The sequence below is a fragment of the Vipera berus genome, assembly GCF_964194415.1.
Source record: "Vipera berus genome assembly, chromosome: 1".
Lineage (NCBI taxonomy): Eukaryota > Metazoa > Chordata > Lepidosauria > Squamata > Viperidae > Vipera > Vipera berus.
This window is the reverse complement of record NC_138202.1, coordinates 296,526,652-296,598,740: the sequence shown is the minus strand read 5'-3', so window position 1 is coordinate 296,598,740 and position 72,089 is coordinate 296,526,652. Positions and strand designations below refer to the sequence as shown.

General features: G+C 40.3%; 1 protein-coding gene across 3 annotated transcripts; it reads right to left on the bottom strand.

Moving 5' to 3' along the window:
• Positions 1-29,290: 29,290 nt before the first annotated feature.
• On the bottom strand, positions 29,291-54,203 carry VEGFA (vascular endothelial growth factor A). Of its 3 annotated transcripts, XM_081344984.1 has the most exons (8): positions 52,279-54,203; positions 45,969-46,020; positions 39,944-40,140; positions 37,773-37,849; positions 36,521-36,553; positions 33,385-33,456; positions 32,161-32,292; positions 29,291-30,257 (listed from the first exon to the last, which is right to left on the bottom strand). In XM_081344984.1, the coding sequence occupies exons 1-8, from the start codon at positions 52,342-52,344 to the stop codon at positions 30,236-30,238; spliced, it is 651 nt and encodes a 216-aa protein (XP_081201110.1). In that variant the 5' UTR covers positions 52,345-54,203; the 3' UTR covers positions 29,291-30,235. The 3 variants fall into 3 exon arrangements, with proteins under 3 accessions (XP_081201110.1, XP_081201111.1, XP_081201112.1); XM_081344985.1 differs by lacking the exon at positions 33,385-33,456 and having other exon boundaries at positions 52,279-54,202; XM_081344986.1 differs by lacking the exons at positions 32,161-32,292; positions 33,385-33,456.
• Between the last annotated feature and the right edge of the window lie 17,886 nt (positions 54,204-72,089).

Here is a 72,089-nt window from a genome sequence, read left to right as displayed (position 1 = left end):
GCTTTCAAACTGGTAGGTCTGCAAAAACTGAGGCAGGAACGAGAGCTTATCCTGTTGCTCAATGGTCAGGTCTTGAACCTGGACTGTCGGCTTTCCAGCCAACAAATCCAGCCTCTTAACCACTTAGCCACCATGCTCGGCTTTCCAGCCAACAAACCCAGCGTCTTAACTACTGAGCCGCTGTGCTGCCCATTGAATCAGCAGGAGATATGTTTTATTATTTTTATTATTTCTGCAATGTCTCATTCACTCTGACTCCACCAATCTTTGGGTTTTAGTTTTTGACATGTGATTTTATGGTTCATATAATTGTTGTGAGCTGCCCAGAATGATTTTAAGATGGTATAGGGTTTCCTTCCTTAGCAGGGGGTTGGACTAGATGACCTCCAAGGTCCCTTCCAACTTATTATTATTATTATTATTATTATTATTATTATTATTATTATTATTATTATTATTATTATTATTATTATTATTATTATTATTATTATTATTATTATTATTATGGGTGGCCATGCAAATCTTTTAAATAAATAAATCCCATTCTCTTTTCAGCTTTTCATCTGTTTATTTCACTATTGTTCTGAGGTAACTTGAAATGTGTGGTTTTTTTAAAAAAAAATCCTTTTTCTGCATTGCTGCTATACACTTTTTCAGTGTGGGCAAGTGATCTGATGCTTTTACTATTGAGTAGTGGTTGCTGCCTAAAGTATGTACCTGATTTATTGACTTTTTGTTCTTGACTATCCTCTTACAGTTGTTAATTGACAAGGTACTTGTAATCTGTCTCACATGTAACCTGTTTTGCCCTCCTTTCCTTATCCCCCCACATATCTGAGATTAAATCCTATATCAGTCTAGTCACTCTGGGCATCTGATACATGAGCTGTAATTCACAAAAACTAATGCCTCCTAATACAAATTTTAGTGCAAAACGGTGCTGCCAGAATCCTGATTTTTTACCATCCTCTTAGACATTTACCATCTCCTGACCGCCACAACCTCAGGTTCAGACATTATCACCCAGTTACAGATTTCTCTGCTGAATGCTTCTATCTTGGCAGGGGACAATCGTTTGTTTTTTCATGTCGTTAGAAAGTTATTCAAAAGGTGACCTGGCCAGAAGTGATCTGTGTCTACTCTACCACAGAGTAAAGAGGGCTCTCATAATGTACAGCTGCATATTAGGAAGCTTTCAGCACCCATAATCCCCGGCCAGTGTTCTGTGTCTTAATGTGGTTTTGAGAGGAAGCAAACTTCTTCTCACCCTGTTTCCTACATTAAGGAATGGCCTGGCCTTGAACTCTATTCATGAGTTTCGGGATAATTAAATGGCAGAGCCAGTACAGTATCATATATTAAAAAGAGAAAAATGTCCCTCCCATTCTGCATTTCAGGGAAAGTGAAAAGGAGTGAGGGAGGTGGGGTTCTACTTCTGTTCCTAGTTTGTCATGAAACTTTCGTCATGTAGAATTTCTTTGTGCCAAGAGAAGATTTAACATGCTATTGATAGATGGGAGCAGGAAGTGGAATACAACTGCTCCCAGTTTAAACAGTAATGGAAGAATATTGCCCTGGGTTCCAGTGCACCCTCATATAGTGCCTAATAAAACAGATATAATTTTCTCATTTATTTGAACTTCAGGTTTTAGACACACCCATGTCAATTGCATTGAAAGGGTCAGGATATGATAAGCAATGGGCACAATCTATTTCACATGTCACCATTTAGAGAAAAGGAAGACAGACTTATTTGCTAAGTCAAAACTAGTTTTAAAGAGTATTTCACGCTACTTGATATTAACATAAGAATTTGTTGAACTATTTCTGCACTATCCAGTTGGCTTCTCCCCCCCCCACCCCCAATTACATGACAATAGCATAAAATAAGCATGGGCTACAGTTTTTCCTTTGTGTTTACTAAATGTGAAAGGTGAAACATCAGTTATTTAAAACAGTACATTGAGAAAGGGTACATAACAGACTAATTATATCCCTATTATTTGCAGTATTATGTAAATGATATACAGGCATACAGGTACTCCTAAACCTATGGCCACAATTGAGCCCCAAATTTATGTTGCTAAGTGAGAAATTTGTTAAGTGACTTTTTTGTGACTTTTCTCGCCCCATTTTTTAAGTGAATCACTGCATTTTCTGAATTAGTAACACGGTTGTTATGTAAATCTGGTTTCCCCATTGACTTTGCTTGTCAGAAAGTTGCAAAAAGAGATCACATGACTCTGGGACACTGCAACCATCATAAATGTGAGTCGGTTGTCAAGCATCTGACTGTAAATCATGTGACCATGGGTATGCTGCAACGGTCATAAGTGTGAAAAATGGTCTTAAGTCACTTTTTTCAGTGGGGTCGTAACTTCAAACGGTCGCTAAATAGACTGTTGTAAGTCGAGGACTACCTGTACTTTACAGTTCGGTAGGTGCTCATGCTTGTAAATGGGATAAGTCACTGTAATGTGCATGAAATTGTCAGAAAAAGGTTTGCTACCTCACATTGCATCAGCAAATTTAGGGAGGCCTGCTATAACTAATCTAATATTAAATCATGAATTACGAATTAAGTTAATTGCATTATTTGAACCTGTATTTGCTTCCTGATGGCTTCCACCACAGTCTAAGAACAGAGAAATTAACTGTTGCTCTGTTTTGGAGACTAGTGATCACAGGAAATCACAGTCATACCAAGAAAACAAAAAATAAGGATACATTTCTTCTCTTAGCCTTTCAGTATATAGTAGCAGAGTTATCCTGGGTAGAAATCTAATTACCTGTTCTGACATATGTTGCCATCTGTTTTGACAGAACCAATAGTTTCATTTTTCCTTTTTCCACCCTATTGTGTAAAATGTGGTTTACAGATAGCCCTCAACTGGTTGCTTAGCAACCACTTGAACTTATGACAGACCATCCAAAAGGTACTTAAAACCATTTCCAGAGTTATGACAGCCAGCCAGTCCCTCATGGTCACATGACTGCATTTCAGGCACTTGGCAACTGATCCGCATTTACAGCCATTTGCAGCATCCATTGCGTATGTGACCGCTATAACTGAAACTATTTACAACCCTATTTTTTTGTTGAAAACCAGCACTTACTTTCAGTCTTCAGAAAAATGGCCCGTAGCAAACTATGAGTTTGCTTAACAACTGCAATGTTTGTTCAACGATCGCCACAAAAAAGGTTGTAAAAATGGACCTAATCATGTGGTAACCCACTTTAGAACCATCACGACTTTGACCAAAATGGGCAGGCTCCATTATGGTCATAAGTTAAGGACTACCTATATTTATTGCTCTCAATCTGCTTGGAAGACTTCGTCTGAAAAGGAAAACAGAGGAAAGTGGAGTTTGGGCCAATTTCTCATTCTCTGGGTTTATGTGGCTAATTCAGAAATGCTACTAGCATCTGACAGGCAGCCTATGGCCTGCAGCCAAATTTCCTATACTCTTGACATTCCAGCTTCATTCCTGCTTTAACACTTTTAAAGCACTGATCTGCATTTTCACCAGCAGTTCCTTCTCCATTCCAGCAGGGAGAGCAACATTCTCAAAACAAATCAGTAAAGATCAATAGCTCTGGCCCTTTCTTAGAGATAGTGAGACTCCCATGAGGCATTCTGGAAATAGGTTAGCTTTCCCAATGCATTTGGGCAACTCTGATATCCCTCTGTTTGTGTGACAAAAGAATAGATGAAGAGACTTGTAGGATAAAATCACAGCATCCAAAATCCCATTTCTCTTAAATAGATAGTCAGGGGTTGTTGTTGTTGTTGTTTTAGGAAAATCACAGGTATGACAGGAGGGCTATAACCCTCCACTGAATAATGGTGTCCAGCCATTCCACTTCCATATCACGGATAATAGCTATGAAAATATCTATCTTCTATGAAGTTTTTTTCTGATCACATGTGCCATGCATGAACTGTGCAAATGCAAACTTGAATGCCCAATGTAACCACCTTCCCCAATGAGGCATCTTCTGATTCTGAAGTCTTCAACTTCCAGAATTCCTTGCCAAGGCATGAGCATACCTGAAAATATAGAGAGTTAAGAACTGTACATCTGAAGGAAGCCTAGGTTAGGCAAGGGTGTGTTAAACATTTAAAACTATTTCAGCACAGTTTTGTAGCTCTAGCTGTGCACATTCTCTTTTTAAGAAATGAGGCTTTTACAAACCATGTTCTATTCATTTTTTTTCATAATTCTGTAGGGAAGGACACAAAGTCTGTTTTTTAGTTCTGTTCTTTAAGAGAAATAAAAAAAACAGTTTGCTTACAGTGGTAAAAATGTTTAATTCCTCTTTAATAATTCATATCTTCCTTCTGTCTCAAAGGTCAACATCATTTTTTGCTTCTCTCTCTCTCTTTCCACCCCACCCCCTGTTTCCAAGACCTTGGCTCCTTGTTTAAGGAGTTTGAAATCTCAACAACATCTACATTGTTTTGTTCATGTGTGAGAGAGTTGAGGGCACTTCGTATAGCTAAATACTGGGGCAAAGGAGAAGACTGAAAGAACAGCCAAGTTCTACTTGGAGTAGTATATACCTCACTCTGCTACATTCACAGGCCTTATTTATAGATTTCTAATCTTTGGCCAGCATAAACTCATTTAGTAAGAGTTAATTAAAAGTGCTTCACTTCAAAATAGATTGTGATTCTTAGCAATCATCCAGCAAACATTTAGCATGCTTTCCTCCATTTGTGCGTGGCACCCATGCATGCCAACATTATTTGCTCTGCCCTTCCTCTAGTCTACTTCAGGGATTAAGCTGGCTCATAGAGTTGTCCTTTAAAATTGCAATGAGGGACAAATTGAGGGAAGCGATTGGTGGCTGGCTTTCCCTCCCAGTGGCTTTTCTGTTTCATCGCAGTGTGGGAAAACAAAGAAACAAACCCTGACATTTGCTTTCCTTAATCCTGTGGTGGAGTGAAGTCGGTTTGCCTGATCTAAGAATCAGGGACCAACCATTTGGCTATTATTAAACAGAGGTCTAAAATGCTTTCTTCCCCTTCATGGATTACTGCCTTGTCGTGGCGAAGGGGCTTGTGTAATTCAATGAAGCTATGAGCTATGCCATGCAGGGCCACCCAAGACGGACAGGTCATAGCAGAGAGTTCTGACAAAATGTGATCCACTGGAGAAGGAAATGGCAACCCACTCCAGTATCTTTGCCATGAAAACCCTATGGACAGTACCAAAAGGCAAAATGATATGATGCTGGAAGATGAGCCCCTCAGGTTGGAAGGCATCCAATATGCTACTGGGGAAGAGCAGAGGGCTAGTACTAGTAGCGCCAGAAAGAATGAAGCGACTGGGCCAAAGCTGAAAGGACGCTCAGCTGTGGATGTGTCTGGTGGTGAAAGGAAAGTCCAATGCTGTAAAGATTTTTTCTCCATAGGAACCTGGAATGTAAGATCCATGAATCAAGGAAAGCTGGACGTGGTCATACAAGAGATGACAAGACTGAACATCGACATCTTAGGTATCAGCGAATTAAAATGGACAGGAATGGGTGAATTTAATTCAGATGACCATCAGGTATACTACTGCGGGCAAGAATCCCTCAGAAGAAATGGAGTAGCCTTCATAGTCAATAAAAGAGTAGGAAAAGCAATACTGGGATACAATCCTCAAAACGACAGAATGATCTCAGTTCGAATCCAAGGCAAACCATTCAATATCACAATAGTCCAAGTCTATGCCCCAACCACCAGTGCTGAAGAGGAAGAAATTGACCGGTTCTATGAAGCCCTACAGCACCTTATACTGTAGAACTAACACCAAAAAATGATGTCCTTATCATCATGGGGGATTGGAATGCTAAAGTAGGAAGCCAAAAGATAACCGGAATAACAGGCAAGTTTGTCCTTGGAGTACAAAATGAAGCAGGGCACAGGCTGGTAGAATTTTGTCGAGAGAATACGATGGTGATAGCAAACACTCTTTTCCAACAACCCAAGAGACGGCTCTACACATGGACATCACCAGACGGTCAACACAGAAATCAGATTGACTATATGCTCTGCAGCCAAAGATGGAGAAGCTCTATACAGTCAGTAAAAACAAGACCAGGAGCTGACTGTGGCTCAGACCATGAGCTTCTCATTGCAAAGTTTAGGCTTAAACTGAAGAAAGTAGGGAAAAGCACTAGGCCACTCAGGTATGAATTAAATCATATCCCTGTTGAATATACAGTAGAGGTGACAAATAGATTTAAGGAATTAGATCTGATAGACAGAGTGCCTGAAGAACTATGGACAGAGGTTCGCAACATTGTACAAGAGGTAGCAACTAAAACTATCCCAAAGAAAAAGAAATGCAAGAAAGCAAAATGGCTGTCTGAGGAAGCTTTGCAAATAGCTGAGGAAAGGAGGGAAGCGAAAGGCAAGGGAGAAAAAGAAAGATACGCCCAATTGAATGCAGAATTCCAGAGAATAGCTAGAAGAGATAAGAATGCCTTCTTAAATGAACAGTGCAAAGAAATAGAAGAAAACAATAGAATAGGGAGGACCAGAGATCTTTTCAAGAAAATTGGTGAGATGAAGGGAACGTTTAATGCAAAAATGGGCATGATAAAGGACCAAAATGGCAGGGACCTAACAGAGGCAGAAGAGATTAAAAAGAGATGGCAAAATTACACAGAAGAACTATACAAGAATGACCTTAATGTCCCTGATAATCACAATGAGGTGGTCACTGACCTCAAGCCAGACATCCTAGAATGTGAAGTGAAGTGGGCCTTAGAAAAACTGAGCAACAACAAAGCTAGTGGATGTGACAGTATTCCAGCTGAGCTATTCAAAATCTTAAAAGATGATGCAGTAAAAGTGCTACACTCAATTTGCCAGCAAATTTGGAAAACTCAACAGTGGCCACAGGATTGGAAAAAATCAGTTTACATTCCAATTCCAAAGAAAGGCAGTGCCAAAGAATGTTCAAACTATCGCACCATTGCACTCATTTCACATGCTAGTAAAGTTATGCTTAAAATCCTACAAGCTAGACTCCAGCAGTATGTGGATCGAGAACTACCAGAAGTACAGGCAGGATTTCGAAGAGGCAGAGGAACTAGAGATCAAATTGCCAACATACGCTGGATCATGGAGAAAGCTAGAGAGTTCCAGAAAAACATCTACTTTTGCTTCATTGTGTGGATCATAACAAACTGTGGCAAGTTCTTAAAGAGATGGGAGTACCAGACCATCTTATTTGTCTCTTGAGAAACCTATATGTGGGCCAAGAAGCAACAGTGAGAACTGGACACGGAACCACTGATTGGTTCAAAATTGGGAAAGGAGTCTGGCAAGGCTGTATACTGTCACCCTGCCTATTTAACTTATATGCAGAGCACATCATGAGAAAGGCAGGGCTAGATGAATCAAAAGTTGGAATTAAGATTGCCGGAAGAAATATCAACAACCTAAGATATGCAGATGATACCACTCTAATGGCAGAAAGTGAAGAAGAACTAAAGAGCCTCGTGTTGCGGGTAAAGAAGGAGAGTGCAAAAGTTGGCTTGAAACTTAACATTAAGAAAACCAAGATCATGGCATCCAGCCCTCTCAATTCCTGGCAAATAGATGGGGAAAAATGGAGGTAGTGACAGATTTTATTTTCCTGGGCTCCAAGATCACTGCAGATGGGGACTGTAGCCAAGAAATTAAAAGACGCTTGCTCCTAGGGAGGAAAGCCATGGCAAATCTAGACAGCACACTAAAAAGCAGAGACATCACCCTGTCAACAAAAGTGCGTATAGTCAAGGTTATGGTCTTCCCAGTTGCAATGTATGGCAGTGAAAGTTGGACCATAAAAAAGGCTGAGCGCCAAAGAATTGAGGCCTTTGAACTCTGCGAGGAGGCCTTTGGACTCCTGCGAGTCCCTTGGACTGCAAGACGATCAAACCGGTCAGTCCTAGAGGAGATCAACCCTGACTGCTTCTTTAGAAGGCCAGATCCTGAAGCTAAAACTCAAATACTTTGGCCACCTAATGAGAAGGAAGGACTCACTGGAGAAGAGCCTAATGCTGGGAAAGATTGAGGGCAATAGAAGAAGGGGACGACAGAGAATGAGGTGGCTGGATGGAGTCACTGAAGCAGTAGGCGTGAGCTGAAATGGACTCCAGCAGATGGTAGAGGACAGGAAGGCCTGGAGGAACGTTGTCCATAGGGTCGCGATGGGTCGGACACGACTTCGCAGCTAACAACAACAACAAAATGCTTTCTTACAGCAGTGTGCTAAATCCGTATTTTAAAAGTCCAGTGCTGTTTTTCAAGAACAGTGAATGCATGTTTATAAACAGCCTGCATAAACCCTGACATTCTTTCAAAATTACCAGAGATTTTGTGAATGGCTCTTTGGGCTATCCAGTTGTCATGTCAGTCCATAGCACAAAGCAAAAATGGCCACAGAGTGCAGCGCCCAGGGGAGGGCATATACCCTGTATCCCAAAGAACTAAGAACTGGCAATTCCTATCCTCACTATGGTTGTTGTTGAAGGGCAAGAAATAGCCAAACTAGGATTGAAAAAGGATAGAATATACTACTTTAACATTGGATTGTTTTGCATGTGTGCACTTTGAGTCAGTTTTGGTTCCTGATGACTGCCTGAACTAGTCCTTGCAGTTTTCTTGGCAAGGTTTTTGGAAGTAGTTTATCACTGCCTGCTTCTTTCCTTGGGCTGACAGTGAATGACTTGCCCAAGGACACCCAGCTAGCTTCATACCTAAGGCGGGACTACAATTCATGGTCTCCCAGTTTCTAGCCTGGTACCTTAACCAAACTGGCTTCTAACCTGTTAAGTGGCTTAATAAAAGAATCTTTAAAAGATACATATCTGATGTTGCTGGTTTTTCTCTCCCCTTCCAGAACCAACTCTATGTACAACCAAAACACTTCAAAGTATTTTTTCACTCAACTTTTATATTCAATCCACACTCCTCTTGAACTGATCTCTTCTTCTCCTATCACACAAAAAAACTTAAGAACTCCATTTCCAGTGTAATCAAGTCACATTTACATTTGTCTTCAGATAATTTCACCAGGGGGATGCATCAGGCATGTCTTTATGAGCTCACCATCATCTAACTTGGCTATTGGATAACATGATTCATCTGTAGGTGAGAAGCCTACTCTGAAACCAGTGTTTCTCACTTTCAGAAGCTTTAAGATGTATGCACTTCAACTCCCAGAATTCCCGAGACAGCCATGTTGAAGTCTACACTTCTTAGACTTGCTGAGGTTGAGAGACACTCATTTAAACAGATGCTTACATGAATACTCATGGATGGAACAAACCATGCAATCCTTCTCTTTATGATATCCCTTCATATGAACAGCACATGAAGGGGGCTTTTAAACTGGAATTTTGACCACCCATTGTTATTTGGCACACCTCTCCTCAAAAATCCCCTATTGGCATTTTTACACACTTCTGAGAAACTATTTGGAATCAGAGCAAAAAAACTGATTATATCCTTTAGCATTAGGGATGATTCATCCTTGAAATCTAACCAGATAAAGGGGAAAAAAATACTGAAACTCTTGGGGAAAATAATCTCATGATGTTGACATGCCAATGTCTTCCACATAAAATACAGATTCCAGTCTTCAGTGGCTTTTACTTTCACTACTTCTCAATATGGAAAGACCCCAACAGAATGTATGATGGTGGAGGTCAGTTGATGGGCTGGAGGCCTCCTATAAGAACTGTTAGGGAAATTACAGCAGAGGTCCTTTGAGACTCACTCCAGGAATTAATTATTGGAAAGGGTTGGCTATTTGACAACAGTGTACAAACATATTATACACTGTGTACACAGTGTACAAACATATTATACACTGCACAAAGATTCCCTCTTTCTCTTAAGCCTACCTTCTACCCATTTTCTTGAATGAGTCAGTGTGTGGAGAGTGAAAAACAAATGTATAGTCATTTCCGCATTTATTCTCTCTGGACCTATCCCTCCCTCTCCCATTTCCAGAAAATCATCTTTTTTCTCCACTTTTTTGACTAATGATTCTATAAACACAGCAAATGGTATCCTGGTGCTAAACTGAGTGAGTAAAATTTTCAAAGCTCCGTGGTCTCATGTGAACCACAAATGTCCAAATTAAATTCTTTCTTGAAATCTGGAGGTTTTAATAGACATGTAGGCCTTGGAAAACCAGCTTCTGAAACCAAACCATCACTCAGATAATGCAGAACAAGTAGTTTGCTAATAGCATTGATATAATTATTATAAATGAAGGTTATGCATCACTCAGATTTCAGTCTGCCAAAAATGCCCCTTTTGGGAATGATTATGATTGAAGAATATTGACAGAAAATGCAGTGTGATTTTTTTATTCTCAGAAATAAAATCATGTTAAGTACAACTACATTAAAATTCATCTAGAAGCCTTATGAATAAAAGATTCCCCAAATATCTGAGCTTTTTAAGATTGAACAAATCTCTTTATGCATGTTACATACAGCTACATATTTATTTGTAATTTTGCAATGGTCAAAATATAAATATTAACATTAATAATTGAAGGTATACATATTGCTATACCCAAGAAAGGCTTTTATTCAGGGAAAGAAACCCTTGGTGATAGCATAAAAGAAACTTATTCACTTTAATGCATCCTTCTTGTTGGCTTAAAGCTGAAATACAGTTACTTGAAAATTAATTTACCTCTCATGAATGACTGGCTGGATTATCTTTGTGGCATAAAATGTAATGATATGTCAGCCCTGAGCTCAGAATGCCTTGTGCCTGCTATTAAAAAAAGTTGTTCCTGAGCAGTTAATGTTGTGTTAAATGATGATGTGTCCTTTGCAAATGTATTATTAGTGTCAACTGTTGTCAAATAGCCAACCCTTTCCAAAAATTAATTCCTGGAGTGAGTCTCAAAGGACCTCTACTGTAATTTCCCTAACAGTTCTTATAGGAGGCCTCCAGCCCATCAAATGACCTCCACCATCATTCATTCTGTTGGCCAATGATTTGAGCTACCATTAAACCTGCCTCTGACAATCTTCAATGTTGTGGATAAGTAGACAAGCACCTTTTCCACATGTTGATGTTAAAGTACGATCCATCCATCCTTGAGCTTTGAAAAAGTATGCCAATGTAACATTTGCTGCCCTGAACAATGCAGACCTTTTGACTTAGTGATCCACAGGTTAGAAGCTATCAAAACGTCCAGAGCTGGGAAGAAGCAAAAAATCAACCTTTTAATGCCTGTCATCAGGTCCATAAAACAGCTGATAGATGGAGGGAAGGATGGTGCACCAGGCAACATCCAAAGATTCCCACTTCACCACCTACCTCTCCCAGTGATTGACAGTTGTTCTTCTGGTTAGCTAAAATTTATTTTCTAATAAACAAACAAACAGATGAGAATTCCAGGTGGCAGTTCCACCATATATTGGGAAGGCTTCTTCTCATTTCAGTAGCTGACAGGTGTCAAAGCACTTGTGAGATGAAGCGGGAAGGTGCTCTCTCAGCTGTTTTTCAAGCTGCTTTGAAAAACAGTTTCCCCAATAAAGATGAATTAAAAACCACTTAGACAAGCTTAGAATAAATATATTAGAAACAATCTTCAAACCTTCTATCTTTTTCCTTCCTAACCTATATAAAAGGCTACAGGGGCCCTTCTGGCCTGTTTCCATCTCTCCTTTGTTTTTGCAAAGGTCAGATATGCTCTTATCTTGTTTTTTTACTGACTGCAAGAACCAACTCTCACAAATACCTTTAGAAACAGCTATAATACCTTGGCAAACAGCTAAGAAGTATGGGGGAGTACATACCATGGGCAACTTCACTTCAGTTCATACCTGCTTGTGTGAGCTGTTTTTCAAGCTATTTTGAAACATGGGTTTGGCTCTCTGCTGAAAAACCCATGCTTAAAAATTATCCAAGGAATAGCTGAAAGGGGCTGAGGGTGGGCATATTGTGAAACAGTTTCTCTTCTACTTTAATTCACTATCTCTGCTTCCCGCTTATCAGCTGCTTGGACTGTCAGCTCCCCAGAGAGAAATTGTATCATGTCCTCCCTCTGTCCCTCTCCACTGTTGTCAAGTGGGCTGATGTGAGATGCTGGGTTGGCTTCCCAACTTTCCTGTCCTGCTTCTGGACTAGAGGATGTCTGGGAAATCCCACAATCTACCTGGCAAGTCTTCAAGCTGTGGCTGTTCTTCTACTCTCACCAGTAAAGCGGTAGAGTCTCTTTCTGATTGTTCGATAGATGGGTAAATTTGATTTCCTTCTCACTCTGCTTCTCCTGCAATCAGAGATTTGATAGATAGAGCATTTGCCCCACATGCTGGGCTGGAAGGAAGGAGAAGCAGGGTGCTGACCTGCTGATGCCTCTCAGCCAGCCCCCAAAATAGCTGGTATGTGATGGAAGGACAAGCACAGTTTGAAAAGAGCAATTTTTAAGAAGAGATTGGATAACCATTTGTCTGAAATTGTATAGGGTTTCCTGCTTGAGCAGGAGGTTGGATTAGAAGACCCCCAAGGTCGCTTCCAACTCTGTTATTCTGTTAGTCTGAAGAGACTGAATTCTCCCACTGCCAAAAAGAATGGCCAGGTACTGAAGGAGTAAGAACCTGCTCATGACAACCCGAAGTAGCCAGTGGAAACTGCACGATACCACCCTCTGTATGCATCATCAAGTCTGTCCTCCATAAAAGATTCCATATCTTGCCCATGGCAAACAGGGAAACCATATATTAAAACTGAGGAGTTGAAACTGCTTCAACTATGGTGGGCTATAGACAAAGCCAATGTCAGAACGTTGTTAATGGGACATTTTTGAGTGGCAGTAAGAGAGTCTTAAGGATGAGCCCAAAGAGAAAGCAGAAAGGAGGCTCTTTTAAATGGTTCTCGATTGGCAGAATTGGAGAAGAGGCATAGGAAAGTCAGAGAATTATACAGGTAGCCTTGTTGATGTGCTTGAATGGTACAGAAGCTTTAAGAAAGGGACTGTGTTCTCCAAGAAGCAACAATAGTTCTTAGCTCTTAAAAGTAACAATGATATTAATCAAAAGAGCAAAGATTATATTTACCATGTACATATGCTTGCATTTTGTCTCTAGAACTGGCAATGAGTCTCATCTAATTCTTGTTAACATAGTACTGTATATACCTTAAAAAGACTGTGTTCTATTCCCACACCTCTCCTTTTTTAAAAAAAATCACATTCCACTATTTCTTATCACAAGATCAGCTCAGTAGGCCATAGCCAGTAGGTTCTGTCTATTCTGTTTCTATTTGATTTGTGTGAAGTCACATCAGCTTCTCTCTAACAACAATACAATTCCCAATACAGGTCATTTTTCATTCCTACTGATCTTAATTAGATACTGTGCAATTCCCACAGTTGAAAATGGACAGGAGTAAAACCCAGAACAGTGATGTTTTCAAGTATGTTCACATTTTAAAACACAATTGTAAAATTAGCCAAAAAGGTGAAGGTTCAACTATTTAAAAATTAGTATCACCTAATTTTGATGTTCGTTTTTGAAATTCTGCAATGTCTTATGCAACAAATACAGAAATTGCATAGCATTTGTTTAAGGAAAGATTTGGGGATTTGCAGAGTAGCACTCCTTCATCTGACTGTGGACTCACTGTAATTATTTCCTTCTTCTCTGGATTAAGAATTTCTTTATACATTTCATGTATACAATCCATGCATTCTTGATAATTTTAGTCACAGGTGAAAATATATTATTTTGATCCCAAATTTAGTGTTTGAAGAAGGGGTTAACTTAGTGTGCTGATTTCTCAAGGTTGTCCTGTCGGTAATCGTAGATCTCTGCCATGTTGGTATTCGGTCACCTGTACTGGAATGATGGATTTGTTCTCTTATGCTATTAAGGCTTTTATGATTAAATATGCAAGTAGAGAAAGAAAAACTGTCATTTCAGAAAGATGTACACTATTACAAGAGTGATTATACATTATACAATGCAAATAATGCATATTATATTATGTTAGCTCAACTTTATGGTATCATGACCCTCTACCTTATAAATACATTTATATCTCTCCCATTAATAAAACAAATGCTTTCATCAAAGCATTTGATGGCACTTCCTAAAAAAGATATTTTTCATAATATTTTTCTCGACTTAAACTTACCTTATTGACACTAGTAGTAAATTAGTAGTAAATAATTAATAGATTAATAAACTTAAATAACATGTTCACTTCTATAGTTATCACATTGCCATAATAGAAGATTGGTTTTGACAAATGACTTGACCCACAAGTTCAGCTATCTCTAAGCTTGGTTCGAACTTTGCTCTCTGCTTTGTTCTCAGAAATCTGCTGTGGCAATATTGACACATATGCAAAGCCAAAGAGCGTCAGTCATTTCAGTCACACTTCGGTGATGGCCATTTTGCCTTTTTGGATCACCAGTAATTCATCCATGGACACTACTGGGTACTTGCCCCAGGTTAAACAGAAGTGAGTGTCATCATTTCTCTTGCTTTGCCTGCATGATTTTGGTTAGTATTTTTTTTAAATTGACACTTTCTACTTGTTGATTTCCCTCAAGGCCACAACTCCTCAGTTTGAGAGCTTCTCTGTCAACTGATGAAAAGAAGTAGTTGATCAACAGTGTAAAATTAAAAGGAGCTCCAAGCCAGGACAAGACTCTTATCTTTCCATATCCCCACTGCAAAGGCAGAAATTCCACAACACTAGGAAAGATTCAAGTTTGAAAAAGCTGAAGAGCTGTTGCCATTGAGAAGAGAGGGATTAATGGCCTGGTTTAGTATAAGGAAAAATTCTAACTTTCTACTCTGAAAGATGGAACATTCTTCTTAACCAATCACACGAATTTTTCAAATTCCTCAAGTAGATTATATTCTCTTTCTCCAACCTCACAATACTCAGTACATTCTTAAAACTGTATTGTGATTTGACGTTGGAATAGGACATTGAATAACAAAGTGCAGATGAAAGAATGGATAAGAATGTTGTGGTAACATACACTGCATGTAGTTGTGTAGTTACCTTTTCTTGTGCTATGTGTGCAGATCATAATCACATCCTTCATTAAATCTTTGCTATCTAGGTCAGAATTAGAGGAGCTGGGCAAATCATCTGCAAAAGGACCTACTTCCTTTCCTGGTGTCCTTCCATGAATAGGCAGATATTTTTATTCACGCAAGCACTTATTCAGGCAAGCACTGATTTATTGAAGTCAATTTAGGTTGATTTAATGACCTTTATTGCTTTCTAAAGATCTATTTTTGATGTATAATGTTCTGATTATATATTTTCCTTGTATGTTGGTAATGAATATTGACCACCTTGAATGGCCATTACAGTATTTTGGAATCTTTGATTATAGTTAGTGTAATTAAGATAACCTGGTTTCATACAACACACTACATTCAGATTAGTAAAGGGCCTATGGTTACAGAACATGTTGTGCTTGAATAAACTATATTATATTAAACTATATTATGACCTAATAAAATTAGATGGTTCAACAACATGGTAAGGCATGTGTGCTAGGTTCACATGATATGCTGGATCACAAATTAGCCAACCATATTGTATTCTAGCCTAGTGGGTTGTGTGTACCTAGCTATCATTTATTACCATCGCTATCAACCAAAAAGATATTTTTTCCAATTTGGAGAGTTCCAGATGATTTGCCCAACTTCTCTAATTTCCAGTCACTTCCAACAACAAACCCCAAATAATCCTCATTTTCCTTATGTCAGGTTTGCTAACAGGAACCATGTAAACAAAGATCAATCATGTTCCTATTGAAGGATTTCAACTATGAGAGGTAGACGTTCAGAGAAGTCAAGAGGTAGTACAGCATCAACCCAAGAAAACAGTAACTTGCCTTCAGAACCCAAGGGAGCAACAGAATATCCCATGGTGACCCCAGGAAACTACAATGGTGCCAAAGTGATAATACCAATGCATCGATCATCATCAATCCACAGATATTTTGTACTTGCATGTACAGGTTCTTGACTAATAACAGTTCATTTGGTGACTGTTCAAAGTTACAATGTCAGTGAAAAAAGTGATTTAGGACTGTTTTTCACACTTACGACCATTACAGCAACCCCATGGCCACATGATCAAAATTCAGATACTTGGCAACTGGTTCATATTTATGACCGTTGCAATGTCCCAGGGTCACATGATCCCCTTTTGCAAACTTTGTCAAGCAAAGTCAAAGTGGAAGTCAGATTCACTTAACAACCGTGTTTCTATCTTAACAACCACAATGATTCACTTAACAACTGTTACAAGAAAAGTTGTACAATGCGGCAAAACTCACGTAACAAATGTTTCACTTAGCAACATAAATTTTGGGCTCAGTTGTGGTCGTAAGTTGCGGACTACCTGTAAATATGTAAGTTGCAGCATTTGCATCATGATGTCACCACCCACACTGGTAAAGGCATGATTAAGAGAAGCAAAAATATCTGGTTATCCAGGAAGGCAGCAGTGGATCTGAGAACAAAGATCAATAACTGCCATTACTGTTCTCTGACGTTTCTATACAGAAAGTTCCAAGCATTCACCTGAGAGTGGACAACACTAATTATGGCAAAAGTCTAATCCAGAGCAATCATTTACTCCTGACTCAACTGAGAAGAGTACACCAAAGTGCCCTTTCTGATTTTAAAATAGCTTTAAAATCAATCTAGAGAGGAGGTTCCATGGCTGTGGGAATGGACTGAAACCCATGCTTATGTTGAGCAGTTTGGGTTGAAGTACCCCTTAACTTCACCTTCTTTCCTTGATGAGTACTGATGTGAGACTTACCTGAAGAAGCTATGGCATCTTTGCAAGAGTAGGTAGAAAGTCTTGCATAGATGTAAAGATGTTTTCCATGGCACTGATTAACATCAGTCTGATAGAATGTAGATACCCCATTTCCTTCAAGATGAAGGATACTTAAAAGTGTATAATAGTCATGTAACATGAGCCGTGGTGGTGCAGTGGTTAGAATGGTGCAGTATTGCAGGCTAATTCACTGTTCACTGCCAGGAGTTCGATTCTGACCAGCTCAAGGTTGAGTCAGCCTTCCATCCTTCTGAGATTGGTAAAATGAGGACCCAGATTGTTGAGGGCAAAATGCTGACTCTGTAAACCACTTAGAGAGGGCTGTAAAACACTATGAAGTGATATATAAGTCTAAGTTCCATTGCTATTGCTATAAGACTACCTTTATATCTTACAAAGAGAGAAGTGTAGTGAAGGGATAAATTGGATGCATACTACCCAATATGTACAAATCTCTATCTCTTGCTCTACTTAGTTGAGTGAGAAAAATATGATTACATATTCACAGAAGGAACAACAAAGGAAGGTGTATATCAAACCAGCTGCAAAATTTGCCTCTGAATTTAGCCTTCATTCTGTGCACTAGAGCACTGTGTCCTAATATTATAAATACCAAGGCTGACAGGGCTTTATTAATAGTGTGAGAGGTGTTTATTGCTCAGCAACAGTTAGTAGCTCAGAGGTTATTGATATTATATGCCAAGGTCTGAAGACTTTGTTGTTATGGAGTCAGTTCACTCATTTTATTAATTTGTGCATTTGTGAAGAGAAGTCAGGTTTTTCTTTTCCTTGGAGTAAAATGTGAAGACAGGTGCCAGTCACTGTTGCAAACCTATACAAGAAAGATCTCCAGGTGAGTTCATAAACAAGGTGACTCTCTTCATGGTAAATCTTGGAATGTTCTATTTTTTAAAAAAAATGACAAAGGTTTTTTGATGGTTGCAACTAACTTTATATGGGCTGCATTGTATAACACACCGAAACCATAAATTAGCCAACCATATTTTAATTGGGTTGTGCAAACTCAGGCAGGGTATCTAGATAATTTACAGCTACTTGATGTAAAGCCATAAAATTAGGTTAATTGAATAAATCATAAGACATAATTTAGAAAGATCAGAAGTGGGGGGAGGGTATTTGATCTGTTCTCTTAGGGTTACAAGTGCCAATAGTTGCTAGTCCAAAAAGGATATGACTGTGAAACATATTATATCTTGCAGTGGGCAGGAAACAGGAAGCAAAATTGGATGGACTCAATGTTAAAGTGGGTTGGCCAGAGTCACCTCATACTCTTTCACATATATTCTTACCCAGCCCCTTCTATCTATTCCCTCATTTCTCCATTTGTCTCTCCTACTTTACCTTTGCTTTCTTTATGCCTCCTTTATTTAACCCACTGTTTCTCTGGGCTCTTATGAAAATATTTAATAAGTTGCTACTGAGTGACAAAAGATCACCTTCCAAAATCCTTTGCCAGAAGAGTCTGAGGTTCAGCACACCTGGAATTGTAGTTTCTTCATTAAGTACAGGCTGATTTGTCTAAGTGTGGTGTTGCTCCTAAGTGGTGTTCTGTAGGAAGCAACAGAGCAAAATCCTAAAGGCTGCAACTTGCTTTTCCTTTTGGAATGCCTTTTTTTCTGCCAATGAGCAACTATTACCAGCTAAATATTATTAGTTATCTTACTGAAGTACATGTCTATCATGTGTGCACAGAGAGAAAGATACAGAGAGAAGATGTTCTTCTCCACCAATAATGGGAGTTAGGCAATCTCTACACGGTAATTTCATAACCTTTCTATTTTGGCAACTTACCCAGAAATCTCATTTTCGTGGAAGCTAGGAAGAATATGCAAGAACAATTGTGAATCCAAGCCAAAGCAGTAAAAATCTAAGTATCAGAAGTATGTTACTATTAATTTATTTGTACCCATTGTTAAATTTTAACCAAAATTTAGTCCAAAGTAAGTCAATGATTACAGTATACAGTATTTGTATTCACTAAAAATACTGGCAACCTGGTGCATTTTTACTTCTTGCTGAACAATTGACTAGAATGCTGCTTATGCATTCTTCTCTTATCTCCTTAACTGATAAACAGGCCATTTTTTTAAAAAAAAAGAATTTTTTAAAAATAAAAGCTAATAGCGATGAGATCAGCTTCTGTCGTAAATGTGTAGCTCAAACTGTCCTCACGTACTTCAAAGGAATCCCAGTTACCATCTTTCTCTATTGGCATTAAAAACTATATTCCTTATTGGAGCAAGAATTTATTTCTATTTATTTATCACATTTGTAAAGCTGCCCATCTCACATGAAAATGACTCTGGATGGCATATATAATTTATTATAAGATGGAAAAATTGCAATTGCTTTATTGCAATGAATATTTTCTTTGGGGCTGACTGTGGTCAGAGCTGGATGGAATTGTAAGTGCATCTTAGTCATCTTTTCTGAAACCATATTTACCAAAAGGGTGGGGAATTCGTTTCAGTTACACCACAATCAGTAAATAAATTTCCCTTTCTGGAAGTGATAGCCTTTCATCACGTTTTCTGTTCTTGCTTCAGAGGAAGTCCTGCTTGCTCCACAGTGCCAGGTGTGTATCTTGCTCTGCAATCTGTCCTTTGGCATTAAAATGTCTTGCATCCATCTTGTACTCAAAATGCAATTTCCTAATGTGCTAAATCCCAAGTTATATATGTTCGAATTTTGGTTCACAGGCAATTGCAAAAAGAAAAGAAAAAAAAAACATTGGCATCCCCAACTGTAAATACAGAAGAAATTTAAGAAATTTAAAATGGTCTCTCGGTGCTATCCACTGTAGGCAGGTACTTTATGTGTGAAAGTTATTTTACTGAAAGTAACTATAGGATGAGCTGTTAAATTGCACAACCAATAATTATTAGGAAAGTTGCATCAGTGACTTGAGCCTTTACAGCCAAAGGACTATAGAACTTGAAAGCTTCTGCATTCTTCCACATTATAACTGATAATGTCCCAGTTTGGTTTTTAAAAAGGCAACAAAAAGGGTTTAATATTATATAAAAGCCAAAGACCCAGAGAGTTGTTTGTCCTCCTGCACTGCCTTCTAGACCACAGGTGTCAAACTCGCCACATCACATGACGTGTAACAACGTATTGTGACTCTTTTTGCATTGCCAGCAATGGGGTGGGCACAGCTTCGGTATGATGAAACTGGCCTGCAGGCCAGCAGTTTAACACCCCTGTTCTAGACTAGTGTTTTTTGAACTTAGCAATTTTAAGATGTGTGGCCTTTAAGTTCCAGGATTTCCCAGCCAGCATTCTGGGAATTGAAGTCCACATTCTTAAACAAGCAGGTCTAGATGTTTTTGATTTGAGCGCAAAACAGAGAAAGACGAGAGCAGTCAAGGGGGATTGCTCACTTCCTGTTCTACTATAGGTCATCTATCAGGATGACCAATACATTTAAGGTATAAAAAGTTTAAAAAATACAAATGAAAACAATCTCATCCAAGAGATACTTACACAATTATCACCCACTCAAGCACTTTGCTCAATAAAATAATATTAGCAACCAGTCATAGTTGTTGCAATTTTCTGAGCTTAGGGACGAATTTTACAGGAGTAGTCTTACAACCACGCCCTTCAAGATGCCTAGGGACACTTCCCCTCTCTCTTATCTTTTATAAAGAGGCTATTTGTCATCTTCTGAACCTAGTTATTCCATCCGTGCCTGTTCTTTATTTAGTAGGCTACATCGTTTGAGATATTTATGCATATGAATCACTGAGTATCCACAAATTGATGCACTTGCCACAGTGAATATGAATGATTTCATTTGTAAAATGCTTAGTGACTGACATCTACCAGATGTATATTGGGCCTTTCTTACATCACCTGCTAGATCAAGTTGGACATGTTTTGACTACATTGTCACCCAAGCTAGAAAATAATGTTGGGAAGAAAATAGGATGAGTACAGGAAATAGAAAGGGGGACATAAGACAGTGGCAGTTGCCTAAACTGGGTAAAGGAGTTTAACCTAGATTAGAACTATTCCAAAGTTGCAGAGAGAACTCTGGACTAGGAGTTCTGCAGGAATACTGTTCCGAAGGGACTCCAACTCCAAGTAACATGGACAATGAAGAAAGATTTGCACTCTTTGTGGTACAAACTAGCACAATGTTTGTCCTCCTGTTGGAAGACAACCCAAAGCATACCTATTAGAATTGCAAGCATGTTTCCTTACTGAAGAGCCAAGTTTGATATAGCAGTTAAGGCATCAAGTCCTGCCTTAGGCACAAAGTCAGCTGGGTGACCTTGGGCCAATCATTTTGTCTCAGCCCTAGGAAGGTGCCATAATTTGCAAGCCACCTTATGGGGGAGATGGGCAGCATAAAAATTTAATTAATAAATAAAAATAAATGGCAAACCACTTCCAAGAAACCTTGCCGAGAAAACTGCAGGGATTTGTCCATGCAGGCAATTACTGAGAACTGGATAGGATTGAACAGAAGAAGAAATAATCTTACTGGAGGAAAAAATAAAATGGGTCAAGGAAAGAATTTTTACATAGAAACACACCAAGGAAGATGAGAAATTTCTGAACAGGACAGGTGAAGCTTACCAGGAAGGGCTGAGAAAGGAAATGAGTGCCCAAAATTACAAAGGCAAGTGGAAAGAAGACACATGGGAACATGTAAGTCAGAGAAGCCAAAGGATCAGGAGATATTTGGTGTCAGTGCAGCTCAGCAACTGGTATCAGGTTTCATGGAATGAGAAAGAAAACACACAAGATCCCCTTGGGTCAAAGAAACCGAAAAGCCATTCTCAGAAGGAAAAGACATGTTGTGGCATTCCCCTAATGAGAGGAGCTGAGACCACCATTTTGGGACGTGGTATATAGTGTGAGAGATTTGTTTCTCTCTTAGGTGCCCATACAAGATGTGATGACACACTACCCTTTCAAACTCACCACTTATTGTCCCTTCCTATTGATTCATATGGAAATGACTGACACTGCTGGATGAGACTTTAAACTAGTTGTTTGATTATGAAGCCATGGGTGGGAAAATGTAGAAACTGAGAGTACAAATGCTTCAATCAACTGAGAGTGACAATATAAGAAAACGAAGAACTGAATATTTATGGTATCACAAAGATAGTTTTGAATTTCTCTACCATGGACTGCATAAAGGACTCCTGACAAAAGATAAGTTACCTCACATGCAGACTGTTTGACAGGAACTTTCCCAATCTTGTCAACTTTGTTAAACTTGAGCCAAAGGGGGAGGGCAGTAAAAGCCAAGAACCCAATACACCATCAAGGACTGAAGTTGACAGTGCAGCAGACAGAGAGAAAAGCATGAAAATGGAAGGCAGTTTAGAGATTTGCAAGAAAGTACAATAGCAAAAACAAGCAGGGAAAATATAAAATCTTAACAATGGTAGACTAATATAACATTACAGGCATAAATGAAAGTTTATTACACATTATTAGAACACAGCCCTAGATTCTATAATTTATTTAATAGGAGTAGCTATGACATAAGGGAGGTTTTGACAGAAATTCATGAACTGAGCATGGAAGTTCTATTGAAATGTAAGAACAAAAGTAACAAGTGACATCACTGTAAAGGTTATAGTACCTGTCTGGACAGGTAGAAATTACAAATGAAACAAATACATCTACATCAGATCACGAAGATTTTAAGGGTATATGCAAATAATGAGAATGGGAGATTTTAACTACTCTGACACTATCTGGAAACCTAACTGCAGTCAGAGGTCTAACAAATTCCTGCCCAAAGTTTGTGACAACTTCATTTGTCAGAAAGTAGAAGAAATAACAATGGTGTCTGCTATCTTGTATTTAATTCTTACCAATAGGGAGGAATGTGTTGAAGAAGTGAACCTTGGAAAAAAGTTATCATGTTATACTTGAGTTCATAATATCAAGACAAAGAGGAATAGAGAAGAGTCAGACTTGTATTTTGGAATTTGGAAGACTGAGTTTGGATGAAATTGGATGGGAGGCCACCAGATCCAATGGGTTGAAATCATATTTAGAATGATATAAAGAGACTAGAATAAAGTGAAAAAGTAGGACTGAGTCTAAATTTCGGGAAAACAAAGATAATGACAACAGCTGCTGAAAGACATTAGAGCAACCAATACAGAAACACTGAATCATATGAAACCATAAACATCACTACTAGAAGTCAGAATCACAAGACTACATCTGATTTACTTTGGCCATGTCATGAATGCAAATTCATTGGAGAAATCACTAATGCTAGGAATGGATAGTGGATCATGAAGAAGGTACAAGCAAAGAACTCACTGGTTTGATACTATCAGAGCTGATACAGATGAACATCCAACAACTGAAAGAAACTATGCTTGACAGGGTAGCATGGAGAGCACTTGCCTATAAAGTCACCAAGAGTCATACACGACTGAATGGTTAAAGCTACTACTACTAGAATAGTAAGAGGGACACAGTGGCTCAGTGGGTTAGGACGGAGAGCTTGTCGATCAGAAGGTCGGCAGTTTGGCAGGTCGAATCCCGAGTGCCGCGTAACAGAGTGAGTGCCTGTTACTCATCCCAGCTTCTGCCAACCTAGCATTTCGAAAGCACGTAAAAATGCAAGTAGAAAAATAGGGACCACTACGGTGGGAAGGTAACAGCGTTCTGTGCGCCTTTGGCATCTAGTCATGCCGGCCACATGACCACGGAGACGTCCTCAGACAAGCGCTTGCTCTTCGGCTTTGAAATAGAGATGAGCACTGGCCCCTAGAGTTGGAAACAACTAGCACGCATGTGCGGGGGAACCTTTACCTTTACTAGAACAGTATACACAGAACTATTGTTGTAAACTGGCCAGTTGTTTTTTTAAAGAGAGGAAGTCATTCAGATCTTTTAAATGGATAATATTTAAATGGATGGACAGAAAATTCTATTTCTGTCTTCAAAAAAAGGGAAAGAAGGAAGAACCAAAATTTATAGACACTTCCTACTGAAGTTTATGATAACCAAAGACTTCAGGCAGATTAATAACAGCATGTTTGCAAGCCCTGGATGAAAGAGTTGAAGGGATAATTATCAAATTCTCAGATAACGGAGAATGAGGAGAAGGGACTAACATGGTAGAATAGAAAGAGGAAAAAATCAAAATCAGCTAGACATGTTTGAATACTGGGCTAAAACAAACTGTATGAAGTTTAGTAACAAATGTAAAATCCTGCAAGAGGAAAAGAAAAAATGAAAGGCATACATACAGAGGACAACCTGGTTTAGCAATTTTTATACAGTATGTATAATCTAGGTGTTTTAGTACATCATTCTGAACTTAAATCAAAAGTGTGATGGCTGCCTTTTCATTTGCCATCTCCTAGAGTCTGTAATGTTGCTCTTCTTCCATCAGCATAACTGCAAGAAGTCTGATTGCAACTGTGATGCTCACTTTCATCAACCACAAGAAAACTTTGATTAATTATATGATCAAGTTGATGTCAACTCTTAGCAATCGTAAAGACTTTCTACCAATGGATTTGTCCTCAGCCTCATCCTTCAAGTCTTCCAATGGTTGCACCTGTTGTCCTTGTAACCGAGTCCATCCATCTTGCTGCTGAGCTCTGTCTCTTTCTTGCCATGTTTCCCAACAGTATTCTTAAAATAACATCCAAATTATAATATGAGCCTGATTGTTTGTGCTTCAAGTAATAACTCTGGCTTAATTTGTTTGCTGGTTCATTTGTTCCTTTTCTTGACCATCCACATTATTTTCAAGAGTCTATTTCAATTTCAAACTTCAAAGCATCCATATTTTTCTATTCTGCTTCTCCATATGTCTAACTTTCACTTCCATCACAGGCAAAACCCTAGCAGCTCTCATCATTTCTATTTTCTGCTGGAAAAAAACTATTTCAAAATCTGGTCATTAAATCTTAGTTTCAGAGTAACATGATAATTCAATATGCACAGAAGCTTGCCTAATTTGTGTCAGTGTTCACTCTAGTCATTGCAGGATGGATATTTCCAACACTCTTGGTCAGCTTGATCAATAGCAAGAGATACTGAGAACCATAATTCTGTAATACGTGGATGGCCACATTCCACCCATGACTCATCAATTTTTTACCAGATGCATTGTAGGTTCAGAGCTTTCAGATGAACAGTTCCTGTATGCTTAAGTCCCTCCACTGGGTTCATTTCTAATTTTTAATTTGTTGAGGCAAAACAGTTGAATGGGTGACTATGACCTGTGACTTGATAACCTATTCCTGGTAAAACTGGTATTTGTCCACACGTGATCAAGAAGACACCTTAGGATCAGATTCTAAGCACATGTAACAAACATGTGCATCACTTCCCAGAAGATCTCTATCATCCATCTCTCCATCTATCCATCATCTATTTGCTATCGAAAGTGATTCTGGGCAGCTCAATATACAACCCTTAGACTGACAGGGAGGTGAGGGGCACAGCATTTTTTCATCTTGCAAAGCCATAGACAAACAGTTCCCAGTCCTCATCCAGCTAAAGAAATCCTATCTAGAATTATTTTATGTCATGAAGCAATTTATTTGTGAAAGGACATGTCATTTGAAATTGATGCCTGTTTTCCTCTATGAGTTTTGAAAAGCCATTCCTGCCTAGAAAGAATTATATTCCTTTTGTGGGGGAAAAAAACCCTTGCCATCTGCAGCTTTGGTGCGTACCTTATGGAAGGTCCAACATTGTAGCAATGAATCTACTCCTGAGGGAAGACTTTTGGCTCCCTCAGCATTCCAGCACACTCCGGCCAACTCTGTTCTACAAGCATCTCAAACCTCAGGTGCAGACTAGGAGCCCAAATACAAATACGGTACAGATGCATTTCTACATGATTAAACCAAAGACACTGTTTTATGAAAGTCATCCGTTAATTTAGTTGTAGGGCTTTCGTGTGCCCAATGAGAATGCCTGTTGAAACTGATACTACTCACTCAAGTGAAAGTACATTCTGCATAGAAGGCATGGTGTTACAGCAAGTTACATCTATATAGTACGTTCTCTATATGGTAAGAGAAGTTGCTTTTTTTTCTTAAAGGAGTTGCAGAGAACAATCTGTTTCAACTTGCATTAAGAACATTCTCCTTTCTGATAATATATTCTGATGGTTCCTTAGCATGTTTGGGGGTTTTTTTTCCACCCTTACAGCCAATTAGCAAAACCAAAACATCAAACAGAAAAATACATGCAAAGCGGAGAGGGGAGGAAAAAAAAAGAAAACAAGTGTGAATTAAATTCTTTATTACAAAAAAAAGGAAAAAACAAAAAAAACATAGATGGTGTTTTTTTTAAAGATATTTTTGTCTAAAAATAAATATTTTTTATGGAATCTTGAGATTAGCCAGTGTGGCTAGTGATTTTTTTCTAGCCACAGTACAGAAAAACAATAGCACCAATAAATAAAATGATAGTTAAATTTTCTATAATCTGGGGCAGAAGAAAAGTTTACATATATAAAAAATGTAGTGTCTAATTAATCACACACACACACACATATATATATATATATATATATATATATATATATATATATATATATATATATATATATATGTATGTATAAACTTTGCTGAAAAGGAATGTGTAGGGATGAGTGTTAAGATATTAATTAAATAACTGATCATGCTATTCACTTTCTCAACAATTGGGGAAGATTGGTTGAAACAGAAGAGTTAAAAATTTATACATAACAGTACAAAAAAAGAGGTACAACTTATAAATAGTAAAATTAAATATTAAACAAAGAATACTGAAAAATACCTAGTTTAAATTATTACTTTTTAATTTCTAATTTTAAAGGGATATTAAGCAAGTATATAGAACGTCACCTCACACAGCATGAATGTATACATTTCAGTTATACGTGTGTGCACACGCGCATACATCCCCACACACACACACACACACACACACATACAAACTGAATGCATACCATATTTCTATCAGCTAGAGGGGGATTTTATAGTGGTTAATAAACACTCGTCAAAGGCTGATTTAAGGCCAGTTTTTCTTGCTTTTCTGTAAACAGACAAGCATTTGGCAGGATTCTGACATGGACCAAGTATAGTAGCCCCCCCCCAAAAAAAACCCAGAGACAAAGAAGCAGGCACACATTCCAGTCCAATGAAGGCAATGAGGCGCAACTATCCAGGTACCCAAATTAATGCTCTACATTTGCAGACGCAGCTATGCAATCAGTCTCCAATAATGGATTGATAAATGTTCTGACAATGCCAAACAGATGGCCAGACAACATTACATGTCTTGGGACAGGAAGGGAAAGACGGGGAAGGAGGAGGGCAAGGGCAAAGAGGATCTCGCACTGGTAGGGAAAGGAGATGCTGGGATTCTATCCCATACACCCCTCAAACATATACAGATAGTCATCCTCTTCAGAGTCACTAACTTCATAGCAACCAGAAACCTATGGAAGCATCACATATACATCATACAGCAATAGCCTTCCCATGGTAGCAATGCTGATCTGGACTTAGCCCAACAAAGTTCCATGCAGGAAGAAAAATGGGAATCCTGCCCTTGAAGATTCAGTGGTGTCCAGCAGCCTCAATGCTCCTAATGTATTTGATCTGGGACTGCAGAAAGTTTAACAGAGAATGGTTCTCAGAGGTTGTCAACCAGTATCATTTTGCATTTCCCAGCAAAGCAAAATGAAGCCATGTAATCTTTGGACAAGTCAAATCACTTCAGACATTCATAGATGCCTTTAAAAATCTGCCCTATCACCTACTGTCCAAATACCTATTAAATGCCTGTTCACTTGGGAGATGCTTTGGTGTTTCAAGTGTTTATATGCAAGGCACTGAGAATTATAGCTTGATTCCCCAAGAACAATTATTGATTGCTAAAACTGAATCTCAACAAATCAGATTGGCAGTGTTTCTCAATCATGACAACTTTAAGTTGTGTGACTTGAACGGCCAGAATCCCCCATGGCTGAGGAATTCTGGAAGTTAAAAGTCCACATATTTAAAAGTTGCCAATTTGAGAAGCATTGTTCAAAGGACATCTTCAAACCAGAGTTAAATGGAATCTTGCCAATTGCCTGGTATCAGAGCTTTGTCTACTGTCTTGGAAAGCTACATATATACTGCCTTGGTTACAAACAGTTATAAAAACACTTATTTTGGATCTATATGCAAAAAAGAAAGCCATCATTTCTCTGCCTTTCATCAGATTTACACTGGCTTAGATTTTTGGTGATGAACCAAAATCCAAGCACGTTAAAATGCTATTAACCCTGGGACTTAGATCAGATTCTGTGTGCACCTGAACTTAAATCTTTTTGCATAGAAGCACTTAAGGCTATTCAACTAGGTCCCAAACTGTTACCAGAATAACACAGCAATCAACCATTCAAGAAACTTAACAGAAAAAAGCTTGATAGCCTTCCCCAATCTGCAACCTTCCAGAACTAATCAACAGCAATTCCCACTTTTCTCAACCTATTTGCCTTGCTGATTCGGAATATTGGCTCTGAAGTCTGACAGCTATGGAAGGGCTTGGATTGAGGGAGGCTAACCAAAAGCCTACATTGTTGGTCTGTATAGGTCAATGGGGAAACTGGGTAAAACAATCACACTTTGTATTGTCTACAATGGGCGCTCCAAAAGTAAAGGTCAAAGTTAAGGTGAGTTGCCTAATTTGGGAATTGGTACAACTTTAAGGACAGAGGGAAGCATGGTGGTTTTGTCTTCCTTCTTAAATCTGCTTCACAGCAGTGTTATTTAACATTATTTCAGCTCATGCAGTGAATAACTGGACACCACCTTTAGAATTGCCCCAAAATCACTCTGCACCTCACATTCCCCATATTATCTGTAACATAACTGTAGAATATTAAGTGAGGAAGTCATGAGGGTTGCTTTAGAATGCAACACAAGGTCCCTCTTTAATTCAAAGTTCTTCTGTCAACACTGGGAGCAGAGTAACTCTTTAATTCAATGTAGAGAGCCCCAGTGACCCTTCATGCAAGTCACATCTGGGTGGATGGGCCAAATTATCCAGATATTACTGACAGTGGGGAGACTCTATGCTATTTTTTTTTGTGGTGGAATAAGTCCTACATCACAAGTCCAGCAAAGAACACTGTGTCTTAATATAATTCATGGTACAAGACTGAGAATAATAAATTTACAATGCTAAAGAGTAAGCTCTCACCAGCTTTTCCCTCAAAGGCCCAAAATGTAACAAGCTAATTTTAAACTTATTAGGCAGGAAAGAAAAAAAACCTATAGAGTTGTATGTATATACCCCCTCACTCACACACACTCACACGTCCTGTCTATTGCGCATATATACTTTAGATTAATATCCCTTTCCAGAGAAGTTCCAGAAGTATCTTCAGTGGCAGCTCTGTGCATAATGATGGTTGACAGTGCTGGTTCAACTGCCCGGCTCTCTTGTTACTCCCCCCTTCTTTCCTCTGTCTCCTTCTGCCAATATGACATCCATTATTTAAGTAGCCAAGAGGGATGGCAGGTTTCCAGGGATGCCTCCTTGAGCTGACAAGTCCATTTCCCATTCATTAAGGCCAAAACACGTTATCTGTGGCAAAATGTTCCTGCAGCAAGTCAATACAAAAATATACACCAACGCCTCAGTGAAGCCAGCAGATTGTGAGCCAGATTCAGAAGAGATTTTCAAGAAGGAAGAAGAAGGGAATTTGATTGATTCATTGATTCCAGCATTTAAGAGTTATTTCCTTGACCTTTTGACCCACAGTATTCCAAGGTGCCATTTTGAGAATCCCCTGCCATCTCTTTTTTCATATAAATGTTTCACCGCACGGGACTGGGGCAGGAGAGTGGGGAGAGGAAGTGAGACCAGCAGGCTTTAGAGGGTCAGGAAGAGTATGAAGAATATATTGAGCAGTATTGACTGGAGTCCAGTCGTAGTTTCTTTCTTATGTCCCAAATAGCCCACTTGTGTCCACAGCAGTTGAGTATATCCAGTGAAGACACCAATAATGTTAGCAATGTTTTAGAAATTCAGTATATATACATATACACATACATATTCATATACATATACATATACTTCATGTGTATTGGGAGTCCCAAACATATATCACTCCACTCTCCCTGGCTCTATATCTTAGCAGCATGAGAAGGAAAGTTTTTCTATAAAACCAGTTCAAAACCAAAAGGCGAATCCTGCACGGGTCCTCAGGGAATGTTCCTTCCAGAGTCTATCGTCCATACTCAAAAGTGCTGTGCGCTGCTGATCCTTCATTTTTAGTGTTCATTTGGATTAGTGTTTGTTTTCAATTTCTGTCCAGGTGAGATGTCAGGCTCCAGAACCAAGGCTGCTCCCGCACTCCCTTTCTTCCCTTGCTGCTCACCGCCTTGGTTTTTCACATCTGTGAAGGGAGAGGAGAGGAGGAGGAGAGGTTATGTCACTATAACATGTGGGATTCTTCAAATAGATACGGCATTAACAGGTGAAAAGGAACCTCTTGGGTTAAAAGATTAGCCAAAGTGTTTTGCCACAGAATACATCAAAATCCTATACAGGGACCAACAGGATTTGCTCTTAAAAGAAAAAGCCACTCCATTTCCTCCAGTTTTCTCCCCACCGATAAGAATACTATTAAGAACTCCTTCATCTCCAAGGTTGATTTTTTACATCCTGGCATAACTCTCACTCGTACCTGTATAGAAACAACCTAACCTGTTCGCCACAGTAACCTCTTTTGCTGTGTTTAAAGAGGTGCAGTCAAAGCAAGCCGGGGTGCCCTGTGCCAGCAAAAGGGGGAGAAACAAAGAGCTTAATTCCTCTGCTTGCAGAGGCAGAGATTAGTGCCCAAAAACACAGCAGCAACCATAGCAGCTGTGCAAAAGCCAGGAAACGAAGAGTCAGCTGTGCCCTCTGAGTCCAGATTTCCTCCCTGCAGTGAAGACTTCATTTGAAGCAGCCGAGCAGCTGCCAAAGCCAAAACAATCCAACCTGGCACTACTCGAGGGCAACCTGAATACTGGCCTTGGTCCTACACTGGGGCAATTTCTTAATCAGCCATTTCCCCCACCCACCCCTCCTCCCTTGGGAATAGCATGGCACTTACTTCAAGGATTATTTCAAACTTCTCCTTGGTTAATTTGAGGGGATACTATAAAGGTCAAGGTCAGACAACTGTCTGGTTTCTCTCCAGGGGCTACTTCTGCACCGTGAACTGTAACTCAAGAAGAGCTGGCTCTCTTCTTGCTGCGGTACTAGGCATCCACACTCAGATTACAGATCTTCACGTTTCCTCTACACACACAGCCATGTCTCAAGTCCTTGCCCAGGCAGAGAACTGAGCTTCATGATATATATATACACGTATAAAGCCTAACACCATCAGCCTGGCTCTAGGTGAGCATTTCTGATGTTCTAGGAAAGGTAGAGCCTCATGCAATATTCTCAAGAGATCTAATCTAGTCGCAGGAAATGTGTTCTGCCTTTTTAGAACCGTACTTAGGGGGTGAGTAGGTTGACATTTGCAGCCACAAAGCAGGTAACTCAGATGACCGTATGCCATCTGCATGACACCGGGGTAGGGTATCCATCTGGGATAGACATCCTGGGTTTTTACTTTGACCACCTGAACTCTAGCCAAGGGATTTCTCCAGGCAATTCACTCTTCTGAATACACAGAAATAATACAGAGCAGGAAAGGGCTAATCATACACTCTTCTTTAAAAACACACATTCTAGGGTAAAAGAGAGGTGCAGGAAAGAATGCATGTCTGGATTTATGACTCAGTCCCACATAAGATTTAATCCACTGCAGGTCTGTTGTAGAACTTTAAAAATGGATCGAGACAAAATCTTTGTTTTGAGGCAAAAAAAAAGACTGGCAACCTCATTAAAACAGCCAGTTGCACTATACAAGGACTGCATGAAAATCTTTAAGGATTTCTCCTGAGCGTTAGCAATGTGGAAGGAGCCACCTTGTTCCCTAAGAGATGTATTCTAGATTATCTATCCTCACCCTACTGACAAGACAGTTCAGTTCAACTCTGCCAGAACAAGGGAAGTTTTAAACTTTAGGCAGATTACACCATCTCTTTCCCAACTGGCCAAGCAGAAGAAAAGAAGAATAATGGCACTAGAAACCAGCAAAAGTTAATTCCTCTCTCTCTCTCTCTCTCTCTCTCTCTCTCTCTCTCTCTCTCTCTCTCTCTGTGTGTGTGTGTGTGTGTGTGTGTGTGTGTTGAATGAATATGTCGGAGAGAGCAGTATGTGGGGTTTATTTGCTGTTTTTCATTCTTCAGGACACAAACCTGCAAGTGCGCTCGTTTAACTCAAGCTGCTTCGACTTGCAACGTGAGTCTGTGAATTTGCAGGAACATTTACAGGTCAGGGGATCTTGTTTGTACAAGTGCTTTCTCCTTTCTGAGCAAGGTTCACAGTGACTGCAAAAAGGCAAAAGGAAAGAGGTCTAAGCTACAGCGCTTTAGCGAGAAGAAATGTACACATGCAACACCCTACACATTGAAGCAACCCTTGCCCCCACCCCTTACCCCCGCTCCCAACACTGCACGTCTAGAGCACTGCTGGGGGAGGGTTGGACACTCCCCAAAGGCATTCCAACACTTACTTGCAATAGCTTTTTAAAAGGCAGAAATGGGCTCTCTGCAACTGCACAATCCACAAATCCTGCATTAGTCCAATTTGCAGTGGAAAGGAGAGCCTCCTTATTGTTAACTGAGGTCTCTGAGCCAATAGCAAAAAAAAAATACTCCAGGGCAACTCTTTCTACAGAGAAACCCCTGTCTTAAAAAAAAAGAGAGAGAGGAAACAGACTTCAGAATTCAGCTGCTCCCATTCAAGTTGCGTTGTTTTCCATACGGATCGAATCAAAACAGCAGCTCTTGAAATCCCCCACCTGCATCACCCCACCAACTGAGAATTGCTGGAAATGCAGGATTTGGTGAATTGAGATATAGAAAAGGCAGAGAAAGAGACAAGGCTCCCAATTCCAGCAGAGAGAGAAAGAGAGAACAATCCCCAATTTTCCCAGAATCCTCTAGCTCCCCTCTGATAATGGTTAGTAGTTGCCATCAGACTCCATACACTCACACACAGGCAAACATGCATGAAAGACAAGTATGAAGCTCATGTTGCCACACCAATAGGTTTATAAGTGAAGGCCAAGAGGAAATTAATGGAAATGGGTGGGGAAAATCATGTAAGAGCATTCTAGGGGTAAAGCAAGAGTGGAAATAAGAGAAATTTGCCTGTCCCTTTTGGTCACTGTGCCTTCAACAACCAGAATAATCCCAAGCAAAGAAAAAGAAAAAAGGATCACAGCTTCTATATGCTCCCCAATGTCCCCAAACTATAGCGCAACCACAACGACAAGTGATTTGGAGATGTGAGTGAAAATTATTGGCTCCTTTGATTGTTTAATTAGATGTAATGCAAGCAGGAGTTTTGATTTGAGGGGTGAACAGAAGGAAATGGATAAAGGGCAGAGTCTAAAAGCACATGATGCAAAAACGTACAAATTCTGTGGTTTATACCGGCCTCTCTTGCGCTTTCTTTTTTGACCCTTCCCCTTTTCTCGCTTTGATTTTCTGGAAGAAAAACAAAACAAGCAAGAGAGAGAGAGAGAGACAGACAGACAGAAAGTGCACAGGGGGGAGAAAAAAGGAAGAAAACGAGGGAGAAGCTACCATATGCACTTAGCTAAAGCATAAGCATCTAGACCAGGGGTCTTCAAACTCGGCCCTTTCATGACTTATGGACTTCAACTCCCAGAATTCCTCAGCCAGCGTGCCTGGCTGAGGAATTCTGGGAGTTGAAGTCCATAAGTCACAAAAGGACCGAGTTTGAAGACCCCTGATCTAGACTGTAGAAGTCCTTGGAGTTGAGGCATTTCTTCTTTCTTGCTGTGAGTTGTGGTTTTTTTTAAGATGGGTGGCCATATAAATCTTTTAAATAAATAAAATTTCTTTCTGTACTTCACACAACTCTATCAAAAGTTGAAACCTGAGAAGACTCTCAACTTCCCTCATGTCTCACTTCAAATATGACCAGTCTATGACCCAGCCTACAACTCTGCTCCTTTCCTAAGAAAATGAAATGCCTTCTTTTGGCTCCAGTACGGGCCCTAAAAGTCCGTTCTCTGCTCCCCAGAGAGAATGGGCTCTCCAACCTCAGTAAGGGAGAAAGAAGGTGGGCAGCACTTAACAGTGGGCAAACGTGCCTCCGTGTGCACCTGCTTGTTTTATCCTTTTCATTTTGACATGTACAAGCTTTACCCTCAGCAAATTATTTCTGAGAATTCCCACTGGAACCATCAGAAAGCTCCTTTGAGCTGTTCACCTAGAGGCAGATAACAGTGGAAGATGGGGAGGTAATTCTGCGTTCTACAAAAAAGGAGGTAAACTACTAACAGGCAGTTCAATCTCAACTGCTCTGCTCTGCTCTTGGAACGGAAGATAATTATGGCCGGTCTGAACCCCATTACTAACAACCAAGAACTCTGTGAGCTACTACATACAGGCAGATGAACTCTTGATCCCTCCCACTTGCTGGTACTAGAGATTTAAAATATATCCAACTTCTACACTCTGAGGTAAGGCAACGGGGCTAATCTAACTATCATTCCTTGGAAGATAACACAATGTATTTTTTTAACAGAGAATCTGAGCCCCCTTCCCTGCTGCAAATGCCAGAGAAAGTAACGTATAGGTTTGGTTTTCCACCCTTTCATTAAAAACGGTGATCCTAAGAAACCAACGCTACTGAACAGTCTGCCAGTTCATCTAATTTAATACTGTCTACACTATGTATGTGCCACAGTCTCTGGTAGGTTTTCAGGCAAGTGATTTTCTCAGCTCTGCCTAGAAAAACCCTGAGACGTTCTGCAAAGCAAATTCCTACCCACAGAGATTAAGGTCTTCCTGTGTGCTTTTGATAATGTGCACAGACCTAGAGCAGCAATCCCAACCAAGGAGAAAATCGGGTGAAACTTAGTACCTACTGCTCCAGCAGTAGATTCTGAGAGAAATGCACGTGGAAAAATGGAATATTCTTGGGACAAAACCTAATACAAAAAGTACTCCTTTCTTCCTAGAAACAGTTTATTTAAACTTTAGAAGGAGGAGATGCTGTAATAAAAGAGGAAGTCCCTGAGGTTAATGGACAGGATATGCCGTGGATCTTGTTCAAGCCTCTTGGTTGGCAGCAGTTTTTCTCTCCTAACCACAAGCAAAGTAAGCATCACAAGAACACAGAATTACTAGCAGGGCAGAGAAAGCATGTTTACGTCAGGAAACTTTCGCAAAGTTTTACATTCATTAATGCCACATTCATCCAGAGGCACACCATGAAAAAAGGCATCAAGCATAAGAGGAATTTCAGCTTAACCCAAACCAGAGGAACCCGATACCGATATGGAGATTTGCAGAGCAAAGTAAGCCACCTGAAGGAGTGGAAAGCTATAGTCCCAGAGGGAAGACTGTGGCCACGGTGCTCACTCAATCACAACACTCTTACATCTCTGAGTCACTCTGCCATTCAGCTGAATAACATGTGCACCAGAAGAATGTAAGCCAAGCTAGCAGTATTTCCCCGGGCAATCCACTGATGGCTCCACAATGTGAATTCATGAGAATTCAATTAAGGTAGGACATGTATGAAAACAGCACAACTAACTAAACATATCCTCCCCAATCCCCATTCTCTCTCTTTCTCTCTTTCTCCCCCAGCTTCCAAGCCAGCTCGCGGACCATAAACCATCTTAATATACCCTCACAGTGCGTGCATGCATTTGTTTTTAAGCTAGAAATTGAAAAAGTATATCCATATTTTGATTAGGCTGGCTAATGTATAGAGAAGAATTCTATTTTATCATTCAATAATACTACACAAACCTCAAGGTAGATGACAGTTTCACATTACAAGGTCAGCTACTTCCATTCCCACACACAACCCATCTACAGTCACCACAATGCAGTATTTCCAGATGCTTTGAACTACTATCTCGTTGGCCCCAGACTGAAACACCAATAGCCTGGGATAGATATTCCAAAAGCACTATAAAAGGCACCATGCTGGGGAGTGCTGGCAATAAAATAACTCTCTTTATTCCACCTTTCATGATTGATATGCAAAGTTAATTCACATCAGAACCCTAGCCACTCTTTGACTGGGCGTACATGACTTTTGGTTCATGAAAGGGCAAAATTCCCATGTTCTAAGTGAGATAGCAGAGGTCCCATGCACAGCCTTAATGTTAGGTATCTATGAAAGTTGCTGTAAACATCAGCAAGTTTTCATCAAAGCAGCAAAGAGATGGGAGGGCAATGGTGTCAAATGCATGTGAAGGAAAGTATCAGCTAGAATCCGGTTGAAAGGGGATAAAAGCTTTCGGTTAATTCCATGCTGTTCCTGACATATTTTTTATAAGTAAACAGTTTCAAAATGGCCTCAAAGCATAAAGGAACCACAGCTGTCAAAGCTACATGTGTGACTGTAGCTAAGAGGAATGGATTCAAGATATAATTCTTTAGATGAACACTTTATTTCTTTAAAGAATAGCAACGACCAATTCTTATTTGTAGTGATCTAAGAAAGAAAGGAGGGAGATCACCAGCACCGACTTAGGGGAGGGATATAATCCAGGTCACTTACTTTTCTTGTCTAATTCTGACTTCTTTCTTTGGTCTACAGTGGAAGAAAAGAGGAGCAGGATTAGAAGAGAACGAGCAATAAATATAAACAATGCTCTTCTGTCTTCCAGCACTGCCTGTTTCAGCCTTCCAAATGTTCCAGACTACCAATTCCATTATCCTTGTACACTGGCAATGTTATCTGGCAGCACAAGCTTAAAATACCATAGGACCATCTGGTTGTTGAAGTTGGCCTTAATTATGACAGCCAAGGGCAGAAAAGAAAGCACATTTCTTTCCGATCAAATTAAAACACTGTTTTAATGCCTAAATATATGCATTAAAAAGTCATATCTTTTGGCCTTGCCCCCAATATCCCCAGCTCTATTTCCCGTTGCCCATTATTGACTAAATACCAAAATCTGAAGGGAGATTTTGTACATATTGACATGAAAATGAATATTAACTTGCATTGACATCAGAGCTCTGCCTTATACGGACCTATTCATTATTAGATTTATATCCCACTGTTATTTTGTACAACTCAAGGCAAAATATACAATGTTTCTGCCTTCTATTTTTCCCCGCAATAAACCTGTAATGATGATTTGGGCTGCTGAGAGTGACTGGCCCAAAGTCACTTAACTCACTTTCACACCTAAGCAGTCTCTGGGATTCTAGTCCAGCACTTTAGCCGTTACACCAAAGTAGCTCTCTTGATTGTAATCATGTTTTCATGATCATGTAAACTTATAATACAAAAGTTGTGGGTTAAGGGATCAGAGCACCTAGGGACACAGGCAAAACCCAACCACCTGTTTACTCAGTTGGAGCAAAACAGCAATACAATGTTTCTTAACTAGCTGCTGGTTCTCAATTGCACCTACCCAAAGAATGTACCAAGCAGCCAGTGAAATTTCCATGACAGAGATTGAGAGCATGTAAACACACCAGATACCCACACATTCATTTTATGACACAGATGCAGACCCATAAGAATGCTTCTCTTGCTGAAGCAGTGTTGATGTAACTGAGGTTTCTAAAGAAGAAAAGTTAAAGCCCTCCCGTGACTGGACAGTAAACGTACATCATCTGTCAATCAACATAAATTAAATTACCGAGCCTATGGCTAGCAAGGAAAAAAACCCTTCCCAATACAGAACAAGACCACAAGATTTGGGTTGAACAGGTGGATACAGGTGACCAGCTGGGTACTATTGATACAATTATATAATCCTTCTCCAGATTCAATCAGAAAAGCTCTCTGTTCTCACCTGCATTCACATTTACTGTGCTGCTGGAAGCTCATTGGATGTATATGCTGGCTCTGAAAGGGTTTGAGTTTCATGATCTAGAAGGAAAGAAGGCAGTAGAAGGGAGAAAGAAAAAAGAAGGGCAGTGAGTCGCATTCCCAAATGGGTAATGTTCAACAGCCATCTCACAAAACAAATAAGCAAAATAACGATAAAACAGAGGGGGCAAAATGAAGGCTACATGAGTTAGCATTCTTATACTGCTTTCCTATCCCCATTTTACCCTCTAAACCAGTATTTCTTAAACTGGGCAACTTTAGGATACGTGGACTTCAACTACCAAAATTCTGCAGCCAGCTACGCCAGGAGTTAAAATCCTTACATCTTAAAAGTATAAGAAACACTGCTCTAAACTCATGAAACTCAGTTTTGAGCAGGAGTGTATTGGAAAATGCTCAAAAGCAGTAAGAAATGCCAAATTCCTGATATGAAACACCATGCCCAAAAAAAGTACAATTAGTCTTCATTTAGCAATCCGACCTTCGCACATTTCACAGGGACCTGAAGACCTGGCTCTTTCAGCTCTCCGGCCCAGGCTGAGAATTTTTAACTGGGGTTTTTAATTTTAGGGATGATTTAATCTTTTTTTTAATTTGTTTTTAACTTTTGTACTGGTTGTTTTAAATACCCTGTAAACCGCCCTGAGTCCTTCGGGAAAGGGCGGTATATAAATTTAATAAAATAATAAATAATAAATAAAATAAATCACAATTTGGTTTAGCAAATTGGTTGTTAATCAAATCGATCATTAGGTGAAACCATGACTATGTTTATTATTCTACTTCACTTGTCCTTTGGTTTACAAACCTGAAAATTGGATTGGTTATAAAGTTACTTTTTCATCCCTATAGTACCTGCAAACAATCACTAAATGAGGCAGTCACTCAACATGGACTACTTCATAAATAGGCCTCATGTCCACAAGTTTAAAGGTTAAAAGATTTTTTGCCCTGCTCATCAAAACAGATTGCCTTACAACAAAGTGGTCTTGGCTAACTCACACAGATCCTTTGATACTTGTATATAGATTCTAAAATTTGGGTGTTATTTAAAGAGAATTAAGCAAGGTAGAATATATAGAATAACAGATCGGGGGCAAATAATCTGTCCATTTAGTTTATCAGGCTAACTACTTTTTAAAATGTTTAGAAAGTGAAGCACACACAGGAAATTGAAACTTGAAATGTAGGTTGTTATTACATGAGTATGTGATCTATATGTCTCTCTGTGTGTACATATGTATATAGAAGTATAGACAAAAAGTTGTCTCTGAATTTTCAGGGAAAATTATATTCAGGTTTAAATGAATGTGTACAAAGCATCACTTCACTTTTCAATCCTTCCCTTTGGAGAACATGAGAGCATCACAGTAGTCAAGGCCGCATTTATAGTTCTTGAAATAACAAAGCCCACCAGGGCAATTACTTTTCTGTTCTGTTTTGTTGGGGGGGGGGACTTACTTTTGTTTTTGTTTTTATATTTAGGCTGCACTTTTTATAATCTCAGAAGCACTTCTGACCTACTCATATTGCCCAGGAACAACATGACCTAGTCACATTACTCTGGTCACATTAAAAATAAGTAAAAGCTAGGCATGTCTAGCCTATTGAAAAGAAGGATTGGGGGGAGGGGGGGAAGAGGACATAATTACAGTCTTTAGTATTTGAGGGGCTGTCACAAAGAAGAGGGGGCTTATTTATTCTCTAAGGGCAGGAAGTAATGGATGTAAGCTTGTTAAAGAGAGATGCAACCTAGAAGTAAGAAGAAATTTTCTGACAGTGAGAACAATTACTCAATGGAATACCTCACCTCCTGGTGCTGTGGGTGCTCTATCACTAGAGGTTTTCAAAACTAGACTGGATATTTACCATTTAACTGGAATAATATAAAGCTCCTGCGTTGAGCCAGGAGTTAGACTGAGTCCCTTCCAGTCCTATAATTCTATGATTCATCCTTCTCTATTCTTTCCACACCCAACAGATACAAGTGGTTATATTAGGAGCTGGATGTGGTCCAAGACCACCCGTTGATCCTTCCTAAATTATAAAAACCATCCATAGTGGAATTTATTAAAGAAAACAAGACAAAACTGCAGGTCAAAAGTCGCCTTGACTGTTTAACTATAGTCTCACCTCCATGGTGACATTGTACACCTCTGTAGGCACACATTCTAGCGCTTCATCATTACAGCATCCTCCACATCTCATCAGGGCTACACAGGATGGTTTGAAGATGTATTCCACCTCATCAGGATACTCCTGGAAAATATCTACCATGGTCTCAACTGGCCTGCAGGCACTGCGCTCATAGACTGTCAAAAATGAGATAACTAGAAAACAAAGGGGAGGGAGAAAGGAAAGGAAAAGGAGGAATTAGTTACACTTATTCTGTGAAGTCTAACATTAACATTACAATATAGCATACATAGACTTAAGACACAAGGACCACTAAGTCTGTCCCTTCTACTGGATTCTTACCTAACAGGCTCTCAGTAAATGCATTAGCCTACTTAAAATGTACTTAAAGCCTAAGAAGGCAGACTATAAGGACTGTGGATGAGCAAGATATGATGACTCACTGACAAGCTTAGCATCTGTCTTGTCTGAATTTTAACCAGCTAGACATTGAATGCATTTGCAAGATGGAAATCAAAGTGATTCACAAGACCACAAATCTCATGGCACGGTGGCAACTTGTTAGAGAAGCTTTACCCTGAAGTGAATGGAAACAGAACCTGGTCATTTCAGAAACCCAGAGGTTCCAACACAGTGTTCCTTCACATGTAAAATATCTCAGCTCCTATTTGATGTTAGCCTAACAGATTCTCTCAAAGGCACAGCTGTCGAGCAGGACCAGATTCAATTTCCTCAGAAAATTTTCTGCAGTGGGAATATCACATTTTCCAGGACTCATCACTGAGTGCCATGTAGCTGGAAAATATACTTCTTCCTTTAACTTCTGGTCCTATGCTATTGCCAAGACTATACAAAAAGTAGCCAGAGAAGAAGCAGAAACTCATTCTAGACTCTAGTCTTGTAGTTTTCAGCACAAAAATCAAGGAACTTAATGGGAGGGAAGGTCCCGCTCCCTTCCATAAACCCACGCCATACCATTTCCTGACCCTCTCCAAAATGTTTTTGTTTTAGTTTTACTCCAGCACAGAAATGCCCCTCATTCATGTTTCTAAACTACAAGGAACAAACAATCACCCTACTCCCTCCAAAAATGTTGCCAACCATTCTGGGTTGTGCACTCTGGCTGGCTAGCAAAACATTTTCATAATTTCATATTTACCCAAAGGACTGCATAATTTGCTTCAATTATTGTAGAATTTGATATGAGTAATTCTGGATTGGATTGAGGTATAATCCAGTTGAAACTAAGGTTCAAAAGAACTTCAGTGGACTTTATTTATTCTGGATCTACCTAATTATGATATTTATTATTAAGTTCTAAAGTTAGAAAGGCATTTAGATTACCTTCTTCAATGAAGCGGGGGAGGTTCTACCAGAGAAATTATGTATTTTATTCCAGCTCAGCCACCAACATCTATCTAGCTCAGCCTTCAAAAGTTACCAGCCAGCATGGCTAATGGCTGAAATTCTAGCTGTCATGTCCAAAGCATCTGGACAACCCACAGTTAGTGTTGAGAAAGGCAGAACCAAATATGCAGGAAAAGGTGCATGAAACTAAAAATCACTCCACTCCAATTTTTTTATGCAACATGGGGGGGGAGAATGCAAGGCCCCCAGCCTTAACAAATTTATTCATACATACACACAAATATACAATCCCACCATGACTAGGCTAAAACTAATGATTCATTGCAAAACTGAAGCAGGAGATAGAGACACACGGCTGAATGCAAGAGTACAAAATCTGTCTTCAAAACGGAATTAAGAGGTTTTTTTAAACAAAACGTGGGCTTCTGTCTGTTCCTCCAACAGGCACATTAGAAGTAGCTAATGGAGTCCTTAAGAGAAGCGGGAGATACTGTTTGACCTAAGTGTTTTGTTTTGTTTTGCCTTCCAAGGCCTGCAGTGTCTACGTTGATAACCCAGTGTGATAAAAAGCACGAATTGCTTGCATCATGGAAAAACCAGAAACCAAGTAAGCATTTTGAACAGTCCTGAACCTGTGACAAACCAGCATAAAGGTTGCTCCACTGAAGCGCAGGCACGTGCTGGGGGTGGGGAGAGGGAAGGAGAGACAGAGTGCTCTTGATAATTGTGGAAAGTTAATTCTTGGTCATGTGAGACTGAGAGGGCCACCATCTGAGGAGAAGCCTGTCCGGGATTTCTACCGGCTGCCCAGCCGAAGTGCCTATTTAAAGAGACAGTTGTCCAGAGAGAAAAAAAATGTGTAGGGATGGGCGATCTCCAGCTCAGAAGAAGCACTTCCATCCACAGCAACCTTCTGTCCAGTCTGTCCAGTCCAAGCTCTAGCAAGACTTGTGGGATTAGTGTGGGCCAACTCCTCCTTCAGGTTGACCTTAACCTTAAAATGCGGCTATCTATAAACTGGAGAATTAAACAATTTAGTGTCTGGGAAAACTTGCCGGCACATAGCCAGACATGTAACACCTTGCTGATTATTCACTTCTTGCTGAGCGTTAAGAGCGCAAGAAACTTTGTCATAATAACGCTGAGTTGAAAGCATTATTATCTACCTCCTTATGCATCTGCATTCAGAAGAAAACTAATGGACAAAGACTGAGCATCTCAAACACTTGACTCTCATGCTGTGAAACAAATTCAACAGATTTTTTCCCCCACGTAATGAAATCTTACAACCCACATACACAGTGCAGATGTATCCCCAAACAGAGCTCAGTATGAAAGTCATGGGGTACCTATTGTCTTTGCCTGAGCCACTAATTTACCCTTTAACTTCATCATATTTATTAAATTTACGTACTGCCCATCTCACCATCTATCTAAAGATAACTAAATGGCTGTCCTAAATGATTTAGGATTTTTTTTATAATCCGTGGATCATCCAAAGAGATGCATCCTATGTCCACATATAGCTGGCAGACATTTAGCATCTTCTACAGAGTTTTTATTTTTGCTTCACCACTTTCAAATGTATAAACATGAAATTTAGGTTAGTATCTCAATGATATCAAACACAGAATTCCCCCTAGAATATTACTAGAACAGTAAACTCCATTGCTGGCACACTCCATTAAGATAATAATTCTAGCAAAAAAAAACATTATTCTTCTGCCTCATTTGGAAGTAACGTTCTTAAATTAACTTGCCAATCTGTTAGCAACAGAACACTACAAGAGTAGACTCAATGCAGCCACATCAACAGAAAAAAAGGTAAGAAATTGCTTTGTCGCTTTCCAGAAATTGTGGGTGCTCCATCACTGGAGGTTCTTAAGAAGAGGCTAGACAGTCACTTGTCTGAAATGATATAGCTTCTCCTGCTCGAGCATGGGGCTGGACTAGAAGACCTCTAAGGACCCTTCCAGCTATTCTATTCTATATTCTATCCTTTCATATGAATGATATTCAAACAGGAAAAATGGTGCAAAATAACAGAGATATGAGTACTCTAACTATTCTAACTTTTAAGATGCAAATGCAAGAACAAGGGAAATTAAGTGATATTTGTCAATCTCTATTTAAGAGAGACTGGTCACTGATAACGCAGCAGAAAGAGACAATTACTTGGTTGCTGGCCTTCTCATTTGCAGTTTAACATGTAATAATGTGAAGTCTTAAATAGTGCAACTTGATCATCTGCATCTTTAAAGCTTCACTATGAGTCCCCCCACCAAGCTACGGTATTCTATGGTCCTGCAGAAACCTCAGATCTTTATACCTAGTTGTGCAACATTACTGCAGCAAATGTTTTGCAGTTGCTTGCTAATCACATCTCTTGATATTCAGTTATGTCAATCAGATCAGGACTTAAGTCAGAAAGCCTGGTTTTACCTGGCTACTGGCTGACTAGGTGACATAACGCCTAACCTTTAAGCAAAAGGAAAAATGTAATGATGATAACGTGCAAAAACCTTGCTGGCCTTTTCTGAAATACAGCATTCCGCAGAGTTTGTATCAGTCCCGGAGCTCAAAGAAATCCAAACAACCCCTTTGTGACAGTCTAACAACCGCAAAATACAAGCCAATGCTTGAATGTTATTCATGAATTTGCAGTTCAAAATAAAGGGCCAAGCAGTTTAAAGATCAACCTGCCATGAAGTTGTTTTCTCACATACGCAGGAAAAGGAACCGCCATGTATTCATTTTCAGGGCAAAAAATGTTAAAACCAGAACAGCAGTTAGATTACAATATAAGGGTGTGCTCTTACAAAGTTATGCTCCCCTAAGACTCTGACAACACTCCTCCAAGTTCACCAGGCCAAAAAACTTGATTGCAATTGAAACTAGCAGTGGTAAGAGAAAAGGCCGCCCCCTGCTGCTGTCTAACTGTAATAACAGCAGCAAGTGCCACTCCCTGAATGCCCCAAACTAAAGAGATTCCACAGCAGAATTTCACACTGTGGAAAGCAAGTTGTTTGCTATAAATCTCCCAAGTTAGGTGAACTTCTACTGCCTGAAGCTTCAAAGGCTGTGAGGATTGATACTAAGTTTAAACTGATGCTCTCTGTACTGTGAAACAATAGGTTTTACCCTCTTGCCAGTAGCTTAGAAACTGCCATTATTCCCTGAATCCCTCTCAATTTCTTTACTGTAGTATGCCTGATTTCTACATCTCCTCCTTTCCTTCCTTCCTGCCACATATTTTGCAAAGTACTATATAAGATTTGAAGGTTACTAAATATTTTCACAAATTATGTTTTTGCTGAGGAATTTCCTTATGAGAAATTTCTTGCAAGATCCAAGTCTAGTAAGCATTTGGCTAAAAGACAAATGCATTTAGACCCACGCTGCCAAAATCAGAAGATCCTGGCTCCAGACATAACATAACTTTTTGTAACAACCTACTTCAACCTGATAGCTTCCCAACTGCAGCTTCCATAATACTCATCCAGTGTGGGCAATCATTTCCACAGATGCAGATTCAGGAGCTAGCTGAACATGGCTGATCTAAAATTTTAAAAGCACAATGGAGCTTCCATTCTATTCCATTTTTTGACATATTCAAATAAAATGTCCAACAATGCACAAGTGCATGCAGTTGGTTATAATGGCCTATTTGCAAAAATGCTCCCAGAGTCTCTTAAGGTGCAGGCAATTCTTCTAAACAGCAAATGCTGCATATATTTATGCAGAAGAAATCACCATTACTTTCAGTAGGGCATATTCCCCTGTAGGCATGTAGCACAGTGGCCTTTAAAAAGATGGATCAACCTTCTCATAATTGTTTCTGAAAATTATCTTTTCAGTTGGCCAGTGCCATGATCCTTGCAAACTTAAGCACTGATAATTTGATAACTTTATTTTGCATCTGAACAAAACAACATGGGTCAAAGGTCTGTCAGCAAAAAGATGAGAGACAGGAAATTTTCAAAGTGACTTCACTTTGAAAATCATGGTAAATTCCTCCAACTATTATTCCCAGAGTTGCTGAGATGGCTGATCTTAGTTTTTAAGTAAAGTTTAAAAAAGACTAAAATGCCAACATTCCAATCCAATATATTCTCCCTGACAAGCTTCTTTAGCTGGATATTCTCCATGTAGATTGAACTCCTGCCATTCACAGCCTGTGTGATCTGCAGCTGTACGCTTAACACATCTGGGTTGATAAGGTTGTTCTTTGAAGTTTAATAAAAACATGGTGTTATCTCATTTCTCCTTTAGAGCAAAACACTGTTGTGCATAACTGCAGCTGCTTAATAAAAAAATACTGGGAAATCTTGAAACCCAATATGTCAAACCTGGCAACTAAGAATCCCCCACTGTCTTCACTTAAACATTTCCAGTGTAGTCATGCTGGAAATCTTTAGTCTACTTCAGTCCAGTTAGTGAAGTCACTTCCATTGTTTCTGTCCACAGAATTACAGTCCAACACCACCTTCATCCCACACCCTCACATAAATTCATTTTCCAAATGTTAGCAACGTAAGTGAGGATTCCCTCCCCAGCGGTCCAGCTAATGGACTGGTGCCAGTTCATCTCCTCCTCTTCAAATCATCAACACCTTCTTATTATTATATTTATCAGGGAATTTATCAGCACTTACCTTCACCTTGTTGCCTGTCTCCATCCCCCTGGGCAGGAGCAGCCTGCAACACCTGAAAAACCAACATAGAACTAATCAGAACACAAATCCGGTGCCCTCAGCCTACAAACCCTGAAGCTCTTTTTCAATCTTAGTCACTTGGTAGGTTTGAGTAACAAAGGTCAGAATCTGTTGTACTTTGCAGAATACAAAAGGAAACCAAAAATGGCCTATGCCAATTATGTTCTAATACCCATTTCTCTGCAGAAAATCCAAAGAAAAATGCACCTGAATTGTGAACCAAACATTTCTTGGAAATATGGAACTTAATGGAGACTTTTTGCTTCTGTTTCAGTGGAGGTCTACAAAATATACTGTACGTGGCCAGATTCCACATCCAGCTACTTTTAAAAACATTGTATACCATGCCAGCATCCCCACTTTGATTCCATACACCTGGAAAGTGCCAAGTTGGCAAACTGTGGCTTACCTGTTGTCTAAAAGGTTAAATAATCATTGACTTTTGAAATTGCATTTTATCTGGCTTACTACATTTGTTTTTATGATTCAGTGCTAATGGAGCTATTTTACAGGGGAAGATACTATAGCAAGATATCACAGAACTTTCAATGCCTAAAAGGGAGCTAAGAAATATACTGAGACATTGGGGAAATACAGATTTTACACTAGCAAAACATTGAGTTGTCATTTTCTAAGTATGTAAGTAAAAGTAGATTTAAGCTATTATCATACTCTAGACAAGGAAGATCCTCTGAGATATAAATGTGAGAAAGCAAGATCTCTATTTAGTAAAAATCAATTAAGCTTATATGTCTGCCTTCTGTACATGGAACAGAAAGGAGAACTCAAAAAGTTTTCTCAGATAGCACCCTCACTTTTCTAGGCAGCAGAATGATCTGCTTTAAAGCATTTATTATTATTAAGATTAAAATCTACAACACAAATCTTAACAGGGGAGGTGACTGGCAAAAGAGAAAACAATATTGGTGAGATTCTAAAAATGACAAGGAATCTGAATGTGTTTCATACCCCTGGGGTACTTAGCCAAGGTCATTACCACAGTTGCAGCAGAGAGGAAGAAGCATCAGGCCTTTCTGATTTGCAAATTATGGAGTCAGAATCAGCCAGTGGATTTCAAGAGCAATCCAGTTGGTTCACAGGTAACAGGCTCATCTATTTGTTGCCTGGTATCCCCTACCTGATTTGGGTCTACATTTCCAAGAACTCCCAGCCCACACAGCCAATGTCTAGGAACTCCAGGAGTTGGGAGGATTGATCTACTGCAAGGGTGTCAAACTGCCGGCCCGCAGGCCAGACGCATCATGAAGAAACTGCACCCACCCCATTGCCGGCAATGGCAAAAAAGCTCTGATATGTCGCACATCACGTGACCTCACGAGTTTGACATGTCTGATCTACTGGATGGCCCAACAGATAGAATCACTTGGATCTGCAGAGACAGGAGTCTGGCAGCACACAGGTGACAATGTTCCTTTTTAAGTTGACAAGATTTTTCTATCTCTGGGTGAAGGTCACAGCAACTTTACAAACAAGGCGGGGGAAGTCAAAGCTTAATCACTAAGGGCTTCATGGGCCAGCACAGCCTCTGTTGCATCTGAAAGACGCTTCAGACAGGCAGCTCTCTCTGGTGAGGTGGCAAGTTGCCACAGCTCCTTGTCAGGCAGGTGTCCGCCCATTTCTCTAGCATCATGTAGAGCACGTAGTCTTTATGAGCCAGCAGGCTGTGGCAGGCTGTCCTGGGATTCCTCCATCTGCAGGATGAGACTGTGGCAAGCATGCTGCCCACAAGTGCCCTGACTGAGCAGCTAAGCATGCGGCCCTGCCATAACTTGGTCAGGGCTCTGGGGAAGGAGACAGCCCCAGCTTTCATTCTTCAAATGTGGCATCAGCTAGAAACTGTTCCTTACTTCTGACCTAAAGTTGCCCCCGAGAAGTATCTTGCTGCTTCTTCACCTTGTCCAAAACAGCTTTCTCCTTCTCTCTCTCTCTCTCTCTCTCTCTCTCCCTCTCTCTCTCTCTCTCTCTCTGTGTGTGTGTGTGTGTGTGTGTGTGTGTGTGTGAGAGAGAGAGAGAGAGAGAGACCTGAAAAAGAGAAGATTCCAGATCACAAATGGGGACTTGGTATGGTCTGTGTCCATCTGTCTCTTTTTTCTCCCTTTCAAACTGCCTATCAAGGCTAAACTACTATTTCCCAACAAGCAGAAACTAAGCAGTACATTCACCAATCAGACAAGGAAAAGGAACCCCATTAGCCATCATGTACAATCTGTTCACACCACTGCTCATCCCATTTGCCTTTTAAATAAATAAATAAATAAATTTGCCTTTGAATCTAGGAGCTATTTATGCAGCAGAGTCACCTTGAATCCATTTGAGAAATCTGAAGGTTCTTCTCTGCTCGTACGCCTATGAATTACATTTTCTCTGGCCAACGCTGACAGGCTCCGTTAACCCAAGTATCAGGGCTTAGATGAAGGGTCTAAATGTTCCCTGTTCCCATCAAAGGAAGGACAAAACAAACTTTTTTTTTCTCGAGGGACAAGTTCCCCTTTGAAGGTCACATTGCTTGTACCCATCTCTTTTCCCTGGCCTGAGGTTTTACTCATTGTTTCCCCATTAAGACACTTAATTGTCTCCTGTTAAATAGAGTTTTCAGCAGCACAGACAGTAGGAGAAATATCTCCTTTAAGGCCTGAGCAACAGCAGGTTGGCAGGGAGCTGGCAATTCTATTCTTATATCCTACTCATTCCTATATGAAGCAAGTAAAAGGTTAACTCAGTACATTGCTTCTACACACACAGAGACACACACACACTTCCTATTCTTTCACATCATAACCATTCTTTCTCTAGCTTTCTCCTCCCCCTCCCCTTAATCTCAGCAGCCTCATTAAAAGAGCTTTGTAACAGTTTTGGACTGGAGCAAGCAATCCAGCCACTTTGGGAGGGCCCCTGGGACTAGAGTTAAAAACCCATGCCATCCTAGGTGCTGGGGGGGGAGAGAGAGAGAGAGAGAGAGAAAGCCTCCTCTAATATTTTCTCCCTAAATGCTGCAGTTCTTCTCCTCCTCCTCCTCCCCCTGCTATGCACTCAAAGGAGAAAGAAAGCGCAATGGCCCAATAAGGGAGGGATTTCTGACATGGCACAAAGAAGAGAGAAAACGAATTCAGAAAATGACTAGGATACATGGAAGAGGGCTGCAAGGTCCACTTTGTGTCGGGAAGATGATTTCCACCTTCAGCTGCATAGCTAAAAGGAGGAAGGTGACCCACTGCCTCCCCTCAGAAGAGGCAGCTGGGAAGGAAGCAGGAGCCGTGTGGCCTGAGCAAAAGGCTGATGACGGCTGTGAGATCATTAGCAGTCTGGTCACACGCTCTTGTTTCCACCCTTTACTGTTTGATCTTTGCTCAGTTCTACCAGAAAGATGTCTTGAGAGGAAGCCCCAGGATTTGCTCACTGCAACACACTTAGTACCGGTATCACAAAGGATTACATCAGGGGACTAAGTACTGCCAATGTAGCAAAACTAAAGGCAGGCAGGTTTTGGATTGGATCTTCAGTCTTTTCATCCATGGGTCTTCTTCTCACCATTAACACATGCTTCACTCCAAAGGTTAACACTTTCAAAAGTAATTACGGTAATCACTGGGGGGGGGAACTGCACCATTATTACAGCCAAGAGATGAGGAAATCAATGCCTGCATTTCCATCACCTGAGTTATGAGCTCACAACTTACATTAAGCTATACTGTGACTTGTCTGGCTTTGACCGATTGCTTTTTTTGAATCCAGCCACTATGGTGTGTCAACCATGGGTTAAAACTTCACATAATACATAAAACAAGTTAACTATGACTTTATTCAACAAGTCAAGGCTGGATATATTTTATTTATTTATCAATTTTATATAGCTTGCCCATTTCACCAAAATCAACTCTGGGCAGTGAAAAACAATCCAATAAAGCAGTAAGATAAATAAAACAATCAGCTCCTAATATCATTACCTTATAATTAATAAAAAAGCATTAAAGCTATGAAATAAGTTTGCCTTATATATTAATAGAGATTAGTAGTCCCTAATAACTTTAAGGAGCCACACCACACAGAATAACTTAATTCTCTTCTTACCAACAGTTTTTTCCTTCCATGTTTCCAATATAGTTTAAGCTGTTTCAAAACTTACTGGGGTCAAAAAGTGCAAATGCATTCGTTTTGTGCTCCCCAGAGATTCATACTTCATATACTGTAACTGCTTTGGCTTGGTAATATATAATATTATAATATGGCACCTAGCAATTTACCCAAATGATGGTGGGGTCATAAGAGTTGAGGATCCTCTCTCTACTTATTTGGGGGGGAAAAGTCATCTATATTTTTGAGCATTCCACCTATTCTCCCTCTCTGTATTTTTTTAATATTCTGTTTTTACTTGTCTTCACAGTACTTCATGCATTAATCAGATTTCTTAATCTAATGGCATCCAAAGGTGCTGGACGAAATCTCCTATCACTGGCCAGTTTAGGATGACAGAATCTGTAAATCCAGGCTGAGTAAGCTTGAGCAAAACTGTATAACCTGAGGATCATTTTCAAAAGCAAGCATGGCCATCTCAGATTAACCTGTTCACAAATTTTCCTCAAAAACACCTCCTGTCCTGTACAGATAAATGTGCTGCTGTCACTCGCAGCAAAGCTGGACTTGAACAAATTAGCTTGGAACGCTTGTGACATCGAACCAGACAAATCTGAAACGGCAGATATCTTATATCTACAGCTGAAAAAAAAAGTTATAACTTTTTTCTACACTCTTGTTTAACTTGATGCCACCAAGTGACCTACTGGCTATAGAGGACAAGATTTTGGTCCAAGATGTGTGAAAAGTGGCAAAGGGCAGAATGCCTGCATTTGAAGTGGGGGTTTTAAGACTTCACTTCTCCCTTAAATTTCCAAAGGCAAACCACCATAGAAAATTAACCCGCACCCCCTTTCTTTCTTGTGAATCAACCACCTAAGAGCCAACAGGGGATAAACCCAAGCAACCGCTACAACCATCCAATTTATTTAATTCCTTTAAAGAGCAAGTCAAAAGCTCCTGGCTAGCGGTGGGGTCTTCTGGGGAAACGGCCTTTACCGTACTTTTTTATCAAAAAGGAAACGAATAAAGATGAGAGGAGTTTAGAAGCAGGAAACCGTACGGGGAGAAGGAGCTCTTATTTATGGAAACTCAGCAGGGTCGTTCCGTCTGTAAATCAATCTGGAAGAGCCACAGAATTCATTTGGCGGTCTTTGATCTCTGTTTGCTTTTTGCAAAGCCAGGAATTTTGAACTCCGGTCAGTAAACCTGCCTAACTAAAAAGCAAACAAGCCAAAAAAACACGGCTTTTTGCAATGTCAGGAGGAGCAGGGGGAGGAGGGAGAGAGCGCAGCGTGCGCTGCTGCTGCTGCTGTTACAAGAAGTCAGCCTATATGCTCCGATCAGTGACGGTGCAGAGACGTGCCTCCTCCGTAGGGCGTCCTTTCAAAAAAATAAAAAAAAAACCAGGTTTCCAAAACTACCCAGCTCCCCAGACAGGAAGCGTAGGAAGCCTACTCGGAACGGTTTAAGGCCAGGGGTCTTCAAACTTGGCCCTTTTATGACTTGTGGACTTCAACTCCCAGAATTCCTCAGCCAGCAAAGCTGGCTGAGGAATTCTGGGAGTTGAAGTCCACAAGTCATAAAAGGGCCAAGTTTGAAGACCCCTAAGCCTAAGCAACGTGCCGGGGTAGGCAAACAGTTTCCGATCTACTTCTCTTCTCTTTCCCCCACCCCCGCCCCGCAACAGCCATGCGATCGCACACGCGCAGGCCCCACGCGGGAGGCGCAGTCCGCTTAAAACGCCACCCAACGCAGGGGCTTCGCTCGGCTTCCAAAGGATCGGCGGCCGGTCTTTTGTCGGCAAGCCCCGAAGAGCGCCCGGAGCCGAGGGAGCCGCGTGCCCTCTCACCAAGGTCAACCAAGCCACCGGCGGGGTTGAGCGCCAGCAACCCGACCGGGGATAGGTCTATCTAGTCTGGCGCCTCCGGATCGCGGCTCATCCGAAAGCGCGCGTGTGTGGGGGGGGGGCTCCCTTTGGGTCTCCCCCCCCCCTCCCCGCTATCACTTCGCGCGCTCGTCACGCACGTTCAGCGTTAACATGCGGCGAGCAGGCCACGCGGAGGAGGAAGAGGAGGAGGAGGAGGAGGTGGAGGAGGAAGGCTTTCCCCGTCGCCCCAGATCCTCCCGCCTGTCCGCCCGCCCGCCCCTTTTTTACCTTGGCGTTGTGGAAATAAAGCAGCGCCGCCAACCCCCAATGGATCCAAGTGAGCAGAAAGTTCATGATTTCCAAGGAGCGAGGGGTGGATCGGCTCGGTCGGGTTCTCTTTTTTTAAGCCTTCTCTTCTTGGCTCGGCGGTGGCTGCGATCGAGCTGAAGGGTTGAAGGGGGAGGGGGGGAGAATATTAGACTCTGGTTTCAGCCGTCCATAAGCTCGGCTCTCCCGAGGGCCCGGAGACTTGGTAGTTTGTCCGCCGTTTGCCCGCGCGCTCGGGGTGGCGGGGTCTTCGGCTCAGCTCGGCTCCGAACCGGCGCTTCTCCAGGAGAAAAAAAAAATTCCCCAGCAGCACAGCGAATAGTAACCGATTTTCCTCCTTCCCCTTCTCCAGGCGCACTCCAGCCCTCGGTGGCAAGACACCCCACGCGAGCACGCTCGCTCTCACCGCCACACACAAGCACCGGGTGGGTGGGGAAAAAAAAAGAAAGAAAAACCCGAGACGAAGAAGAAAAGTTTGCCAAAACTTTCAGTGCATTTTTTTTTCCTTCCCCTTTTCCGAGCTCTCGGATCTTACAGCGGCAAATATACGACTCGCTGCTTCCCAGCTCTAAAAGTTGGATGGTTGGGGTTGTTTTAAACAGCAGTTTTTAGGAAGAACTCTTCATTCAGCCCGGTTCGATTCGGGCCCCTTCTTCTTGCCTTTAAAAACTTCCCTCTCCCTTCTTCTTTTTTTTTCCTCCCCCCCGCACCAAAAAGGGCAAAATCCAAGTTCTTTTAAACGAAGAAATTTCTCGGCAGATCAGGGGAAGGGGAATATATAAATAATGGGCAAATAGAAGAATGAATCGCGGATTCTTAAGAGCGTAAGGGAGAGAAGGCAGAACTCTGGATCTCGTTTTCCTTGCTCGATCTCGCTTCCTTATTATTATTTGTTTAAACCGAGAGAACGTCTTCACTTTTATGTCAATGAACGTCTCCGGTCTCGCTTCCTCTCGCTCGCTCCCTCTCTCCTCTCTCTCTCCTCTCTCTCCCGAATGTTAGGCGAAGTAGTGGAAGTGCAGCCTGCTCCGTGTAGCGCTGTCTCTCGTTCTCTAAGCTATGGCACTCTCAGCTTTTCAGGGTTCGTAGTCCCTCCTCCTCCTCCTCCTCCCTCTCGTCACTCCTCCTACTCAGTACCTACCAGCCACCCCGCTACACACAAAGGTTTCGTAGCTTTATGATGATAATAAGAGCGGAATGTATTATTATTTTTTTGCCCCTCTATGCTCTCTTTCTCTGGAGAACAAATGGGCAGCAAATTTTTTTTTAAAAAGGATTCCTTTTGAACCGTGTCAGTCGTATCCATAATTTCAAGGCAGAAATCTGTAAAATTAATCGGATCAATCGCAGATGCCTTCCTAGAGAAGCACGCTTTTCCCCCCTCCCCCATTAATGACACTCGCTCCCGTGTCAGTCGTATCCATAATTTCAACGCAGAAATCTGTAAAATTAATCAGATCAATCGCAGATGCCTTCCTAGAGTAGCACGCTTTTCTCCCCCCTCCCCCATTAATGACACTTGCTCCCGTGTCAGTCGTATCCATAATTTCAACGCAGAAATCTGTAAAATTAATCAGATCAATCGCAGTTGCCTTCCTAGAGTAGCACGCTTTTCCCCCTCCCCCATTAATGACACTTGCTCTAGAACAGTGATCGTGAACCTTCTAGAGACCCAGTACCCAAACTGCAACCCAAAACCCACTTATGTCTCTGGGCAGCAATTTTTTTAAAAAAGGATTCCTTTTGAACCATGTTAGCCATATCCATAATTTCAACGCAGAAATCTGTAAAATTAATCAGATCAATCACAGATGCCTTCCTAGAGTAGCACGCTTTTCCCCCTCCCCCATTAATGATACTTGCTCTAGAACAGTGATGGCAAACCTTTTAAGAGACCCAGTGCCCAAACTGCAACCCAAAACCCACTTATGTATCGTTGTGTGCCAGGTGGGCGCGGCCCATTGGGTGGACGTGGCTGACTGGGTGGGACTAAAAAGTTCAATCAATTCCAACTTTGCGAGATCTTTTTTTTTTCCCGCGAGAAGTTTAAATTGATTGATTAACCTTTTTTTTGCACCCAGCGGCAGAGGCCTAAACCGAAAAGGTTTTATAAAACCCAGCTGAAGGCCTAGGAAAGGGGCGATGGCGCATGTGCCCACAGAGAGGGCTCTGCGTGCTACTTGTGGCATCCATGCCATAGGTTCGCCACCACAGGTCTAGAAAAACAAATATTGTAATGGAAAAGGAAAGGGACTGGAAGTTAAATCACTTTTAGATCCCTGTTTTTTCTGAAAACTCCCAAATGGCATGGGTGGCCATCCTCCTAATTTTATCCCCATAAAATATCCCCTATCCTTACCCCCTTGATATGGGTTGGTTGAGAGTGACTAGCCCAAACTCACCCTGAGGTCAAATGCAGACTAGAACTTGGTTATCCCAGGCCAAATTTTAACAACTAGACCACACTGGTTGAATTCTGATGGGCCTCCTTCATATTTCTTTTTCTGATTTTACAACTATATGGGGGGAAACTCACTCTATCGCTCCCCCTCCATTTTTTTTGGAACAGCTTTATTCTGAGAAGGACCCTAACAAAACTTTAATTCTTCTTTGTGGATACAAATAAATCTCCTAATATGTTTTGGCCAAAAATATGACAATCATCATTTCCCTTTTTTCCCCACTTACTAGATTCTCCAAAGCCACCTTTGGTTTTGCAAAGCCATAAGCAATTTTTCACTCCCAAACATTATTTGCCAAAATTGTTATTTTTTTTTTAAATCCTGGACATAAATAACTTTCACATGTTCCAGCTTCAGCCAAGAAAATTAGTACTTGAAGAAAATTGGGAAGGTTTGTTAAGGGTGGGTGGGCAAGATTGCTGGTGTATGTGAGGAAAATATCATTAGAAAGCAGTCTGCACTAGGCATTTGACCGTGGAAGGAAAAGGACAGAGCTTTCACTAAAGGTTGTAGCACAACCTGGTGGTAGCAATTTGAAATTTGAGAAAAATACCCTGTCCTTAGCAGGTAGGAGAAAGTGGAGGGAAGAGAACTCCAATAAAAAAAAAATTTCACTGCTCCAGTCAAGAAGAATTTCCACGTAGGAAGAAAGTGAAATTTCCATGCAGCTGGTAATACAAATGCCCACATATATCACTGCACTAAAATGCCATCTCACAAGGCCCCCCAGCATTTTGTAAAGTCACCCAATCATTCTCCTGCAGACATAAGAAGACTAGGAACAGGGTTATGTTGCTAGCTTCTTGTAGTGAGTGACGCTACAAAGTTACTGTGAATTGGTATAGGGAAATGCACTGACAGAAACATTCCTATACTAGGTTTGGAAAATAACACATTAACTGATTACTTACAGTTACTATAATGCTTCGTGTATATGTCACTTTCATGGCATAAAGAATGTATAAGTTGCTGGCAGTCTGGAAAGTGGTCAAGCAGCAGCACCCAAGGTCTTTGGGAGCTACATGTGGCTTCCAGTTGTGCATCTTATCTATGTTATTTGCCCACCTGTGGTTTTACCTGGTCATCTCCTGACTCACTATTCTGGTAGTGTTAGTGATGCAAGAAGAAAGAGTCCTCACCACCACAACTCTACCAGGCCTAGTGTAACAGCTGCAAACCAACACTGATGCTTTGCTTGCATCTTTCCTTGCATCTATGTCTGCCTCTCCCTTAGCTCAGCTGGACTTGACTTTTTCTCCAACATAGTTTAGCATCTCAGGCAGAGAGGATTCCTGTTTCTGATGCAAGGGTGTTCACCCGGTATTTGGGACAAATATGGTGTAGTGCTAGGTGTCAAACAAGAGGTCGTGATTTGTAATGAGCACAATTAATAGGCATATTCTTTCTTATGTAAACGGAGACTATAATGCAGCCTGAACTGCTGCAAGCATGGAGTGAAGAGAAATACTTTAAATTCAGGGCTTATGCTATGGCACTTGTAACCCCTTTAAAAAAAATTAAAATAGCAGAAATTTTACAAAATAGTCCAGTCTTATAAGATCTGTTTTGTCATATGAACTCTTGTGTCCTTTTAATTGTTTTTTAAATTTTGTTGATGTTATTTCCCAAAGTTGCCTATCTACGAGCTGAAAAGGGACACCGGCACTTTCTATAACTGTTTTCCATTCTGTTGATTCTCTGATGTTGCTGTTTACATTTCAGATAAACCTACAATTGACACCAGCAGAAACTTCCCTTGAAATATAAACTGCAACTTTGGAAGAAATTTTCACCTGAACTGCAGCAGAAAGGGAAGAAATGAGTTTCTCTCCCCTACTCCCACTGTCATGATGCTGAGGAATTCTAGCTCATTTGCTATGCAGCCCTGCTGTTAACACAGCCTTCCCATATTCTGGCTTCCATATGTGTCGGCTTTCAGCGTCTATATTTCTAGCAAACCCTTTCCCTACTGCTGGCTTTGAAGTACTATCTAGGCATTTTTGAGAAAACTAGACCAGTATCAAATTTGCTATAGTGACTCCTGGTCTGTATCTTGTCCCTACTGGCTTTAAGTAAGTGTAGTTTCTTAAGTTCCTTCCAAGACAACAAAGTCTAGTAGATTTTGTACATCTTGAACATGGCTTGCACAGTTTTAGAATAAAGGGAAAAAATCAACTTTTAACACCTGTATATCCAAGGATGACTTAAACCTGTGTCAATACTGTAAGTTGGAGGTGAGATAAAAGTAATGTTGTGAAGCTACAGCAGAAAAAAGGTGGTTGCCAGGGCATGTGTGCTATGCTTAAGTACAAGTGATGAAAGGTCTCTGGTAGCATTTAGTTTAACTCTCATACATGTTGTAAACAGTGGCTGTTGCTTTTCAATATTGCTTTGCCAACACTCCCTCTGGTGTGACAGAAGTAGAAATACACTCAGCAATTATTGCCTTTACAGGAATCATCAATGAGAGGCTTTAGATGTAATCCTATGGAAAATTAGGAATAAAGTCCACAGAACTTGATGTATTTGACCTCTGAATAAATATGCATAGGACTGAAGTCACAACACCATCATTAGGGTGAAATTTATATGTGTTGCCTGTCTTTGCACATCACCTTATGCACTGCTAAGATTACTATTCTGCCTAATATTTTTATAGTATCAATCCTGTTCAGGCAATCTAGAAATTAATCAAGCTTGTTTTTAAATCGAAGATACATTCATGCTTTTAGCATTCAGTATGTAGGACAAAATATTATTTAAATATTATGTTTGAAAATAGTTTTTGGTCTTGCTACTAATAAGGAATATACGGTAAATGTTACATTTCCTTAACCAAGTGCCCTCTCATATTCTGGACTACAAATGCCATCATCCATGCTCAGCCCTGGACAGGAAATGTGCTATGCCAGGCAAGGCATATACTTAAAATATTCCTCAATTTTTCACCACAGTTTTTTAAAAGAATTTTATTAGATTTTATAGGGTTAGGGATAAAATAGGGACTGAATTAGGGTTAGAGTTTAGGCTAGGGTTGGAGTCGGGATTGGGATAAGGACAGGGTTGGGGTCAACATTGGGGTTATCCCCCAGTGACATTTTCAAAATTTAACAAACAGAATATTGTCTGGGTACATATATTTAAGTAACGATAGTTAATATAGTAATAGATATCAATAGTAAGTGTGACTAGTTATCATAGACAGTATTAATTAATCCATAACATTCTTCTTACTAGTATGTATTCAAAATAGCATATCACATTCCTTTCTCACTAGTTCGTTTTCTTAGCCATTGATAAAAGTTATCCCATGTTCTAAAATAAACTGAATCTTCTTTCTCTTTAATCTCTAAAGTCAATCTATCCATCTCTGCACATTTTAAAATTTTCTTAATTCATACTTCTTCGGTTGGTAAGTTTTCATTTTTCCAATATTGGGCAAATAACAATTCTCGCTGCTGTTAATACATGTAATATTAAATATTCACTCTCCTTCTCATAATTAGCTCCTAATATTCCTAACAAGAATATAGATGTTACAAAGTGCCCTCTCATATTCTGGGCTACAAATCCCATCATCCATACTCAGTCCTGTACAAGAAATGTGCTATACCAGGCAAGGCATATACTTAAAATATTCCTCTTCAATTTTTCACCACAATTTTTTTTAAAGGCTGTAAAAATATAGTGCCATTTTCTTTTTCAGCAGTCAACTCATAGAAGCCCAGCTTCATCTTTAATATTCAGAAGCACAAAGTAAAATAAGTTTTCAGGGCAAATAAATCTTGAGATAGCTAAAAGGACCCAAAACTGAAAGTCTTTTGTTACTGCATAGGATTCGATATAAGTTGCAGCCCTTACTCCTCCCAGCACTTACAGCAAGTGAGCCAATAATTGATAAGGTATGCATTAAATCTGAACTCCTGATCCTGAACTTAATCAGACAGATTTAGAATTGCCTAAAGTGGGGGGGGGGAAAATCCTCCAAATCTCTCTGAAATAAACTGGATATTCCTGGGCAAGTGGCTCAGAGAATCAACACGTATTTAAAAATGATTCCATTTCCCTTTAACTCTGTATTTAACTCCTGGACACAGAGTCACAGGAACCTCTCCAGACCATGTCTTGTAGTTCAAACTGGGAATCGAACTAGTAGTTATTACTTTAAATCAGAAATTGCCTTTTTTCAGGATAACCCTTTCTTATAAAAAAAAATCACAGGGATGTAAGGGGAACGTATCAAAAATACAGTTATTTTTATTTTTACTGGGTTTTTTTTAAGGCCAGCAGCCCTGAGCTTCTAGAATCCAAACAAGACCAGGGTTAGAATGTGCTGTGTCCTTTTGACCTCAATATTTTTGTAGCCCAAATTTAGATCTAGCAGCAGTGAGTGCCTACAGTAACAAAAGTAGCAGCTGTAGTGCTCAAACCATCTTGGGAATAGCATCGCTTGAGATATGCTTGAACCATTTCTCTCTGGTGGTATCTTTTGAAACACCACTGTCCCAAGCTCATGTATGAAGCTCCACATGGCTCCTACAACCTGATTCAAATCCCTCCACACCATCTATTTAATAGCAGTATACAAAAAATGGACAGCACACAGTCCAGGCACTCAGAGGAGTTTGCTTACGCCACCACTCCTGGATTCTCTCCTACTGGTTGCTGAAAAACCCAAAAATTTCCTGAGAAGAATGGTCTCTGCCTGAAAGATTGAACTGGGGAAGGGCTGGTTTGATGACTTTAGTTAGTTACTAGTTTTTTGGTAGCCACCCTATTATGGGACTGTTACACTACAGCACGCTGGCTGAGGAATTCTGGGAGTTGAAGTCCAAAAGTCATAAAAGGGCCAGGTTTGAAGACTCCTGCACTCCTGTACCAAAATGAGAAACACAGCAAGTTGCTCACAAAAAAGATAGGTTAGTTCCTTTAAAAAACTTAAGGCCTTTCCAAATATTCCATCTTAAACCTCCTCCCCCTTCCATTCCAGTGTCTCTCTTAGCTCTCCTTGACCATGAGGGACCAGGGAATGTAAATCAACACAAGCATATCTTAAAGCCTTTTATTAAAAGCAAAAACTGTAATTTCCTTTGTATGAAGGTTACCACAATCTATTAGTTCCCTATTTTGAAAACAACCAAGCAATTATTGGATTATACCTGGACTAACGTAGCAATCCATAGTCAAGTTACCTGAAATCTCATTCTGCCCTCTCATATGGGCCAGAATGCTGCTGTCCCTCCTGTTCTCTTTATTTTGCTCCTATTCATGCAAAATGCCAATGATGTTGATCCACTGTGCCCTGCACATGGGCAAACCCAATTCTTTGAAAGACCCAATGGTGGCTCATGAGTCTGTGCATTTGATCTGGCTACTAGATCAGGATGAGCTGGTTCTGCCACATACAAGAAGGGCCACATTGTGGCTGAGAGACTTTTCCCGCATGGCTGTGGTCTCTGAATTCCCAAATTACACCTGAATCCAGATCCCCAAAAGTTTAAATAAGCGTTAAAAATATGTTTAATATTTTTCTTTAACATTTTTATTAAATAAAAAATTATTCATTTTTATCTTTTTAAAATATATTTCTCTACCCTGTGAAGCCTTCAACTTGTTTTTTTAACCTATTTACCATATTACTGCATAGATGTTGACATTATACATAATGGGGCCTTGAGTCCATAGACTCTGTATTTTGCACTGTGATTTTATAATTGATTGTAATGGGTTATAATATTGTTATTATATGTCACCTATCTCATTGCCATATCTCTGGTTGGCTAAGAACACATTAAAAGCCAACGTAGAAAACCCAACAACAAAATTTGAAAAGAAGAGCTTTGAGCCCATTAAAAGTATGGGATGAGCAGACACAATCAAAGATAGGCACCTGGTTGAAAGCTTGGCCCTGGGCCAAGTAGGCTTTTACAAGGTGAGAATCAGCACCTTGAATTGCACCCAGAACCCTACTGGGAACCTGTGGCTCTCACTGAGCAGTGGTGATTTTATTCCACATTTGCAATGCACTTTTAGAAACATGATGAATAAATGAGCTATCACTAGACAATGTTCACAAGCTCTATGGAATACACATACGTTTCCAGACCCAACCAAAAATTGAACCAGTTAGAAGGAGGAGGTGCATACTTGTTAAAAGTAGGCAGAAACAATGAATGTGTTTTTATTTATACATATACTTCAGAAACACAATTTCAAGATTAGCCATCCTGATTTCAATATCGGTTTCTTACCCTTTGAAAATCATATTTTCACTGTGTCTATTTGCTCTCCACAACTAATATATTAGCGTGACTTGGATATGTGGGGGAAGGAGAGGAGAGCACTGGACGAACACACAAGGAATATTAGTCAGCTTCCTCACTTGCCATCTATTCATGCTACCAACATGTCCTGGCAACTATTCTGCCAAGTTTCTATGATGCTGCTTTCATCTCATTCTCAACCTGTATGTGAGAAAGGCTTAAGCGATTCTTAGTTGTTCCAAACTTAAAACAGTGTTTTTTCCCCTTCAGCAACACTTAAGGGGGAAAAACCTGATGCACTTTGTCAGAGATTCTATTGGCAGTGCCGTCCATAGAATTGGGGACAGCTGACACCTATAGACCACTTCAGACTGTTGCGGGCCCACCGCCTGCCCTTAGATTCTAAGCATTGTTGTCTACCACCACAGTTCCACACACACACACACACCATCCAGTGTTTGCCAGACAGCAGATTTGTGGACTGATGGAACTTCATGGTCAAGCAGGAGAACTATCTCTATCAAAATTCAGACTTTGAGAGAATCAGCACCCCACATTTTATTGCCCAGCTGCTCCGGCCATTGTTTTGACTGTAGCTTTAGCAGATTTTAAAATGGTGAAAGCACCGTCAAAACAAGCTCACTGAGCAGCCAATCAGCAGTTGGGGGAGAATTGTACCATAAAACAGGGGAGCCTCCTGTACTGTGAGTTTCTACTAGCTGCCAATCAGCTGTTTGGTGAACTTGTTTTGCATCTCAAAATAGTTGATTGGCAGTTTGGGAGCTATGTGGTAGAGCAGACAATGGCATTAAAACCACTTTTTCAATTAGCTACTGCTTAGAGTTTAATTGGAGGAAATGTCAGCAACACCAATTCATAGCTGCTTTATTGCTGTATAATCTATTTAGAACATACGTGCTAATCATTCTGAGTGGACATTTGGAGAGAGGGAGGGGAGACGGACCATAAATCAATTTAAATTTGGAATTAAGTTCATGAGACTGGTTAGTGGCAAGATGCCAGGCTACTGCATTTTTCTCGGGACAACAGTCTGATTCCATCCACTTGGAAAAATGAACTGAATTTCCATACTGCAGCCATACTGCCAGGTGTTTCTCATGTTTACACTCATGGATGCCTTCCCTGCTTCCCACAGTAGTTCCTATGACAGTAGTGCAGGCCTTTTTCCCCCCTTATGGTACAATCACTGCCCTGCCACTATGATCAGGCAGAGTAGAAAGACTAAAAATCACCTCCATTTTAAGCAGGCACCTGGGAAGGGTGACTTGACCACTACAACACCTCTCCTCTAGAGCAGGGGTCCTCAACCTTGGCAACTTTAAGACTTGTGGACTTCCACTCCCAGAATTCCTCAGCCAGCTTTGCTGAGGAATTCTGGGAGTTGAAGTCCACAAGTCTTAAAGTTGCCAAGGTTGAGGACCCCTGCTCTAGAGCACAATTTTCTCTGAGATTCATCCAGCCCCCATCTTGATTGTGTTTAAAAGAACCTTGAAAATCCGGCTCTTCCCCCAGGTTTGGGTTAGAGTAAAGGGTCCTAAGTGGGGACGCAGTGGCTCAGTGGGTTAGGATGCTGAGCCTGTCGATCAGAAGGTCGGCAGTTTGGCGGGTTGAATCTCGAGTGCCGTGTAACAGAGTGAACGCCTGTTACTCGTCCCAGCTTCTGCCAACCTAGCAGTTCGAAAGCACGTAAAAATGCAAGTAGAAAAATAGGGACCACTACGGTGGGAAGGTAACAGCGTTCCGTGCACATTTGGCGTCTAGTCATGCCGGCCACATGACCACGGAGACGTCTTCGGACAAGCGCTGGCTCTTCGGCTTTGAAATGGAGATGAGCACTGGCCCCTAGAGTCAGAATCAACTAGCACGCATGTGCGGGGGAACCTTTACCTTTACCTTTACCTTTACCTTTAAAGGGTCCTAGGGATTTTGCTATTTGCAATCATTTTATTTGTTGGTTCTTCTTCTGGATATTTGGGGCTTTTCTTTGTATTTTCTTATTGGTTTTATTGTAATGCTGCCCAGAATTGCTATAGAATTGAGTCGCCTCACACATTTAATAAAACAATTTAATAAGAAATACTAGAATCACTGCTGGGGTGTTACAATAATTAAAGCAATCTGTCCTTCAGATTAAAATACACAATTGCAACATCAGCCACATTCTTTGAAAAGGCACCTTCTGCACAAGGCCGGTTTATAGCCTTTTCACCCCTTAGCCTCTCCTAATACCATTTTATCAATTCTTCTCTTGGAACCACTTTCAGCCTATAGCATGAAGTAGCCAGCCAAGTATTTCTACATTAATGCTTAGCAGGAAGAAGCAAAAGTATCAGAATCTGCAGTGTGTTCAGTAGCTCTGTACAAATAGCAATAGCTATAGCACTTGGACTTGTATACCGCTTCATAGTTCTTTCCAGCCCTCTCTAAGACAGAGGTCCCCAGGGACCAGTTTCATGGAGAGAGGTTTTTCCATGGCCTGGAGGGTGTATGATTTTATGTGCTGCCTGCATCCCGTGGATGGCACTTTGCTTGTTTGTGCAAACCAGTTGCTGGCATGGTGCATCCCGGTACTGGTCCACAGACCGTGGGTTGGGGACTCCTTCTCTAAATGGTTTATAGAATCAGCATATATTTCCCCCCACAATGTGGGTCCTCATTTTACCAACCTCAGAAGAATGGAAGCTGTCAATATATTCTGGTTAACCCATGAATAGTTTTATACAGTGCTTTTTTTGTAAAAGAAAAGGGTGCCGGAACTCACACGTCATACAACCCGCCTTGCCTACCCTACAAGGTTCCATCCAAAAAAGGTGCCGGAACTCCGTTCTGAGCATTCTATGAGGAAAAAAGCTCTGGTTTTATAAAGGACCCTTAGATAGTATTTCATCCTTAAGCCAACTGCTTTGGACTTTAGACACATAATACCAAAGAGGCATATCAAAGTGTCTATTTGTTTTCCTTTTCCTCCATGTGTTAAGATTACATTGTATGAGTCTAACAACCACAAAACAATTTAATTAACCTCATCGTGAGTTATATTGATAAATTCACTTGTTTTGCTACTTGAGGTATTTGCTAAATTCTAGCAATTTAATCCTGCTCTCTGCAATTTCCCTTGAGGAAGGCTAATATACCTAAACTAACTCCCTGCCCCTGTCCTGGGTCTTCACGGTCAATACTTTTTTTTAAAATCTGGTCATCATTTTGAAAATTGGGTTGTGTTAAGTACAACTAGTACAAAAGTTTCAGTTTTTCCATTGGTTTGAAAATAGCATTCAGATCACTCTAACTTTTGTGTGAGTTGACAGTTTACATCCTACAGCATCTCACTACTTATTTGGCTTTTAAAGAGTTCATTTATTAATACACCGCCAGGCCAATCTCTCTAATAGACAGTCTTGGTGGACCAATATTTGCTGCATTTCAGAAATGCACATCCCTCACAGACCATAATTTTTCTTTCTCTTCAACAGTTTGGCCACACCATTTAATTATACTTCCATATTTATTAATGAACTGGAGTATACAGTCAACTTTGGATGAAAACGTCAAATAATTTCATGTTTGTAATATAGACATCCTAAATTGTAATTAATATTAATAGAATACTTTTTTAATTTTTTTAACACCCTACGTTAGGGGTGTCAAACCGCCGGCCCACAGGCCGGATGCGGCATGCCAAAAAATGCACCCACCCCATTGCCGGCAATGGAAAAAAAGTTGTGATACGTCTCAACACGTCACGTGACATTGCAAGTTTGACACCCCTGCCCTAAGTTATCTGAATGTCAATAATCTTCAGTTAATATTGTATAAACAATACAAGGTACAAAAATTTATAACAACATAATGAAAAGGGAGGAAAGGAACCGGAGAGCTATGTAAAGGCTTGCTGCTTAAAACAACTAGTATGGACACTATTCTTTTTCCAAATCCTGTGCCTGGGAATTAAGACAGTAATAAATTATAAAGAAAAGGGGGATTTTATAGAGATAGCCAATTGCTTTTCTTGTCTTATTTTAGGTAGTATTTCTTGCTATTCTCTTAAAAATATGATAATTATTAGTAAAATCCCAGAGTAAGGTTTTACTCACTGTATATTTTATACCGTCAGTAAAATATAAAATACTCTTTCCTCCTCTTTTCCTCACAAGAACCCCATGAAGCAGGTTGGGCTAAGAGAGAATGACAGGCCCAGAATAACTTAGACAGCTTTACAGTCAGCTATTTCTGTATTTTTGAATACTTCTCACAAATCAAGAACGGGACACTGAAAAAGTATATATCAGTTGTAAATATCAATAATAGAAATATAATACATTGCACGCACCACTAAATTTAACCAAGAATCACTGGATCAAGCCAATTTTGACTGGTTTTCAGGATGCCTATGGAGTAGGAGATGTCTATATCTTCAGGGCCACCCTGAAAAAGTTTAGTATTATTTATGTACTATTTTATGATAAGCTCAGAAAAAGTTTTTAGTCCAGAAATGACAGAATATCACAATATTTCAAAGTAGTGTGTTCACAATAGCTAGACATGTCCCCAACATTTAAATAGCCACAAAAATATTAATAGTTTAACCAAAGTATTCCATATTAATACATATTTCCTGTAGTTAAATAATCCACTACATAATGCCTAAATAGGTATTGAAATAATGCAGAAATAATTACAGTATCCCACATTAAATGTAATCTCGGCAGGAAGTAGCAAAACCCCCAGTAGAACATTCTTTAGGCTTCTTAAATAACAATAATTGCTCACCGTTGGAGCAAACAATGTTCCACATTCCAAAGAACCAGAAGTGAAGCAAATAGAAAGTTGGCATTTTATTTTATGTAAGCACATACACAGGCACAACCCTACCACAACCCTACCTGAATGGTAGCATGGAAAGAAATCTTTGTATCTGATTTCATAAGCTTGTTTGATTTGGGCTATTGCCAATGTCATCATGTGAATTTGAATATTGTGATTGTTGACTGTAGTTTATAACAAAAGCAAGCAATCTATTTGTAGCCAAGCAAGCTATGCCTTTTACAAATTAACCTTTTCATCATTCAGAGTGTATGAAGCATGGTAGTGAACAATGGAGCACACTGGGACAGAAATTTCATATATTTTTTTCTGATTTGTTGGACATATACATTTTTTTTAAAAAAAGTCTTTCATGGGAGTGCTAAGTCTCTCAGACTTGGTTTTTGACTTACAATGCTTGACCTCGATTATTATGTTTTAAGACCATGTCACAGGGTTCAGAATTCATGGTGAGACACAATATTGTTTGATTAAAGCTTCCAGATCTGGACTGTGGAACTGTGGAAGACTTTAAAATGTAATTAATCCAGGAGTTGAACGGTGTTCAGGTCTTGCTCCTGCCATTTAGTGGTCATCTGGAGTCTTGCAGGTAAGATTTGGGTAGATCTGATTGGACATGTTATGTAAAGCTTTCCACTGTGGTTTACACAGTGTTTAATGTTAATGAATCTATGATATTTCTTGAGATACTCTAGAACAGGGGTGTCAAACTGCCAGCCCGTGGGCCGGACACATCACAAGGAAACTGCGCCCACCCCATTGCCTGCAATGGGGAAAAAGTTCCAATATGTTGCATGACGTCACATGACATAATGAGTTTGACATGTCTACTCTAGAAGGTTTTACTATAAAATAAGCACTTATTCATTAATTGTGGTTAGAAACTTCTCCACTGACAAGTGAATGAAACTTTGATATTAAGGCCCATTTAACCTTAGTATGGTATAGATCACAGGTGTCAAACTTGATCACGTCACGTGATGTATTGTGACGTATCATGACATTTTTTGCTTTTGCAGAGCCAGGGTGTGCGAGGCCTGTGTGTGATGCATCCAGCTCACGGGCCGTGTTTGACACCCCTGGTGTAGATGAAGGGAATAATTCATGCTAGATTGTTTGATAGCTTGATGCTATTTTCTTTTAGTTGGCTTGTCCACAGCTGGGGATGGGCAGTAGTTTGAGGTTAGAGGCAACTGTAACCTTTGTTAATTAAGAAAAAAACCAATTCAACACTAATTGGAATAAAATATTGGCTAGGAAATCATCCAACACTTGAGTCTTTGAGAATAAATCTGATTTAGGTTTCAGATATTGAATATTATTTGTATATATCTGTAATTCATAGGAGCTCTGTTCCAGTGTAAAGCTGTGCATTACAAAACTATAATTAATGAAAACTTGAGTCTATGGGTATTGGGAATTTAGGTCTAGAATTAGGTCCTCTTCCTCTCACAATCACTTCTACCATTTTCTTCCCATAAAGGTTATCTGCACAATGTACCTATATTTGCTGAATCTTCTCCTTACTCGCTTACCATGAATACCTCTAGATCAGTCCACTTAAAAGTCTCCACATAGCTTTCTTATAGCAGCTGGCCTTCTATAGCCAGAGCTGTTAGACCCACTGGACATTATTGCTGCCAACACATCACTTGTGGTCCTCTCTGATCAGTGGGAGTAGTCTTTGTGCAGCATTAATGTCCAACTGCAGGATAGTGAGGCCCTTGAGATCATGGAAGAGACATGCAAGTGGAGAAGCCAATGTGATCCATGTGGTTCAAATGAGGTGTCTTTCTCCATCACCAGCTGAGGAATCACTGTGAAAAGAAAGGTTAGCTGCTCTGAGGAAGTCACAAAAGCCTCTTGACCAAGCTAGCCCAGTGAGATTGGCTGAGAATGAATTAGAGGCAACAGCAAATTTAAGTACATTATTTAGATAGCCCAGATCTTAGAAAGACATACAAAAGCCTGTCCCCAATTTAAGACTACTTTCCTTTATGCTACCTCTAAGCTTCACATGAAGTTGAAGCTATGCTAAACGTATTTGACATCACTTGTTGAACACACAGTGATTTAAATAATGTGGTATGTGTATCTTGGAAAAGAAAAACTGCATTTATAAAGAACAATTGCTGGTTGTCTGTTCTATCCCTTGGGCCCCCAGCCATCTTTTTCTGGACTGTTACATAATTATTCCAAGCAATTGCTCATAGGCAGAAAAATAGCCTTAAAGCTTCTCTTTATAGCTCTTGTTTTTTTCAGTCTTCCCTGTCATATATATTAAAAAAAAAGAAAGTAAATAGCCATTATAAAAACTAATCTTATCTGATTACTGTCCTGCACTTCAAAAAAAAAAAACCTTCACACACCATTGAGCATAACTGTATTCTCTTGTGTTTTCTTTCTCTATGCTTTAGGCTTTCATTCCCCAAAGGATTTGAGCATATCACACTGAATGCTAGATGAGATGGAAGACAAGACCAGCAGGATAGAAGTAATTTCTCTGCTCAGGACAGCCAATCTGTGAAACCTACTCAAATTCCAGAAGATAAGGATCATTAATAATTTTCTCCTCAGAGTGGTTGGCCCTGGCCTCTTCAGCCACCCTTTGTTCCCAGGAAGATAGCCGCTGCCAGTTGTGAATTAAAAGAAAATGTTTGGCATCATCTAGAAGGGGAAATGCTGGGAGACCATGCCTGTCACACCCAGGCTATTTGAAGAAAAAAAACAGAAAACAAACAATCCCTTGATACAATTCAGATAAATATGCGGGGTGGGGGAATCATTAAACTCGTGAAATATCAGATGCCCCCCAAGGCCAGAATTTCTGTTACGAGTGACATAGTTCTTAGCAGTGTTTTTTTTTTGGGGGGGGGAAAGGTGCTGGAACTCACACACGTCATACAACCTGCCTTGCCTACCCTACAAGGTTCCAATGCCGGAACTCCATTCTGGGCGCTCTGTGACAAAAACAGCCCTGTTTTTAGTTTCTTTACAGATGTATTTGGCGTTGCCCATGTCTCCAGTAGGCACCTTGAGTAGTTTTATGTAGCATGACAAAATGGCATGTCCTCCTTCGTGTCAGAATTCCTTACTGACAAATTCTCACTGAGGGTAAGTTTCTAAAGAGGCTGAACCTTCCTTCATCCCGAGCTCTTTCCTAATCTATGTGTTCAGGCACACAAGAGACTCAACAGCGGGGAGAAGAAATTAACATTTTCCCCAAATGTATGTGACACCGACCCATGGTTTTCAGAGTGGATTTAGATATCAGATAGGAGGAGTTGGCTACTTGAAACTCCAAAAGATTTATTCAAGCAGAAATAACTGAGGAAAGGAATAGAGGAATGACTCAACAGTTTCTCTGGATTTCAGGATCAATTCGTGAGAATCCCCAGGCTTGTATACTGATTCAACTGATTTATTTTGTATATATTGCACAGCTAGTGCTACTGTGAGCCAGATCTTAATTTTCCACTGCTAAAAGGATCCTTTGTGGCTGTTAAATAATCCTGGGGTTTATGAACAGATTTTGTTTTCCAGGCTTTTTTAAAAAAAAAAAAAAACAAGCGTCTTGAGAATAGAATAGAGCTGGAAGGGGCCTTGGAGGTCTTATAGTCCAGTCCCCTGCTCAAGCAGGAGGGCCTATAGTATCTATACCATCTCAGACAAGTGACTGTCCAGCCTCTTCTTAAAAATCTCCAGTGATGGAGCGCTCATGATTTCTGGAGACAAGCTGTTCCAATGGTTAATTGTCCTCACTTTCAGGAAGTTTCTCCTTAGTTCCAGGTTGCCTCTCTCTCTTTGGTCAGTTTCCAACCATTGTTTCTTGTCCTGCCCTCTGGTGCTTTGGTGAATAACGTGACCCCCTCTTCTTGGTGACAGCCCCTCAAATACTGGAATACTGCTATCATGTCTCCCCTATTTCTTCTTTTCTTTACACTAGCGAAACCCAAGTCCTGCATCCGTTCTTCATATGTTTTAATCTCCAGGCCTTTAATCATCTTAGTTGCTCTTCTCTGAATTTTTTCCAAACTCTCAACATCTTTTTTGTGATATGGTGACCAAAATTTTCTGCAGTATTCCAGGTGTGGTCTTACTAGGGTTTTATAAAGCAGTACTAATATTTTGTGTGATCTTAATTCTATGCCTCTGTTTATACAACCCAGGATTGTATTAGCTTTTTTGTCTGCTGCTGCACACTGCTGGCTCATAGTCAAGAGATCGTTCACTAGGACTCCAAGGTCCCTCTCACAGTTACTATTTTTAAACCAGGTCTCACCCAATCTGTACTTGTACCTTTGATTTCTCCTGCCTAAATGTAAAACTTTGCTTTTCTCCACACTGAAACTCAATTTGTTGGATATGGCCTATTGTTCAAGTTTATCAAGATCTTTTTGGATCCTGAATTTGTCTTCTGGGGTATTGGCTACTCCTGCCAGTTTGGTGTCATCTGCAAATTTGATGAGTTCCCCTTCAATTCCCTCATTTAAGACACTGATGAGGAAATTGAAGACTACTGGGCCTAAGACAGAACCTTGTGGTACCCCACTGCTTACTTCTCTCCGTGTGGATGTAGTGCCATTGAGGACTACTCGTTGAGTACAGTTTGCCAGCCAGCTACAGATCCATCTGGTGGTGATGTTGTCTATTCCACTTTTTTCTAGCTTACCAAGGAGTAGGTTGTGGTCTATTTATCAAATGCCTAACTGAAATCTAAAGTATACTACATCCACAGCACTTTGCTGGTCTACTCGTTTAGTCACTTTATCAAAGAATGAAATAAAAACATGTATGTTTTTAACAAACCTGTGCTGGCTACTAGTTATAACTTTGTTTGCTTCTAGTTGTTCACAGATCTGTTTTTTGATTATCTTTTCTAGGATCTTCCCAGGTATTGATGTTAAACTGATTGGACTGTAGTTTTCTGGGTCAGTTTTTCCCCCCTTTCTTGAAGATGGGAACCACATCAGCCCTTTTCCCATCCTCAGGTACTTCCCTGGTGCTCCAGGATTTATGAAAGATGTGGTGGAATGATTCTGAGATAACATCTGCCAGCTCCTTCAGAACTCTGGGATATGGTGATTTATATTTGTCAAGGTTGGGTAGGTGTTCTCTTCCATTTTCTTGCTTATTTTAATTTTTGTTTCTAGTTTGTCTTTTGCAGTGGTTTTTTTGGAGGGTATGTTGGGCTATACTGGTTTCTTTTTGTGTGAAGACTGATGTAAAGTATGAGTTAAGCAGCTCTTTCCTTTGCGTGTATAAGGCTCCAGGTTTCTCTTGAGTAGGGGAGGTGACTTGAGTGGCTTGCTCTTGGTTAATCCAACTTGATTTTTCTCTAGTGGATCGCGAGCTCCCTTTTGGTTTTGCTGGTGTGGTTGAACCACTTTTTGGCTGAGGGAAAGGAACTGGACAGAAAGCTGCTCGGTGACCTGGCTGGCCACATCTAAAACATTTGATCAGGGGTCCAGCTGATGCTTTTGGAACTCCAGTGGTCATGGCTGGTGGGGCTCATCAGGGGAGCTGACACCTCGCTAGATCTGGTTTCGGTCTAGATCCAGGGGCCAGTGGCTTCCTTTAGCGGTTTAACTCGATGTTTAAATTCATGGCCAAGTGATAACACTCATGGAGTTGATCAGGGATCCCCCTGTAGAAGCATGCCTGGAACAGATCTGGGTCCAATCCAGACTTGAAATGATGAACTAGTGATCGCTCAGGCCACTACACAATTCTGCCAGCCACTTTCCGGAATTCACACACATGTTCCTTCACTGGCCGACCCCTCCGTTTCACCTCATGAATGTCTTCTTTTTCAGCTTGCAAGGCTAGGGAACCACCTTCAAACCTGGTCCTTAGTCCTTGGATAAACAGGTTGAAGTTCCATAGTTCAGGTGATTGCTCACTGTACAAGCCGTTCAACCACTCCGCTGCCTCCCCCTCTAAGTTTGCCACTACCACATTGACCATGTTGACAGGGTTTGGATAGGCATTGGCATTCCAGCTCATGTGGGAGTGCAGTTGATTCAAGAAGAAAGTTAGTTTCTCGGGTTCGCCATCAAACGTGGGCTTGAAAGGAGGGGCTTCCACGGATTGCTGCCGATCTAAGAGAGCCTGCAGCAATCCGTACTTCTGCAGTTGGTCTTGTGGGAGCCCTGCTGCTTGGTGAGCTTTTGGTAGGAGCCCTGGACTGGTGTTGCCTGTT

Excerpts from the sequence above, each read along its gene's own strand:
- VEGFA (XM_081344984.1), bottom strand. The coding sequence starts at position 52,344 with ATGAACTTTCTGCTCACTTGGATCCATTGGGGGTTGGCGGCGCTGCTT. Across the intron at positions 36,554-37,772 it reads CACAGTAAATGTGAATGCAG|ACCAAAGAAAGAAGTCAGAA; the intron begins GTGAGAACAGAG and ends CTTCCACTGTAG. Across the intron at positions 33,457-36,520 it reads GTCAGAATTAGACAAGAAAA|AAAATCAAAGCGAGAAAAGG; the intron begins GTAAGTGACCTG and ends TTTTTCTTCCAG.